This window comes from Uloborus diversus, chromosome 1, assembly GCF_026930045.1.
Source record: "Uloborus diversus isolate 005 chromosome 1, Udiv.v.3.1, whole genome shotgun sequence".
In the NCBI taxonomy this organism is placed as follows: domain Eukaryota; kingdom Metazoa; phylum Arthropoda; class Arachnida; order Araneae; family Uloboridae; genus Uloborus; species Uloborus diversus.
The window spans coordinates 11,743,439-11,815,527 of NC_072731.1; positions in this window are offsets into that span (position 1 = coordinate 11,743,439).

The following is a 72,089-nucleotide window of genomic DNA, read 5'->3' on the forward strand; positions in this document are numbered from 1 at the left end:
CCAAAGATATTTTAGATTCAGTCCAATATAGAGCATCCAAAATTATCATTGGTGCAGTGTCATCTGCTAACAATACCAAGGTTAAATTTGGAAGTGGTCTTGTTTCCCTCGAGAACAGACGGAAATTTGCTACTGTGAAGTTCACAAATAAAATCAGAAGCCACAATAAAGACCACATTGCTTACAGAGCTTTCGACGCTTGGACAGGCACATCAAGGCTTCAGAGATCATCAACGCTGCAGTTAGACAGGGATATCAGAGAGACCATTCATCTTGCCCATTCTTCCTTGGACATAACTCAAGAACCACTCTTTCCATTTAGACCTTCTAAGAGTACTAAAATCAATACTTACTTACTTGAACCATGTTCTAAGAAAGAACCTACTGAAATCTTATTACAGAAAGACGAAGGCATTGTTCGTTCACTTGCCAAACAGTGTATTGATCTACACAGATGGTTCCTCTGACATTGACTGTAATAAAGGTGGCGCAGGCATCTCCATCATTCATCCCTCAGGAAACAATGTCAAATTTAAAATACCCACTGGCCAGATAGCCTCAAACTTCACCAGCGAACTTATTGCTATTAAAGCGGCTCATTCTTATTGTCTCTCTTCCCCTACAGCTAAAAACCAAATGGAAGAAATTGTGATCTTTTCCGACTCAAAATCAGCACTCGAAGCCATACGTAACGGTGTGACAAGACTGATGCAAGAAATTAATTTTCTTCTCCACTCACTCAACATAACAAGTGTTCTCCAGTGGGTCCCCGTTCATGTCGGAATCGAGGGAAATGAGTGTGCAGATGCCCTAGCAAAGGAAGCACGTGACCAAGATCAACTTCCAACAGCCACCTTCACAGACGTGAATGCTGTTGCCAGGCGAAGGATCTACGATCAGCTTTTCAGCAAGGCAACAATCCCCGACCTTCACTGCCCAATAAACCTTTCTTCTACAATAGCTAGGCTACGCACTGAACATTTCAAGGACATGAAGATATTACCAACTAATAATAAATCCTATCCCATCTGCAAGCACTGTCCTCATTTACAACTCACCCCGGATCATGTTTTTAATTCTCAGGCCATTATTCGCTCCCTCTTCCAACTTGGAGCACCACCAATTGAAATCCTGTACAGCCATCGGGCTCCAGAATTAGCAGACCTTGTTATCAAGACTTTTGGAGACATGTAAACCTTTCGCACTCTGCACGTCATCAGACACGACAACAACAACATATGTTTCCGTTAATCAGTTTTCACGATTTGCTAGCCAACGTGTGTAATCCGTTTGCAATAATCAGTGTCCCGTTTTAGCTTTTGCACTCATCTTTTACATTCACTTTTTTTTACCTATTTTGTACATTGGCTGTGAAATTCGTTCATTCGCGGTTACCGTGCCTCCCTTTTCTGCGAATTTAATCGATCGTTTACTATAACATTAAACTAGTTTAATGCTTGTAATGAAAAGTATTTTGCACCAAAACCCATATTCTACGGATACCCTGTATAGCGGCAATTTTGTACTCTATAAACAAAAGATCCCAAAGGTTACAAATGTATCCCACATTTCATCAAAAGGCTATGACTACACAAAATCACATTAATTCTTTCTCTGTAATCGCCTATTCATTCCCTCCTCCGGAAAAGAAAAGTGACTGTGCAAACATTTCAAGATAAACTAATAATACCTCCAGCAACGAGGGCCTTGGGAAAACCTTTCACGCTCCTCCAGATAAAAATGGACTTGGGTCACTTTCGACCTGGTCGTCTCCAATGCTAAGCCTCTTATACAGCGATCCCGATGTTCCCAAGAAAAATATTCCGCTCGAATCTTGGCCCTCGAAATGGACATTGGGAGCTATGACGGATAATAAGATAATAACTTGTCTTTTCCATGGGCCTTATTCTCTCTCTGCGCCAATAATCTTCTAGTACCCCCCTTGATATCTGCCTCGAGATCTTAAGTCTCGGATCAGGGGGTTAGCTACAAAATGAGGCGGCGCGGTTCGTAATTAACTGCATTACTAATATGTTGCTTTTTGGGCAATAAGTTAAAAACGTAGATGTGATGTTACAGTATTATAAACATCGATAAGAATAGAATCAAATAAAAATAAATAAATAAATAAAAATTAATTTGAATTTTGACATCTTGAATTCAAATTATGCTTTTCGCAATCACGAGTGTGTGGGGGGGATATGTGTGTTTGTGGGTATGGGATATGTGTGTAGGCATGTGTGTTTGTGTCTGTGTGCAGGCATGAAAGTGTGGGTAGTTTTGTGTGTGTGTGTAGGTTTTTGTGTGTGTATATGTATAAGTGTCTGTATGCATGTATTTGTGTGTGTGTAGTTGTGTAGGTATGCGCGTGTGTGTAGGACATGGATGCAACCTGGAGACGGCTTTCGCTATAGGAGCAGCATCGTGAGGAGCCAGCCGGTCCACGGTGATGGTACGGAGGGTGGCGGTGGGAAAAATCAGCGTAACGCCAAAAACAGTCAAATGAGAACAATAAGCAATCGTGATTGCTCAAAAAAATTAATTCGGAAGAACAGTATTAAAGTTGCACAAGTATCAATGAAGAATACACACAACGAATAAAAATTGTGCATCGTAAAAACAGTCAAAATTTTCCGCACGACAAAAATAATTGTATTTCTTATTGTTATTTGTGCTACTTCGAAGATGTTTTAATAGATAAATTCTTGTTACATGTGAAAAACATTCTTATTGTTATTTAAAATTACTCAAAAATCAAACAGAACTGCACAATGTCAAAACAAAAAGCATATCTTACAAATAATGTTAAAATTTGCGACCAATAACAGATGCAATTCTTATTTATATTTGCAGTTTTAGTTTTGATTTTACAGTTTTAAGTTACCTGAATTGTTTAATTTTTTATTGTCTGTGCTGGTTTCTTTCGTAACAGTTTTAAGACGAGTTGGGGCTCTTAAGCATTTTCCCCCCTATACGTTCTTTTTGTCTCTCTTACAAAACTTCTCTTAATTTATTATACAATATTTGCAATGTCTAGACATAAAAAAAAAATGCTCAATCAAAAAACACACTTCGCAATTGGTGTTCAAAATTAATAACATAACTTTAAGTTAAAAAAAAATAATAATAAAAAAAAAACAGAGTTGTAAATGTGAAATCCCGCTGAATTAAATGTCGAATTCGAACTGTCTTGTCGGAAATGTTCTATTGAAAGGCTATATGATTGTCTTGATCTCATTTTTTTGAACTCAACTTGGCAGTAGTCTTGATTGCTTGAACGAATTTGAAGTGGTTTTATCCTCTTAGCCTGAAACCTCGGAACAGTAAATGTGAAAATATAATCTGGGGCTTTCAATTCTATTTTTCGTCGTTTGCGTTTGGTTACCGGGAAAATTGTAATTTATTTCTTTTTGCGAAATAGTTACTTCACTAAGCGTTACCAGTTTTTTACTACTAATTTAATATATTACCACCGGATATCAGCCTAGGAAAAAGCAAAAAAAAAAAAAAAAATATTCAAAGCAAAGTGGACCTTTAAAGCAGCAAGTTATCGAGATCTAGGAAAAAAACTGCAATCAAGGAGAGCTAGCTGGCTTTTAAATTGTATCAGGCCAAAATGAGTGTTATGTTTGGAAAACTAACTTCAAGGTGAGAAAAAACAAATCATTAAACTAAAATGAATATAAATAAAAGTGGTGAAGTCAGTCGAAATATACATCCTTATATATTATTTCTGTAGCCTGTTTTTGGTTTCTACGCCAGATTTTCCTCAATTCTTGATCGATTTCTTTCATTTACACCTTATTTTAAAGCTTATGGTACTGGCTACTGACGAAAAATAGACCCACGGTCTAAAAATTGTTTTTTTTTTTCAGTCGAAGAACCTGTTTTAAAGAACCAGAATGAGGTTTTCAGTTAAACTTATAACCTTAACTTGTACTATGACCGACAGAGCTGAATCGCTTGATCGGCAGAGCGTTCTCCTCGTAACCTGGAGAATGAGTGTTCGGACCCACGTCCGGACAATCTGCATCAAAAAATTGGAGAAATATTGCGCATTGCATGAACACGTAATTAAGTGAATAATATGAGGGAATAGAATAAATGAGAATTAAACGCTCCTTGCTGTTATGAAAACTTGATGTGACTTTGTGCTAAATTACTTCGGAATTGTACGTTTTTTTTCTTTTTTAAAGCTTTGACTCTGGTAAGAAAATTAAAGCATAATGTAAGCGAAAATATAAGTAACAGGTTTAAGATTTCAGGCTACAATATAGAAATATTTTTTGTTCAGAAAAAAATAATAAATCGTATATTGAAATATATATTCTTCTAATAAGTTTTTGACTCTTTGTACAAATAAAAAAAATACTACCTCAATTTGAAGGGTAAAATATATATATTTTCTTCTTTTTTCAAAAAAAAAAAAAAAAATAGCTTATCACATTTTTACTACATTCGAAATGCCACGCTTAAAATAGAGCATTGTTCAATTTATTTTGTATTTTAACCGTGCTGTTAAATGATGAACGCGTGCTGCCATCTAAGTTATAACGGTTCAAGCAGCCTGCGGTAACGAATTGTAAAAATTTTCAAAAATAAAAACATTTCTCTTCAATATCTTATTTTATAAATTATTCCCTTCTCATTTTAAAACTTACCAGGCTGACTAATGACGAAACATAGACTTACGGTCGAAAAATCAAGTTTTCGAAAACGCACCCTGCTGTTTGAAAACCTTGATGCAGCCTGTAGCTCTTATGCATTTTTTTTTTTTTTTTTTTTTGCAAAGTTCTAATGCAGTTTTCCAATTTTTTACGTCGCTTTCGGCAAAAAAAAAAAAAGAAAGAAAAATAGCCTGTGTGTGTGTGTGTGTGTGTTCATATTTTAATAAAGCTTAAAAGCACTGGAATTAGTTGTTTGGGTAAATTGATAAGTTTTTTTCGGTAGAGCGTTCGGCTATAAACTATCTGAACTTCGGGCAAGCTTGGGCTGTCCGAAATAATATCAAATGTATATTAGTATTACGCATTACATGTACTCATAACATACAAACGTAATAAAATAAATGTAGTGGGAATGCTACTTGGTGTTTCTACAACTTTATGCAAGCTACAGTTGTCATTCAGATAAGTTGACTGTTAATCGAAGGGTGTTCTTCCTTTTTTTTAAGCTATGACTACAGATTCACTCAGCATAACATAAGCATAAAAAGTATTAGATTTACCTATAGGAAATCCTTTTTGTGCAGAAAAACATTTTCATTGTATGCTGAAATGTAGATGTTTCTAATAGCAGTGTTCAACCTTTTGTACAAATGAAAAAATACTACGCCAAATTAAAACTACGAGTTTCACCCAGTAAACCTTTAATTTTTTATTCGCGCAAATACGATATAAAGCATTAAAATTATTATCAACTTCATTAGCAAGAAATCATTTTCTACTCCTCTGCTTTCTACTGAAAAAAAAAAAAAAAACATTTTGTCTACGTTCGAAAAATTACACTTAAAAAACGGACTTAGTTCAACTGCGCTTACATTTTTTTCGTTTCTTCTTCATAATGTTCTTCCTTTTAAATTTTAAAAAGCGAAATGCCTAATGAAACGATTCGAAACATAGTGCGGAGTTCCGCACGGGTCTACTAGTATGGGATAAAACGTTCATTCCAAAACAGAGTGACTAGCATGAATTACTGTGTTACATTTGAATATCCTTGGCTAACTAATTTTGCGAAGTGATTTATAATATTTTTTTGTAATGTATATATTTTTGTAGCTTAACACCTTCTTTGAAGTGAGGAAAGAAGATGAACATTAAAAAAAATATTGTGAACTAGGTGTTAAGCTTTTAATGAAAATTATTTAATGTACTAGTAGTTGATCTAAAATCCTTTTTTAGCTTCAATGTTAAATAATTTAATTCGGTACAAATCCAGCAGTTGAAATCATCAGTATCAAGGTGCATAGTTTTAAGAAAACGTACCTTTTTTAAAGTAAACTAAAATTATTAAAAAAATGCTGAACATTTTAAAAAGAAGTTGTGGTATTAGTAACATCTAAGTAAATAATAAATTACCGAAAATTTATTATTCAACATGCTTTTGTTAGGTGTCACACTAAATTTTAAACTGCTTTTTCAACCCCAATGTTTACATTATATCCTTGGCTGATTTTATGAGTTTATTTTTTAGCACTTCTACATTATATTTACGCTAAAAAGATTTTTAATGATGCCTAGATTGATAGAAAGAATGCCAGTCGATTTATCCCAGATTCTTCAATCAAAAGCTATCTAACACGGAAACTTCTCTATCGGGTTGCATAAAAATTAAGTTGAAGTACAAGCTTAACTTTTCAAACGGAAAATCGAAATCAATAGCCTGAGGCAGCGATAACTTCATACTTTCCTCTAAACATTCCAGCTTTTGAGATTGAGAAACAGTGTTGGGAGTCAATCATTCTAAAAGGAAGTAAGTCGCTTTTTTCTTCCGATCCTGCGAGGAAAAGTTAGTTCCACTTCTGCATCTTTTGTGAGACATTTTCAACAAAAGCTTGATTTATTGACTGTGAGAGTGGGAGAGCGATTTTTATTTTATTTCCACGGTTATAGAGTTCCGCCGAGATTCGCAGCTTTTGAAAAGGAGCAATAGAGTATTCCAACATCCAATAACATGCTAATTAGGGGCATGGGTAATAAATGATATTGTAATGAAGTCGTTTTCAAAAGCACACACGCGTCACCAGATGTTTCTTTCGATGCTCGAGGTATGTTCGATACAGGTGAATCGTGAAATCGTCACTCACTTATCAACAATGGCTGCACTTTCCGATTTCTGTTGGTAATGTGCCGATTGCCGTGAATGACTCTCTAAGAGTCTTCTTTTGAGACATCTTCCGGAGGATTACTCTTTTTAAACTGCTCTGCTTAATGGATTTGGAATGAAGTTGTTAAAAATGTTCTAAAGTTCAGGTGATTTCTCGAATGCGAGAAGGTATGTCGAAAGTTTTCCGAATTAAGACAAGTGTTTAATTGTTAACACCCTCGCTAATGAATGAACAATAGAGTTACTGTTGTGATACTTAAACTTGATTGAATTTTTTCGAAAGTGAAGTACGTTATCTTTACTTGTTAAACGCATGATATTTACTTATTTCCTTTTTACTTTCTTTTACAAAAAAGGAAGTATTGTATACGCGAAAAAATTTTCACTCAAATATCGGCCTTAATTTCCATTTTGCTCACCCCCAAATGAATGCTGAGTTTTTTTTCGACACGATCACACGTACATATGTACCTAAGAACGTATAGACGCCCGAAATATCCATTTTGAAGTTCCCGAGTTAATTACAACGAGTTTTCTCTTGACGTCTGTATGTATGTGCGTATGTGCGTATGTATGTTGCATAACTCAAGAACGGTACGTCCTAGAAAGTTGAAACTTGGTACGAAGACTCCTAGTGGGATCTAGTTGTGCACCTCCCCTTTTGGTTGCATTCGGGTGTTTGTAAAGGAGTCTTTTGCCCCTTTTTGGGGAGAAATCATTGTTAATTTCGATGGATACTCAAGTGGTGTTATAATTTGGCGGACACTTAGCGACATATCGCCAGTCTTTTGGTCGCCAAGTTTTGTCGCCAACTTGGTGACAAATTAGGAGAATTTTTTTTTTAAATCTGGTTTCAATTTAGCCACTGGTGGTGATATTTAGAGAGTAAACTATTAAATCACATTAAAATTGCCAATAATGGGAAAATGACATTAAATTGGAATAAAAGGAAGTCATGTGATGCACACATCAGTTCATTTTTTAAAGAACTCTAAATCACCATTTTAATCTCAATTTTCCTTTATTCCGTCGCGTCCAGCAAGGCTGTTAAGATAGTACAGATCCTTGTTTTTGTGATAATCAAAGTTTTAATTCAATGCTACTTTGGCAAGGTGATGCTACGAAAGGTATCTTATGATATTAATAACAACGCACTTGACTTTGAGAGAGATAGCTTCAGCTTGGTAAAAAGATGCGGAATATGAACGAAACTGGTAAAGTAAACCGAATTTTAACAAAATAATAATAATAATAATAATAATAATAATTTGAATTTTGACATCTTGAATTCAAATTATGTTTTTCGCAATCACGAGTGTGTGTATGTAGGCGTGTGTGTTTGTGTGTGGGGGTATGTGTTTGTGTGTAGGGTTATGTGTATGTGTGTGTAGGCATGTGTGTTTGTGTCTGTGTGCTGGCATAAGTGTGTGGGTAGTTGTATGTATGAATGTGTGTGTGTGGGGGGTATGTGTATGTGTGTGTTGGCATGTGTTCCTGTCTGTGTGCAGGCATGAATGTGTGGGTAGTTGTGTGTGTGTGTGTGTATGTGTGGGTGTCGGTATGTATGAGTGTGTGTATGTGTTTGTGTATGTGTGTAGGTGTGTGTATGTATTTGTGTGTGTGTGTGTGTGTGTTTGTGTAGTTGTGTATGTATGCGCGTGTGTGTAGGACATGGATGCAACCAAGGAACGTCAAAAACAGTCAAGTGAGAGCAATAAGCAATCGTGATTGCTCAAAAAACAGGATCCTTTTGTCCTTCGTCCACGGAGGCTCAAATTATCAGAACTAAACTATTGAATACTGCCGTGGGCAGGTAAACGGCAGCATCTGCAGTAATGAGTTTTCAAGATACAGGGTGTCCAGCAAAAGACTCCCTGGTTTCAAAATTAAATGTCATACGAATGACGATACTGGAAGAAAATAAACGGCATGTTTATTGTGAAACGCATAAAAACAATATACAGGAATTTGGACATTAGTTTAAAAAAATGCCAACAGGTGGCGCTGCTTGCTGTAATTGCACTAGAAGTCTCCATAAAAAGTGCTGCGATGAGGTTGGACGATAATTTCTAGCGTATATGTAAGTATATCTGAGAGGCTAAACTACTGCTGAAACAATTAACCTCTTCGTAGCAATATTTATAGAGACTTCCATTGCAATTACAGCATGCAGTGCCACCTGTTGGCAATTTTTAAAACTAATTTCCAAGTTCCTGTCTATGATTTTTATGGGTTTCACAATAAACATATCATTTATTTTATTCAAATATCGTCTTTTGTTTTAGAGATATTTATATTAAAACCAGGGAGTTCTTTGCTGGACACCCTGTATTTGAAGAAACGCATTTTGAATTCAACACTAACAATAGGAAAAGTCAGGATTTGACGTTTTTTTTTTTCACGTTCTTCTTTTCCGCGGAATCCAAAAATGCAACAACAGGAAAAACGAAAAATTTGCAGTTACTACCCTTTACTTGCCTACGGTTGAATATTTATTAATCACATACTTTATAAACAAGGGTGACCATCATATTTGAAAGTCGGGTACTATCAACGTACACAAAGCTGGATAGTATTGAGTGTTTATTAAATTGTTATTCTTTCCCTTATCGTACCCGTAAACACATTCCATAAGAATTGCGATGAATGTTTCCTAGCAACTGCATAAACTGAGCCTGATTTACGATTAGGCCGCAGAGACGCAATCAAGAGACCCCCAAAAAACTACAGACTATATCGAGAAGTGTAACAAGTCATGATAACAGCATTTTATTTCTATATACTACATTGTATAGGTAGTTTACATTATGAGTGTACACATATAATGCAGTGTAGGAAAACAATTGCAAATGCAGCTCTAGAACATTTCGTTTTATTCTATTGCAGAAGGAATAAAGACATACAGTATTTGTTTATTATACTAAAACGCATTAGCCGGGCAATGAGCATAAGATCAAAAAGTAGAAAAATGCTTGCTGTTGTCCATTGCCAAACAGATGAGCCACCTCCCCTATCTCGGGGGGCGCTGGCTGGGCTGGAAATCTGGGGCGCGTTGCTTCACTTCTTCAACCGTACCGTAATTTGCCATAAGGGCCCGTTTATAGGGTGGGCAATCATTCCCAGCACAACAAAACATTCACACAAAGAAAGAACAAGGACAGGAGAGAGAAAGTACATCCATCGGGATTCGAACCCAAGACCTCCTCACCCGCAGTCAGACTTCTCTAATCATTACAGAACTCGGCAGTAAAATAGCAATCAATTATAATACAGTTTAATCTATCTTAAGACTCATAACAGTACTGGGTTTCAAAGCAAATATTGAGTTAAACCTTTAATGCTGCATTTCCTTTAACATTTAAATGCTTCAGATTACAGTCGGATCCCGCTATAACGTGATCCTCTTACGCGAAATGGCTATAACACGAGTTTTTTGAAAATAAGGATTTTTTTTTATTTCTGACGCAAATTGCTCGCCTGCAACATGAAATTTTTTGGAAAGGTGCGGCGGAGCGTTAGAATGGGCGTCGTGTACACTAAATTTTGGTTTCGTGAATGGGCTTTCATCCCTTTAAGCATCACTGATAGCGGATGTTCACACACTGTATTAGTCAAAACAACGCTTTGCTTTAGTTTATACAAATAAACGCTTCGATTTTCAACTTTTTTTTTTTCCATTTTACATATGAACGTCGATTAAATAGAATGGTATCAGGAAAGAAAAAGAGAATGTTTCTGACAATGCAAGAAAAGGTTAAGATTCTCGATATGCTTGAACAATTATAAACTGCTTCGAAGGCAGCAGTACAATTAGGCATGAGTTAATCTTTGATACGTACAATTAAAATTCAAGAAAAGGAAATCCGTACAAGTTCAGAACTTAGTTTTAATGCTGAAGCTCACAGAGTAGTGTCTGAGCAAAATACAAGCATCATGAAAATGGAAGCTGCTCTTTCATTGTGGCTTTAACAGGCCAGAAAGAGGAGTGTCCCCACCAGGGTTGCCAGACGTCCCGGATTTCAAGGGACAGTCCCGTATTTAGAAACATTGTCCCGCGTCCCGGGGAGCTTCCATACGGGACGGCTAAAGTCCCGTATTCTAACTTATTACAATATTTTACAAAACGAGGCATTACTTTGAGGGGGAAAATTAAATAAAGCAAAATATGTGGAGAAAAAAAAGAGCAAAAAGAATATCATGTGGCAGCAAGCGCAAAAATTATTCTTGTTTCAATTTGGTTTTTGTTTTGCATGGGCGGCAGACCATGAGGAGCCGAATGATTACTTTCTCTTTGCTCATTGACTAATGTTTGAAATATACCTCTGCGCATGCGTCGGCAATCGCAATGAAAACGATTTTTATACTTTGATCGGCGACATTCTGTAAGGTTTAATGCCTTGATACGATTGAATTTTTCAGATTTTTCGTGAAGAAACGTTCTGCGTCGGAAAGCACCCATTAAAAAAACACCATATCCAGTAATTGCCCTCAACCTTAAAAAATATCCCCCCCCCTGCTTTCTTTTCTAGAAGCCTGTCCCGCATTTACTGTTCTTAAATCTGGCAACCCTGGTCCCCACACTGCATAAACCATCATCTTCATCATTTTAAAAATTAAAATTAAGTTAACGATTTCTACTATTCAGTGCTATCATAATGCAGTAATGTACTCAATGTAAGTACCCTACTATTCTAATTCATGTATATCTCATTGATCATTAATTTTGTTCATCACAACAGTATTTTACGTCGTATTAACGCTTTTTATAAAATACAGTAAAAAGGCAGTTCTTTATAAAAGATGCGGTAATGTATACTTAAGAAATGGTTTGAAACAATTTGAGGAGTGTAACATATGTCTGAAATGATTGGGTATGCTGATAAAAAGAAATCTAAACACAAGTTGTTCCACAACGCAAAATTTCGACTTGCGCGAAGGGTCATGGAACGCATCCCTCGCGTAAGTCGGGATCCGACTGTAGTCGATGGTTGAAAACAGAAAATAGGCCATAAAATGTTCAGACTTTTTTTTTTTCAAAGCAGAGCCCATACCACTTTGCTTCACACAAATCCATGTAAAATGCCTTCAGATCGATAGCGCACCTCAAGCCATGTACAGATGGACAGACCCATACACCTCCCTTCAAAATCGCTCTCCCACGAAATCAGCACTTTTGATAAATCGACCATTTTTGGAAATCTCGGAATCGATATTGGAATAAGAATTTCATACTCCGAGAGAGGTGGGAAGAGATTTTTTGTTACTTTTGTTAATATTTTAGCGAAGAAGGAGCATAAAAAGCAATTGCCGATAATATTTCGTTCTCTGATCCCAGAGAAGAGGGTTTCCCTTACGAAAATAAGACGATTTTATTGAACGGTTTCTCTGAAATAATGAACCTCCGAGATCGGAAAAGAAAATGTTTTATTTTTTGAATTCAGTTTTGCAAACGTTTCACTTATAATTACTTTTATCTATAGGAATGGAAATACTTAGCTAAAACTATATTTTTTACTTAACAAGAAGACGCGAAATGTTTCTGAGCTAAATTAAATTTAATCTGTAGGGGTAGTATTCAGTATCAGAGATTCTATCGAGAATAAAATAATAAACTGAGGAAGGTAATAGCAGGTTTGCCGGGATAACTCGAAAGCCTAAAACTCCTTTATTAAGTACTAGTAGTACCCGCACGGCTTTGCTCGTAGTAGAAAATTAATAAATCATTCGGTTCGCCTGTATATTAACAAATAATGAATGATGAATTCCTCGCCAACTTATTATGTTAAATGGTTCATCCATGTTACGGTTCCACGTTATGATGATTTCGTAATTTACTATTCCACGTTGTGATAATTTGCTCGGAAAATTTTTCTTAAAATTGGAGTAGAAAAAGAACGAAATCGAATTTTCGAAAAATCACTTCGAGGTGCCCACCCCCATGCTACAAACTAACGATGTACCGAATTTTATAAAAATCGGCCGAACGGTGGAGGCACTATGCGCGTCACAGAGATCCTGACAGACAGATATCCAGACAGACTTTCAGCTTTATTATTAGTAAAGAGATGTGAAACTGTAGTAAAATTCTTAAGTGTGTAAAATGCGCGACTAATGAAAATAATAACAACAACTCGTTGAGATACAGAGCATTTTGCAATACTGAAAACGTTTTGTTTAGTTTGAAAACCAGAAAAAAAACGTACTTTGAGCTGTATTTGGTTCGTAGAAATCCCTACGACAAAAAAGGGCTTTTCTAGACAAAGGCGACAAAAGGGCGACTTTTCAGCAAAACATTTCGCCAAAAAGACAAACTTATAACAATGTTATTGGTACTATAGCGGAAAAGTTTATTTATCGTTCACAGATATTTATGTCCTTTACTAAGCTTCATACATTAATGATTCTCGCGGTAGATATGCTAATCAACAATTAAACGACAGATCACCATCGAAAGGTATGTTTACTCTCATTATTGCTAACAAATGTTTTACTAGAGGAGTACTTAATCTGTTGGTTCCCAAATTATTTGATTGAGGAACACTTTTGCCTTACTCTTATAGCGCTTCTCTCTCAGAAATGACATTCTGAGGCAAAACGAAGTCTCTCAAAACGCACTATTCTTGCTGGCTCTTGTGCAAAATGAACCTCTGAATCTAAATATGAATATCTCCAGTGGGCAAGTAAAGAGCAATAACCGCAATTTTTCATTTTTTTTTTTTAAATTTTTGTCATCTATTGTACGCTAGTTTTAATTTACAATTTTATTAAGTTGGTTTCCAATGAAAAAAAGGGAGAAAAAAACTTCAATTTCAACATTTCCCCATTGTTAATACGGAATCCAAAATGCGTTTTCGCAATTATTTCGATAACTGATCTCTGCAGAGACTGCCCTTTACCTCCTCACAGCAGAGTTTTCCCTGACTATACTAATTTCTCCCCCCCCCCCCCGTTTCTTCATTTTGCGACAATTACATAGCCTCTATTTTCATTCAGAGGGGGAGGGCGGCGCTATGTATTGAACGATAACATAATTCAGAGGGATTAGACAGGAATACAGTTCAAATGCATAAACATTTTTAGCAAGGAGGAAACTCATGGGGGGTTCCCCATTAAGATATGTTTTTCGTCGGAAACAATTTTTTTTTCTGGATTTCCCCCCCCCCCCCATTATTATAATTTTTTTTTTCTTTTGATGAAAGATTTTTGGTGAAACTGATTTGGTGAAAGATGTTTGAATATCGCTCGCATAAACCAAATGTCCCGAAACATTTTCACGTTGTAAAAAAAAAAGATGTTCAAAAAAATCATGGAAGCATTGCAAGTTGCATACGAATCAGATCGCAAGGCATATCTGCGGTAAAGAAACTTCCTGAAGTATTTAATTTGCTCAAATCTCAGGTTTACACCAATAAGGGGCCTGGATCAGCGGAGGCGAATATTGCTTCCTAACGTAAAGAATCCTACACTATTGTTTATCGCTGCATCAAGAAATGAAACGATTTTTTCGTCAGGAAGCGATATTTCCATAGTGTAGCATTTCTTCTGTTGATCCAGGCCCATTATTGGCGCGATCTTGGGAGGAATGTAACTCAGGAATTTAGAAATACAAAGTAATTATGCATTTATGTATGTTATTTTTTAGTTTTTCCCCTTTAACATTTAATGAGTATACCCTTTGCCCCTCTCCGTCAGGGGGAAATTTCGAAAGAGCAGGCCAACGTCTGCGTAGATTATTCTAACACCAAATGTATTAATCTTATGGTATTAATTATGGTACTTCGTTTTGTTCGTCGCTAACATGTAGTTTTTTCAAAAAATACGTTTATTTCATTATTTTTTGTAGTTTTGGTCGGCTTTCTGCTCAATACTTTAGAGAAATCTTTATCTCAAAGAATTCTTTTGCTATTGAAGTGATAGTTGTATCACGGGACGCGGGAGCGTCCCGGACGCCAAGAAAACCAAATGCCTACCGCCAAGGAAACCAAACGTCAGCAGCCAACAAAAGCAAATCCTCCGCCAAGAAAGATGAAAGAAGGCAGCAGGTCGTCTTTTCTTAGGAATCCCGCTTCAATTTGTGGCACCATGATGGCCGAATTCGTGTCAGGCACTATGCCGGTGAACGGCACATTCTGGAGTGCATTATCGAACGCCACAGTGGACGAACACCCGGAGTTATGATCTGGGGTGCCATAGCATATCATGGACGATCACAATTGCTACGAATTGTGGGCAATTTGAACAGTACCCGATACATAAACGAAGTTTTACAGCCCCAAGCTTTTCCTTTCCTGCAAGGATTGTTAGGGGCTGTATTCCAGCAGGATAGAGCCCGTTCACATGTAGCCAGGACTGTCAAATCCTACCTTGATTCGCAGCAGGTACAGCTTCTTCTTTGGCCTGCATATTCCCCGGATATGTCACCAATTGAACATGTGTGGGATTTCGTTGGGCGGCGTCTCGCTCGTGATCCTCGTCCTGTTGCTTCCGCAGACGAACTTTAGTTGCGCATACAAACAATATGAAATACTCTTCCGCAGGCAGATATTCAAACTTTGTTTCACTTCATGCCTAGTCGTGTAGCAGCTCTTATTGCGGCGCGTGATGGCCACACAAAGTACTAATTTCTATCTCTTTTTATTGCCTGTTTGGTTTGAAAATGTAGTCATTTATTTGTACCATTACCACTCAACTATGCATTAAATTTCATTCAACTATGATGCTTCCTTCATGGTGTTGCAATTTTCACAAACAGGAGTGTATCTTGATAAAAATGTCGACGTTTCTTGGTCGCTGTATCAATACCATCGATGTTGTGATTTCTTGCATCGATGTTTTGCAATCGATGTCGCACCTCTAGTGAGCATTAATTGTTCGTAGACTCTCTTTTACAATAGTAGAAAGGCTTAAATAAAGTGTGGTAAATATGGAAAGAGTTGTGAAGAGATGACGTGGCAGATGGCACAGTTAACACCTTCTGCCACAATCAACAGTAAAGTAAGTTTCTGTTTGAATAACAAGTTTTGAAATAGCTCGTACAAGCAGTGCTGTAGTTGCGGGGGGTGTGAGGGGGGGGGGATCCACGGGGACGTTTTCTCCCGAAATATTTGCCATATTATTGTAAAAACGAGCTGATGAGCATCACCGCCGAGCATCACATGACTTCTTTTTACTCCAATTAATGTAATTTCCCCATTACTGGCAATTTTAATGTGATTCAATAGTTAACTCTCTAAATATCACCACCAGTGGCCAAATTGAAATTAGATTTAATAAGAAAAAAAAAAAAAAACACGCCAAATTCGTCGCCAACTTGGTGACCAAAAGACTGGCGATATATCGCCAATCGTCTGCCAAATTATAACACCACTTGAGTTTGCATCGAAATTAACAATGATTTCCCCTCAAAAAAGGACAAAAGACCCCTTTAGAAACACCGGAATGCAACCAAAAGGGGAGGTGCACATCTATACTCCACTAGGAGTCTACGTACCAAATTTCAACTTTCTAGGAGATACCGTTCTTGAGTTATGCGACATACATACACACATACATACAGACATCACGAGAAAAGTCGTAATTAACTCGGGAATCGTCAAAATGGATATTTCGCGTGTCTATACGTTCTTAGGCACTTATCTACGTGTGGTCAACATTCATTCGGGGTGAGTAAAATGGAAATTAACGTCGATTTTTGAGTAAACATTTTGTCGCGAATAGAATATCCTTTTTTTGTAAAGGGAAGTAATAATGCAAATGTGATATAAATTGGCTGCAAATGATCTTTTTTTTTTTTTGATGAATATATTTTTTCAGCTACAGCATTGCCTACAAGTATGCAACACTTCTTTTGTGATTTTGTAGTTTTCTCTCATTTTTGAGAATTCACTTTCATGTCCACCACTAGTCCATTTCTTCTTATTCTGTCGCTCATACTTCTGAGCTCTAAGAAAATCTTTAGAAACCACTGAATCACATCCTAATGACCGCTTCTCTTAATTGAAGTGTCTTGTATCTTAACTATGAAGTAATGATCACCTCGGCAAGGCAGATCATCACTTATTCCTGAGAAGTGAGAAACTGAAGTTAGTTGTTACACAGCTGAAATAGCAAAAGAAAACGAACATAGACGCTGCCAGTGGCGGATGGGGCCGGCGGGCTACCGGGCAAATGCCCGGTGGGCCGCCTCGGTTTGGGCTGCACATTAAATCTTTCAATCGAATTGTCCAAAAAAAAAATTCGATTTTTTTTTTTTAATTTTTTCTTCCTTAAAAAAAATAAATAAATATCCCTGAAAATATTATAATAACCCGGTATATTTCTAAACGACTAATAAGAAAATTACTGCAAGAAAAGTAATGGTTGTAAAATTTAAAGAAAAAAAGAAAAAGAACTCTGAAAACTTATGCTGTGAGTAATAAGATGCTTTACTATGTGTCTGAAAAGTCATCGGTCGGCCGATTAGATAGCTTTGTGGCATAACTGTCCAGGACCTTCTAAGGCCCTAACAGCTGCCTGTAATAATAGCCTGTAGGGGACAATGAACACGTAAAGGCAGGGCCGCCTCCAGGGGAGGCGTAGAACCATGGCTGCCAATTTTAATTTAGGGATGAACAAAGTAAAAAAAAAGAAAACCTTCTCAGTATTTAAAAAAATTAAATAAAATACCTAGTGGAATTCCCGTGACAAAAAATATTTTCTCAACAAAATTTTGAAAGAAAATGCAACCCTTGAATATTATTACAATGAACAATTAAACCTTTAAATATTATTTAGGAACATCCACGGTTCTTTATTATAATTTACCTAACTAAAGGCAGCAGAAATTTTTCGCGACATTCTGACAAATTTAAAAAAAAAGAAAATCAACCAAAAAAGTATTCAGTATATAGTAAAACCTATGATAAGTTTCAATTTAATACAATGAATGAATAGCTAGATAATTATGGCTGTTTCATAGGGGCCGCCGAAGAATGTTTTAAAAAGAAAAAAAGTTAGAATTCAGTAAGGGAGATTTAAAACATTGTAACGTAATGGATACTAAGTGTTTGAATGTATAAAACGAAAGTAAAACAAAACTTTATTGCGATATTCTAGCTGGAGAACATTTAAAGTTAAATAAAGTTGGTAGAAGACCTGGTGTCCCTGAAAAGTATCACATCAGTCCAAAATGTAAAAAAATTATTTTAACGAATCTCAAACTCTTTAATTTCAATCAAATTCAAACATCAGGTTGGAAATTGAAAATTTTACTATGAAAAAAAACAAAGAACTAAAATGATCTTGGAAAAAATATACTGAGGGAAGGTTTTTCCATAACAATTTTTGTATTAATAATTTAAGAAAAAGGTAGGGAATTAGCAAAGAATGCTGAAGGGAGAGACGTCCTCCAGCCTTACCCTTCATTTTACACCTCCAAGGTAGATGAGAAACGCGTTTAAAACTTTTATTTTGAAAGAGTGCAGGAGAAGTTTCTAAATCGGAACCCAGTCCCATCTCATGTCGCCTATCGTTATCAAAGATGGCCTACAATCGTATTTAGGACTTCAAATTCAAAAAGCTTCCAGGAGAGCGATCTCCCAAATCCTGCAGAAGCGCCTCCACCCCATCTTTAAGGATCATTTAAAATTTCGTTTTTAGGACTACAATTAAGAAAATTTCAGAGGTCATCAAATCTCTCCTCCCCCTTGTATCACCAAAGATGGTTATGAAATTTCTTTTTTAGGGCTTCAATCCCGAAATGATTTCTAAGAGCCCCTGAACCCTTGGTAACATCAGCGAATATCATCTACGACTGCGTTTTATAATTCAAATTTCGAAAAATTACCGAAGGAAGGTCCCCGAACAGCTTCACCCACTAACATTACCAAAGATCGACAAAAACTGCGTTTTAAAAGCTAATTTCGAAAATTTTTTGTTCCCAACACGCTCGCCAGCATCACTAAAGGTCCTCTCAAATTTCGTTTTATAGGATTCAATTCCAAATTATGTCCCGAAAATTTCTCCCCCTCACGTCATTGAAAGTCGACGAAAATAACGTTTTTTAAGCTTCAGTAATTGTCGGTTCCCTTTACGTTATCAAAGAAGACCTGAATCCCTTTCTTTAGACTTCAACTAAGAAAAAATTCCTGGACAGCACACCTTCGAACCTCTTCTTTTCCAAACATTACCTAAGATCATCTAGAATGCATTTTTTAAGACAACTAATTTAAAAAAAATCCTGGAGGGGAGGGGGCACCGGATCTTTGCTCTCATTAACATTGTCAAAGGTAGTTTAAAGACGTTCATCAAAATTATACGTTCTCTTTTCACGCGATATCGCATGAAAAGTTCCTTATCAATCGTTAGTGCACATAAGACCTTCAGATACTGACTTTAGGGGGGGGGGGGGACAATTTATAGGTAACAAACTTTTTGAAGAACTTCAGTTTCAAAAAACATATTCCTCCCCCTAAAGATCGTCAATTGTCACCTAAATTGGCCCTTGGGGAACTTCAATTGAGAAATTTTGCCCAGAAAGAATTCCTGAACCCCTCCCTTCTCCCTCCTAGTGTTTCAAAACATTGCTTACACATACGTTTTAAAGCTCTGATTTTGAAACCGTTTTGGGGGAATTCTTCAAATACCCTCTCCCGCAAATATCACCCCAAGATCATCTAAAATTAGTCTAACAGTACGTTTTTGAAGCTACAATTTCGAAAATTTTCCGGAGGGAGTGCCCCCCCCCCCCATCATCTGCACGAACATTACACATTTAAAAAACATCGCCTTCCAGCCAAAGAGCGTCAACTGTCATCTACATAGGCGCTTTGGGAACTTCAATTGAGCAATTTTGCCTAGAAAGAATTCTTGAACCCCTTCTTTTCTCCCCCTCTCCTAGTGTTTCCAAACATAGCTTACACATACGTTTTAGAGCTCTGATTTTGAAAAAGTTTTGGGGGAATTCTTCAAATACTCCCTCCCGCAAACATCGCCCAAGATCATTTGAAAAGTCTAACAATGCGTTTTTAAAGCTATAATTTTGAAAATTTTCCCGGGGAGTGCCCCCGAACCCCCCCCCCTCCCTCACATCATCAGCACGAATATTAAACTTTTTACTATGCAGGTGTTCGTATTATTGATTCTTTTTCTCCGCATTCTCTCCTAATTTGAATACTCAAATTCTAATGGTGACTCTCTACTAATACAGTAAAACCTGTAAAGTTGACCACCTGTCTATGTTGACCGCTTTTGTCAGGAACGGAATTTGCTCTATCTCATATAATGTAGGAAAACCTCTGTACCTTGACCACCTCTCTATCTTGACCACCTGTCTATCTTGACCACTAATGTTCGCCAAATTTGGTTTGGAGTATTGTAAAAAACCCTTTGTAAGTTGACCACTTGGTTTATTTTTTTTAAACTTTCTTCAGCAAATTATTTTATTATTTATTTTTTTTTTTTATCGTTATTTTTTTCATAGCTTTCCAAAAACGTTTTTAATGCTTTGATGACAGAACAGCATTTTACTAACTAAACCCAGTAGCATAAAGCTTAATGCTGCTCTTTATTCTGCAAACTTGTTTTTCATTTGTTGTTCTATTTGAGATAGCTATTTGTACTCTGTTCAATGAAAATAGGTGTCAGTAGAAAAGTTCAAAGTCCTTCCTTTCAGTTGCAATATATTGTGACAATACAGGAATTGTGCTAAAAATAGCAGGCCCCGATCTATACATTTTGATTTTAACTGAAAATGGAAAAAGTCTGAGAATATTAGCTGGCATACATGGAATTTTTAAAACTAAAGTGTCTGATATAGTTAAAAACAAGGAAAACTAACAAAATTATTTGAATAGTATTTTTAATTATTGTTTCACTTTCAAAATAATGTTAAACCATGAAAGTGAGTTGAACAGAGTAAGGGTGAATTCCTCAAAGAATGAATACATGGTGCAAGAAATGACAAAATAAAAAAAAAATTATTACCGCCCTTTATAAGTTGACCACCTGTCTAAGTTGACCGCCTAAGTACTGCACCGCGAGTGGTCAACTTACACAGGTTTCACTGTACTAGAAGATGTATCCGCTCTATCTTTTACATCTGAAAAAAAAAAACTCAAGGACGTTGGGAGCGTATCCTCTTCAAGAAGCAAGTCTTGGGCCGGCTGGCCTGTAAATGCCAGGGCCGGTTCACGTTGCCCCATCCGCCACTGGACGCTGCTGGAGAAAGAACAGTTCTGGAAAGCATTACGGACTGTTTTATCTAAGTGCAGTATATAATTATTCCTATCTATGTGTTTGAGTATGTCTATGCCGAATCAGTTCATTTTTATTATTTAAAAGTTAGCAGTGTTAACGTGTTGTCTAAATTTTGTTATACAAGTTTTTCCCTCATTCTTTCTATAATTTTTCCAAACTTCTGTGTAATTTTGTCATCTAAATTAGATAGTTTAAATTTTTCTTATTAAATACAATGAAACAATAAAATTGACATTTGACCTTTTTAAAAAATCCATTTTTGTTCCTCGGTTATTACATGAAAAGAATTTGGTTTTTGTAACCTGATCCACAACTATACATGGGGCTTAGTTTAAAAAAAAAGCTATTTTTGTGCTGCGAAGAAAATTACGTATACTGAATTAAAATTTCGATAACTGTAACAAGAATCCTAAAAGTAAAGCAAGAAGTAAAGTACTAAATTTCTGTCAAATTATTTTTTATTTGCTATTCCCGTGATCAGTCGATAAACATAGTGATCCAGCAGTGATTTAAAAGTAACTTATAAATCGTTTTTGTTCACATGAAAAAACAGCAAAAAGGAATGAAAATTACTAAACGAAGAATTACAAGCATAGCATATACTGACATCCTGGCTGCGAAATGCCTTTTTTCTTCGTCTTTTTTTTTTCTCTCTTTTTCATTTTTTTTTTTTTTCGGTGTCATAAAAACTCTTGAAACTGTGAAGTATTATGGTGTAAACCGCAAATTCGTACGACAATTTGTTGGTTTTCTTATGAATTTTTTGAATGTGTCAATGACTTTTCAGAAACCCTGTATATTTTACAATAGTGTATCTAAGACATACGCAAGACCTTTCAAGTTGATATAAAGTAGTGATGTTCCGGATATCCGTATCCGTATCCGATTCCGCGGATATCAGAGGGAAAATAAAGATCTGTATCCGTATCCGTTACTTTTTTGACGGATATTAAACGGATCATTTCTATTCTAAAAATTTTTAAATATTTGAATAAAAAACGCTTAAATTCCGTTTAAATTAGGTTTTATTCCCTAATTAAATTTTAAGGTAACATTTCAGAAGCCAATTTGAATCCCCTCCCCCCCCCCTGTTGCAAAAAGGAAGGGGAAATAATTGTTATAAAGGTGTGTATCAGTGTGTTTTTTTGTGGCATCGTAGCTCCTAAACAGAAAAACCGATTTTGATAGTTCATTTTTCGTTTAAAAGGTGACTTGATAGAAAGTTTTCTTAGCTTGGCCTCGTTTTTGTAGAACTTTAACTACCGGAGATATTAATTAAAAACCGACTTAACGTTTTTTCACAATTAGGGTAGTAAAAATTTTCCCGTACGTTAAAAATGTTGGCCCTAATTGAAAGAATAAAGTTTTCTGCGTTTGATATTTATTTGAAACTTCCAACTGGTGTACAGTAGGAGCTATAATCCAGGTAAGTAAATTTTAAATCAATTCTAATCCTTTATACGCGTGATTGGTGGCGATTTCATAATCGGAAGAAAAGGAGAAAAAGCTCAATGATTTAAAATTTTTACCTGCTGTCAGTTCATATTTGTTAACAAATGTGTAATCTGACCCGCGTAATTCATCTTAATACGAGATCGGCTCTCTGGGACATGTTTTGGTCTTTTAACTTTTAATTTAATATTAGTTTTTGTTATTGATTTGGGGTTTCTGTTATTCTTCATTTTTGTTCTTCTTTGCATCCTTTAAAAAAAAAGTAAGACTAAATTCTCTATTTAATGTTTGTAAAGGTGTTCCCAGCTCTGTATTTCGTCGATCGGAGTAAGTTCGGTGGAATGGATCAGCGCTGCATTTATGCTGAAATAAAATGCGAAAAATTATTTCTAACCTGTCCAGTAGCAACTTTACACTCTTGTTCATGTATCCTACATCTACCGAGCAAGCTAGAAATAATTTTTCACATTCCATTTAAGCATTAATGCAGCGCTGGCCCATTCCTTTCAACTCTCCCTCAATTTTAACGGTAATTTCTTTAAACAGTAAATCATAGTCTTGATTATATTTTTGACGCAATTGACATTTTTTGAAAAAACTGCCATTATTCTGACGGGAATACCTTCCGTAACAAATTTTACACTTGGATAGTTGAATTGGGTAAAAAAAATTTTGAGATCCGTATCGGTATCCGTATCCGCGGATCTTGACACTAATAATCCGGATCCGGATCCGTATCGCGGATCTACTATTCTAACGCTCCGGCAGATCACTAATATAAAGGCCGCACTCGCTGAAAGGTTGACCCTTTTGGATCGTTATGGCAGCCTAAACCGAATTTTCTCCTATTCTTTTTCTATACAGCTCACTTCAGCTGTTTTTTTTAATTTTTATTTTTATCTTCATACCATAAAGAAGCAGTGAAATTGCGCTTAGCACAAATGTGATACTCCATTTGTATACTGACAAGATGCAACCGATAACAGATGACGCCCAAAAAGTGAAAAATGTGTTAACAGCTGGTTATTAACAAACACAGGAAGCGGCGTCTCATTTGCTCTTCCAAATTTAACGTTTTTCTCCCTTGTTAAATGAGCTGTGTTTTCTGAAGATGCAATCGGGGTTAAGAAAAGGGAGCTGCGAGATAAAAATCTCACGTCTACCAGATATGAAAGAGAGATAATTTGAGAAAAATTTGAGATTATGATCAGCGAAAATTGCTGTTCTTCACTCACTGTGCCAAAAACTATTACATGGTACGTAACGGGAAATGGAGTAAAAATACACACTGGAGTTCAAGGGGAAGGATCTTGATGAAAACTTCTTGGATGATAAGAAAAAGATGAAGATTGAATGGCTGCTTATTTTTTCGATTATCGTTTTCTTTCTTTTTTATTTATACTCCACTTCTCAAGAAAAAAACTGATAAGAATATTAAGAGACTACAAGAGAAAAACAAAATTACCATGCTACAATTAATTATTTGGTTAAGATAGTACTACATTTGGAACTATGCCACTACTTTCTGTGAACAAATGTGGCAATGATATTAAAGTCGGTGCATATTGACTGCGACTAAATTATCTTATTAAGCTAACTTTATGCTAAACGAGCTGATGTGTGCATCACATGACTTCCTTTTACTCCAATTTAATGTCATTTTCTCAGTATTGGCAGTTTTAATATGATTCAATAGTTTACTCTCTAAATATCACCAACAGTGGCCAAATTGAAACCAGATTTAAAAATTAAGAAAAAATAATTTAAAAAAAAATCGCCAAATTTGTTGCCAAGTTGGCGACAAAAAGTGGCAACCAAAAGACTGGCGATATATCGCCAAGTGTCCGCCAAATTATAACACCACTTGAGATTACATCGAAATTAACAATGATTTCCCCCAAAAAGGGGCAAAAGCCCCCTTTGAAGCATCCGAATGGAACCAAAAAAGAAGGTGCCCAACTACACCCCACTAGGAATCTACGCACCAAATTTCAACTTTCTAGGACATTCAGTTCTTGAGTTATGCGACATACATACACACATACACACATACGCACCTACATACGTACATACAAACGTCTCGAGAAAACTCGTTGTAATTAACTCGGGGATCGTCAAAATGGATATTTCGGGTGTCTGTTCGTTCCTAGGCACATATCCACGTGTGGTCCGGTTGAACAAAAAAACTCAACATTCATTTGGGGGTGAGCAAAATGGAAATTAAGGCCGGTTTTTGGGTAAAAACTTTTTCGCGAGTACAATGCTTCCTTCTTTGTAAAAGGAAGTAAAAACAAGTGATGGTGTAGCATCGGTCAATGAAATCGAGAAATTTCATCGCGCAGAAAAGTGGGAGAGAATTTTACAATCGGCATTTGAACTTTCAAGTAAAGGCTGAAATACATTTATGGCTATCGTTTGCTGCAGACTAAAATAACGCTTGTTAAGTCTAAACATATTTAATTTGTTGCAGGTACGGGACCGTTGATTCAATGTCCTAAATTCTTACTTCATCATTATTTTACTGAATTTAGATTCGGGAGACAGCACTAGAATTCAACAAAACTATTTATTAAAAACAAATTAAAAGCATGGTTAGTTTACACACGCGTGAAGAAAAATGAAAAAACAAGCCCTGACTACCATAACACCGGCAGTTTTATACATTAGACAACACTGTTGCCACACCAAAAGTAAAGCCATTAGAAAAATAGAACAAGGTTAATTTGCATAAACGTTAAATAAACAACATTAGTAATTAAACAATAACACAAAACATTGAGAATATTCTACATTTCAAACTATCTATTTTCAGTTCCAACAATGCTGGATTAGCACTATTTTACAATTTTTTTGCGAGGTATTTTTGCATCTACTCAACAATCACTTTTGAAGTTAAATTTAGCATCTAGTGGTGGGAAATATTTTAATACTTGAGATTTCAGCACAGACGCTAAAATTTGGTCTTTTATCACTTAGTTCTGGTATGATTGGAAAGGCAGAAAAAAATAAGCTTTTATAAAATTGATTGTATGTTGTGCATACTATGATGGTGCAGAATTACTTAGTTTAGTGTTTCAGCTCCCTAATTCTAAGGAATCATATTCTTAGAGTTTTTTTTCAACAACCGAGTAGGACGCAGAAGTCCTCTCATTGAAGCTGAGATTACCTTTAAACTGATAGCTTTCGCTATATGCTTATAGGTTGTTAACTTACATTTTATTAAGTCAATTGTGTTTTTCTACAGTACAAAAAAGCAGTAAAAACTGTCATAAGCGCATTGGATTTACTTAAACAAAAATATATAACGGGTTTATCAAGGGACAGGACTGAAATAAGTAAATAGCTTGTAAAGAAATGCAAAACAAGCGTTATGAAATATGATATGTTCACAAGCAAAATGCTTCTATCGATATAAGTTTCTATACTTGAACTTACAAGGCAGTTTCTTCTCCAGAAATAAAAAAAATAATAATGTATAGTGTAGAGAATTTAAAATTTCAATGACATTAAACAGCTTTTAAATGTATCCCCAAATCCTCTTCTCGAAATTTGCAAATTCTAAAGCAATATAAAGGAATTAATTGCATATAGCTATAAATGTCATCAAGTATAAGAATTTTGAAAATGGTTGTGATTTCGTAACTAAGTTTTACAGAATTTATTGCTCAATATTGTTTAAGTTTAGGAATTGCGTCATTTAAAAGCATATTACTTCCAGTTTCCGAAAATAATGAGCTTTTGAAATGTAAATTAATTAATTTACTAATGTATTGAGGATGTAGATGTTGTTTACGAAACCTGTTTGACATAAAAGCCAGTCAGATTTAATAATTTTTTGCTCTAGAAAGCCTTTGAGTTCAGCGCGCAGTTTTAAGCGATATGGGGTCGTTTCCAAAATTTTAAAAGTATTTTTTTCTGAAAGAGCATGTTTAAAAACATAGGATCTGACCATTTTTTAAATAACTTGGTAAAGTTTAATATTAAAAAAAAAAAAATACTTAAATTGGTGCACTTTCGTATTTTACGCTTCCGCTGATGACATCAAAAATGATGAAATGCCATTCAATGTTGCCATTCACAGTGCAAAATATTTAATTCGCATCTTTACTCACGTGTATTGGCAACGATATGTTCGGTAGCAAGCGTAGAGCGCAATTTTAATTCGCTGCTTGATTATCATAACGCGGAAACGTAGTAGAAAGATGCGGCAAAGTGCGTCATTTGTGACGTCATAAAGACCATGCCTTGTTTGAAAAATCGGACATTTAAAAAAACTAATTAAAAAAAAACTGTTGGGAAAATGAAAGTATTTTCTGGTTCCGTGTTATAATATTTTTTTTTTTTTGGTCATTCTATCCATTTCATTGACTAAAAGTAATACTTTTGACTGAAGGAAACCACTCCATTGTTTTTCTTTTTTTCTCTTTTCCACCTTTGTTAGTTATTTATTTAATGTTGTCTTCTTAAACGAACCAATATTTGATGTTTTAAAATCAGAAAAAAAGTTTAGTTCCGAATTTGGTAAATGAAAACTACTGTTTCTCTCCCTCTCTCACTCAAAACGACAGAGAGAGAACGGTTCGAAAAATTACATCATGACGTCAATTTGTTATCTGACTATTTCGTGACATTCTTTTTATGATTGGTTCAATATTATAATTTTTGAACTATAAATCTCAAACTGATCTTCAGTGTATATCATGTTCCTTGAAACGTTCATATTTACGCAAATAAGAGAAAGAAAAAAAAATGTCTTTACAACTCTGTTTTACCTGAATGATAGCTGAAAAACTTTTTTTTCAATTTCATGTTTTTGCACTTTTAAAAAAAAATATTATTTTTGAAAAAAAGAATTTCGTTTATTGTGCTTTTTAAGACTGACTTAAGAGTGCAATTTAATTCCCAAAATATTTTGTGCAAAAAAAAAAAAAACTGACTGGATTAAATGTTTCTTATGCTAAAAATGGCCGCATGAGTCATGTACAACGTACTGTAATAATTGAGGTAGGAAAATAATCCGCAAAATGATACAAAACAAGAAATAATAACATAGATGGCATCTCTCCCACATGTTATGGAAGAAATGGCCTGTTGCCAACTTTCAACTTTTAAGTTTTATTTATTTTTTATTTTAGTCTAAAGCTCGTTAATGGTAATTTTTACCTAATGTTAGTGTAACTTCAAAATAAAACATAAATGGTTGATTAATGTTGAATTTTAAATTTGTTGTCTAGTTTCTACAAAAAGTATGGCGTCTTTCCCATTTTTACCCTTAACCCAGGGAAAATAGTTTCAAATAATGAATAATTTGTGTGGAATGTGACAAAACTCTTAGAGCTTTCTTCGAAACTGTCAGTCAGTTAGTTACCCGTGGAATCGACCGTTAAATCATTCTAAATATTCCTTTAGCCTTAAATATTTTAATTACATTTGAATTTTATTTATTGATTTAATTTAAAAGATTGAGTATTTGTTAAATGATTGATGCATTCTAAATATTTTTTTATTTACAGACTGATGTATGTACCTATTTATCTATGTATCTATCTATGTTCACGTTACTTATTCCGAACGCCAGTAAACTGACCATCGAACCAGGTATGGATGGATTCGTAATTTTCTCGTCTTTATGTTTGGCTAATTAACATAATCTCATATAATAATTAGCGGAGATATCAATTAAAACTATTAAATATGATACTTAGATTTTGACATAAAATCCATATATTCCGAAGGCTTTCCTCCAGTCAAATTATTATTTAGTGCTTCATCTCAACTTTCCGAAGCACAATGTTTTTATTAAAATTTGTAACGTGAAAAAAATCATTGAGGAGAAAATTTTGTTGCCATTTTTTTCCCTTGAATATGAACAAATAAAATTTTGGGTTGAATCTTTTCTTGCAATCGGTGATTTAAAATGTTTCCTTTTTGGTTATTTTCCCGCAATCTGCCGCAAAATTTTACTGATTTCTTTTTTTTCTTTAAAGCCTGATCCCTGAGCACGCGTCACTTGACGTAACTTTTAATTTCGAGGTAGACCGTGAAAAACCGGGTGATGCAGTTAGTTCATCTTTAAAAAAAGAAACTACAGCAGCTAAGCTGCCAAGTTAAGAAAGCATAAAACAAAGCTTTCCCTTTTTTGATTTTCATAGCTTTGCCTCAATATAGTCTTTAACTCTCTACGGTAAAGGGGCTACAAATTTTGAGAATAATAAAAGTGCTCCTACTTTCACTGGCTTGATTGATTATGATTTACCACAAATTACACCCATTAATAAGATTAATTCCTAAACGAACAAAGGAGCCCTAGTGACTCTTTTCTGCAAGCTTGTCATCCAAGACGAAGATAGAAAACCCCCAAGGAAGAGATGATATATCGGCGGAATTCGATGGCATTCTAAGAGAAGGAAGAGAAAAACGAAATTTATGGCTAAGTCAATAACTTTAAAAGGTCTAGAGTTGTTCTTGATGCGGTCAATAGGTGGCACTGTTGAGATACTATTTAAATTTTATCTCAAAAGAAGATCTTAACGTGTGAAAAGAACGAAAAGTATCAAAACAAAAATTCGAGGGTACAGAGAAAATTTTTTTTCCCTCTTTACGAAATAAATAAATACCTTTGTGCTGAAAAGTAAATGGTAATTAACAACGTTTTGAGGCAAAAAAAAGTAGAAAACTGCACACACGTTTTTTGAGGTTTCAGGAAACTTCTTTTTCAATGCAAACCGGATGCCTTTTCTTCCAAAAGCTCACTATTTGCATTGAAAAAGTGGTTCCCTGAAACATCGAAACATGTGTATGCAGTAATCTGCTAATTTTGTGAGTGAAAATTTTGTTGATTGCTATTTGTATTTCCCGCTCTGCTCAATTAATTTTTCCAAACCTATTTATTTTCGTTTGAATGATCATCCGTGTATGATTCCTTCCTTGTTTCTTTTTTTTTTTTTTCAATTAATGATTTTGCGTTATTATTTAAATTATTGATTTGGTTTTATTCATTCTAATTTCAAACCTCAGTTAAATTCATGTGGTAAACCAATTACACATCTTTGCAAGAAAAGTATCCGACCTTATTTGTTGTGTGTGAAAACCTGAAGGATCTCTCACATAACAAATCTCTCTATCTTGCATGAGCAGACATTGAACCTTTCTACGCACTAGTGATTTTTTTCCCGTCTGTCAATAGTGTCAGACGCTGGCAAACAGAGTTTGACTGACGACAAGTGTAGTGCCCTCGTCTGATTTTTTTTCTTTTTTTTTATTCAAGTAAAATGAAGAAACGATTGGAACAGCACTAACCACTCAATCGTCTCTTTAGATTGGAGAGTGGTCAAAAGTCATAAGAAGCCATATCAGGCGAGTTATGAAGCCAACTGAACTACAGGAATCTGTTTTTTTTTTTTTTTTTTTTTTTTTTTTGTCCAAAAACATCGAAAACAAGCGCGAGGATGTGCGTAGAAATCGCTATCGAAAGTCATTTGCATTTTTCAAAAGGTTTTCTCTTATCTATTGCCTCTTTGAATGTCACATTTTGATGCAGTAGCGCTGCTCCGTCCGTTCTGTCATTTTTCCTGTTTTTTTCTTTTTTTACAAAATCCAACAAGAGCTATACATAGTGTAACTCTGTTTGCTAGTGACTGACGTTATTGACAGAGAGGCGAAAAATCTCGCATGCGCACTCACAAAATTAATAAATAAAAAAACGTGATTAATTGGATAAATATATAAAATAAAATAAATAAAGTGAGATACTTCTCCAACAGATGTATGCCATGTGTCAGCTTGTAGAATAAAAATGTGATTTGATTTATTTATTATTATTTTTTTAAATATTTATTATTATTATTTTTATTATTTTACGGCTCCACAGATTTTTTTAAAAGGAAAGGAAAGACTTATCTGTAAGATGCTGCTGTGGGGTATTTTTTTGTTATTATTTTTAATAACAACTTGAATAAAATAAAATTATATATGTAGGGTGGGGGGGGGTAACATTAGAAAATGCAATGGAAAATGAAGCCACTTAATATAAAATATCATTATCCAGTTTCTAGGAATAATTTACTAATGTTTCTTCAACTTGATAAAATTTAAATTCATAACAGGATGTTTCGTTCAGAACAAAACGAGCCTATTTTCCAGTATACCATTGTCGAATTTCTAGAGTCTGAGTAATATTCTTCTCTTATATATCATGCATATTGATAGGCATGCGTGATATAAAGGAATTTGCTTCTTTTATAAATTCATTTGTGTTTTGAAAGTATCTACACAGAGCGAAATATTTCTAACGACACATGTTAATTTTCTCTCGTCTAAAGTGTTCATAAAGATTTCTATGTGGTTTTAACAAATTTCTTAAAAAAAGGGCCCAAAGCTTATACATATATACATTTTTTTCTGTTTTTATCTCCTCTGTTTCGGAGCTATTGCGTTCGGTTTGTTGAACAGAATTTCACTCATTTCTCAGAAACTTACCACTGCCCCTCTTTTAGCATTTTTAATAAATTGTGTTTACATAACTAATAACCAAACTAACGTTTTTATGGCATAAAGGTGAAAATGTAAACAATCCAAATCAAACAATGCTAGTTTTCCCATTGATTATCTTTTACGATGGTAAGCGTTTTGCTTAAGTTTCCATAATCCAACAAAGTTTTTTTTCTATAAAAATATATTTTCTAATCTGCTATTCAACAGCGAGTTAGATTTCCATAAAAATGCCAAAAGATATCAAACGAGATTGTCTAAAACCCTAAATTTAAGAACTGCTTCGTTAGAAAATATTGCTTAAAGTTATTCAGAAAGCGCCGATATCCCGCCAAAAAGATTCTTTAGATGCACAAAACTTGAATTACTTCATTAGAAAAAGTGCTTGAAAATGTCCAGAAGAATCTTCAATATCACACCAAAATGATTCCTTAATCTGCAGAGTTTGAGAATAGATTCATTAGAAAATGTGTTTAAAGGTGATCAATAAAATTCCAGCATCAAACCAAACGATTCTGCAAACTACAACATTTAATTGTTTCTTTAAAAAACGTGTTTGGGGTCATTCTCACAGAAAAGGTACAAATAGACCAAAAAAATTCTTTTAATAAAACTAAGTAAAAAAATAATAATAATTGCATAAATGTTTTTGTTTGTTTATAAATTATGTCCCTATAGTAGTGGTTAAGTTTTCTGTTTTATTTTTAAAAAGATTTCAAATATTTTAAATCCCACCTCGTCCACGGAAGGGATACAATAGTCAACGGAGGATATTTTTTATGTAAGCAAGTGTCAATAAAGGTTGTTATGAAAGTAAACATGCGTTTTAAAGCTATATGAACTATTATGTGACTCTTACTTAATATTAACAAATTAAAATGTGGAGGCTTTTGAAATAAAGACTCAGGACCTCGCTCTTTATGAATATCCTATTTTATTGAAAAAAAATCAACATTCTAGCATTTGTAACAAAATCAATCAAATGCAACCTAATTTAGTTGGAAAAGAAAATATCGAAAGTGTGTTCTTAGTTTCATTGATGAGTAAAAAAAACCTAATAAATCAAAAGATTGATTTTTTTTAATTCAAAAAAAAAAAAATCATTTTCTTTTTTTGACGAACTTGCCAAAGGCCGATTTAACAAGCTTCGCGGGCCGCTTCTGGCCCGCAGGTTATAGGTTGTGCATCCCTGCTGTACAACAACATAATCATTGAACCCAACGATAATGTTTACATTGATCACCATAACTTAGGTGAGGTATCTTGTTTCCATATTTATTTGGTCTTTTTTAAATACTTCATGAATTTTCATTGTTCCTGGAAACGGTGAAGTATGCTTTGGAGTTTGTTTATCTACATCACTTATAAAACTTTCTTCAACATTTTTTATTATTACATTCTTACAGTTTTTTTGAAGTACCGAAACTAAAGTTTCACAGTCTGGGATATCTGTTTTCTGGGCAACTAAATTGTCAGCTGTTCTTTTTATTTCTGCTTCAACTCCATCTAGAGCACCTTTTCCCGTGAGAGCTTTCACTATAGTGCCAGTGAATTTCCTCCACAATAAACTGAGAGGATAAATATCCACCTATTAACTGAAACATTGTTTTGTTTTTGTACTGAGCACTGGGACCATCACTGAGAAAATGAATTTTTTTAAAATCAAGTATAAGCTACTTTAAATTATCTTTGAGTGAAAGCAAATGAGAAATAACAGCTGATGCATCATGCCTATTACATCCACTGTTTGTTCCATATGAAATAGGACTTTCTTTAATATCTTTATGACAATATACAGCACAAGTATGTATAGTTACCTGTGGCTTTGAACCACCAAAGTGGGTTGATTGAATTTCTCTGTGAAACTTACATATGTAATTTTCGGAAAAATCAATATGCATTAGGATTTCATTCCTTTTCAAATTTGTTTTTTATCTGAAATCATTTGATATTGGTGTACAATGTTAGGTGTATGATTAAAAAATTTAATGATATCAAAAAAAAAAAAAAAAAAAATCACTAATTGTTTTTTTTTTTTTTTTTGTACTCTCAATATCCACTTTCATGGTTCTATGGCAAATTTTTGTTTCACCTTTAATGTTCATAGTAACTTTTTTGTTAACCCATTTTGGAAGTAGCAAAGGTTCATCTTGAAAGTCATTTATTTTAATTTATTTTAATTTCTTTTAATTTGCAGGCATCACATTTACGATTTAGGCAAAGTTCTCTCTGAAGATCACAACATGTTGCTTTAAGAACTTGAGATACAGTGGCTCCCAAAAGTGTTCGTACACTTTGAGATTTTTTAGTAAAACCAAAATAACGCGAAACTGAATTCGAATATGAATTTCAATATTTTTTCACATCATTCCTATGTCATTATGAATACAACCCAGTAGTTTTTTCAAAATATTGACGGATCTTGTTTTTGAAATGGGTCAAAAAACGAAGAGACAGAGAAATAACACGCTACAAGTCATCGTACACTCAAATATTTTCGAATAAATTCATGATTAAAATTATCATATGCCGTTTATTTAATATTTCTGCATTGTGTTGACCATTAAAAGTCATTTGGCTTTAATTTTTTGTTTATTTATTCCTTAATATTGTGCTTATTACTTTAAAATGGCTAGTATTCGTAAAAAACAACAAACACCATTCGAAATTTGATTTTTTTTCCTCACGGTAGCGGTAAATTGGTTTAAAATGTCTCAAAATTAGATAATTTATACCATTCAATAGTAAAGTGCTAGATAAAATGCTTTAAAGAAAAGAATCGAACCGAAAACAAGGTAAGAAAAGGTCAACTGGCAAAGTTAACAAAGCGTGATCGGAGATTTAAAGTTAAAAAAAAAAAATATGAAAAATACACATTTGAGTGCTGTAAATGTTTCTGCTGAGTTAAATGAAAAATTTTACATTTAATTTTCACCTAAAATTGTTCACCAAGTGCTCTGATTAGCTGAATTAAATGGGACCTCTTCCCGAAGAAATTTTCTTGGTCGTGCGAAAAAACAGAAAGCTTACGCTTTTCGTTGCAAAATCAATGATAAATAAGCTCAAAACGTTTTACAATTACGTCTTACTTACAGATAAAAATGAATTTAACATTTTTGGTTAAATTGTTGTATAATTGTAAGTAGAAGAAAAAAATTTGGAACTTAATCTTAAGAACTTAGTTGGATCAGTTAATCAGGACGGTGGAGGTGTTATAGTGTGAGGGTGCATATCAACATCAGGACTTGGTAGTTTGGAATTTTTTGATGAAATAATGAATCATGCTGTTTCTTTAAATATTTTAAATCCCAATTTTGAACTCTTAACCAAAAATTTGGTTATTGGAAACAACTTTGTTTTTTTTATCAAGATAACGATAAGAAGCACACGGTTTTCAACGTTTGCGTCTAGTGCCTCGAAAGTTGTAATAAAGTTTAGAAAATACCCATTCAATCTCCAGATTTGAGCTGACTGCAACATATTTAGAGATATTTGGTGGCTAGATTACGAAAATATGGCTTTGAAATGGAAAGAAAGCTAGAGACAGTAAGACTCAAAGTGTGGTTGAACACTTACTCAGAAATTACGCAAGAAAAAAGAAAGAAAAAAGAATGAAATTTATTCCCAGGCGTTTAAAAGGTGTTGTTGATACTGCATGATATTCTACTAAATAATAACTTAATAAAAAGTTAGATTATTCAATAATATATAGACATTTTTTAAAGTGTACGAAGACTTTTGTGAGATAAAATTTCCTGCACTTTTTGGTTTTTTATTTTTAAAAAAATAAGCTTAAATATTTTCTTTAAACTTTTTATGTAGTTTTGTTAAAAATTGATTATAGATCTTATACTTAAATACCTATTCCGAAATATTAATTCTAACCAATGGATAGGAGCCAATTTCGCTGAATGTCGTAGGTGTACGAACACTTTTGGGAGCCACTGTATATTTTTTTCATTTATAATAACAAGACTATGTAGTTTTACTATGAAAGCTTTATGTTTTCGTGAACTTTGCATAAACATGTCTCCCGATCGGAAACTTTCAGAAATAAGTTCCAAAAAGGTCGGAGACGACAAAAAGTTTGATAACTAAGAGTTTGATGTTGTGGGCATTCCTTCATAAACATTTTATGCAAATTATACATAGTATCATTTAAATAACGCTTTTGTTTTTTTTTTCCTTTCTTCTTGTAATTGTTTCTTTTTTCCCTGGGCACAAGCGACTTGCTTTGTCAGATTCTAGAAATTTCTGAACATTTAGCTGTGTTTCTTCTGTGAAATCTCTTTTTGACACAATTTTGTAAGTTTTATTACCATAATTACTAAGCATTTTGATTGAGGTTATTTTTTTACCTTATTGAGTTGTCGATACTTTTTCATAATTTTACCAGACAAAACTTGTAGCATTGTCTTTTTCACTTTGTGAGATTTCTGGCTTTTAAAGTTAGTTTGTATTTATCTGCCAATAGCTTCAGCAAGCAATAATTTTCTAAACACATTGGATTTGCTTTTTCTATCTTTACTATTCAATTCTCTTCGAACTTTTTCTCGTGGTGATTCATTTTTCTTTTCTTCACTTTTCTGAGATCTGCTGAATCTTTTTTTATATTTTTCAAGTCTAGTATTTAATTTTTTGTTTTTCTCTTCTAATTCCTCTATCTTCTTCTTCAGTTTATAACGGTTTTTTCTTATTTTTTTTTCTCTCAAAATTCCAGAATTCTTGTTTTCCTTGGCACTGTTACTATTATCCAATTGAGAAGAGGTGCTTGGAGGTGTATCTATAATTAATTCTTCATTTCCTTCCAACTTTCTTTGTTTACGATATTTCCTTGCTTTTTCTTTCCAAAGTTTTCTTATTTTTCTTTTTTAACGTTCATTCATTTCTTGAACACATTTAATTTTTCCACTAGCCTTTCTTTGGTAGTAACGTTCTCTCTCTTTTTTCTTACTTTCTTCAAACATAAGAGGATTTTTTTTTAATTTCTGTCTAACACGTCTCATGCTAAGTTTCCTTTGTTCCCTCCTCTTCTGGATTTGAACGTCTGACTTCTTTTTACTTTTTGGTTTTGCCATTTTTTTCTACTATTAAAAGAATATATATATATATATATATATATATATATATATATATATATATATATATATATATATATATATATATATATATATATATATATATATATATATATATATATATATATATATATATATATATATATATATATATATATATATACATATATATAAACATTACAGAAATCATTTAACAGAAATACTGACAAAATGAACTTCTTTAAGAGTCGAATTTAATTTCTTTTCTATAAAAAATACTAAACAAAATTGCCCTATATTTTGTTTAGCAAACTAACATTTATTATGACTTTTTCCAAGGCTTTGTCTCTTCCGTGGACCATGTCATCTCCTCCGTGGACATGCCACGTCCACGGAGGGGAAGTCCACGGAGGAGACAAAAGTAAGCTTTAGAATTTTTCAGAGTTTTGATTTTAAAGTAAAAAAAAATGGAATGCTTCTTTTTATCAAATATACTACTTTTGCTATCTAAAAATGATGTTTCAAATACAAAACAGTTTATTTTACCTTTTGTATGATGACCACGGAGAATACACTAAGAACTTTGCCAAACCAGATTTAGGCACAACAATCCAACACGTGTACAAGAGAACTAAAGTTGATCACTAGAAAACAAAATGGCTAAGTATCCTACCATTTACCTTATATGGACATGACTTTTGCTGCCCTCTATTATGTATTTATTAAGTTATTTTAAGTGTCCACGGAGGGAGACTTCAATCTTAGGGACAAAGTTTATAAGTCATTTTCTTTATAAATACAATTTATTTTTTTAAAAATTTTATTTTAAAAACATCTTAGAACTCTTAGCTAGTTAATACAATCAAAGATATTTAAAACCAATTTAAACAGTTTGAGACCAATTGCAAATTGCTTTGTCTCACAGACTTAGGGACGTCCATGGAGGGGATTTTAAAGCAACATTTATTAAAAAATAAAACTGAAATATTAAATTTATTTAATTAATTATAAAATTAATTAGTTCAAAACTTAACTATAACACATGAAAAAAATATTAAGGAATATACTGAAGTTTTTATTATTTATTACTAAGGGACTGTAAAAGTCACATTTTGTGAGAATGACCCTTTGAAGAAATACAGAAAAAAATTGAGGAACTGTTTCAATAGAAAACATGTTTGAAGATATCCAGTAAAATGCCATCTTCTCAGAAAGATTACCGAAACCACAAAATTGAAGAATAGCTTCAACAGAAAACGTGCTTAAGATATCCAGAAAAACATCAACATCAAGCCATAAAGTTTTCCCAGACCACTAAATTCAAGAAATGCTTCATTGCAAAACATATGCTTGAACTTATAAAAGAGGCGAAGAAAATTTTCAACTTTTAAGCTCCAGAGTAAACTTAGCTTAAGCCTAATTAAATAACTTCGTCGAGATGAACGCGGCGATAAAAGAGCATTGAAATTTGCCATAAACTAATCAGAAGTCGAGGTAATTTAAGTCAGAAACTGATGGCATAGGACAGTGCAAAAGCATGAATACATCTTGTGTTTGGAAGCTCGTAAACGTCGGCTCAGTGCCCCGGAGAACACTTTTAGGCCTTCCATTAATTCAGTTTACGGCTTTTCAAGATGGCTATAACTTGCGGGAGTTAATGCTGCTGGTATCGCATAGAATGTGTTTTGAAGTGTCAGGGTGATAGGACGTTTGCCAGTTTATGATTATTATTGTAGACATGCGAGTAAAAGAAGACCCGATGTCACTGGATTTTAAGCTCTGTGAAATATTATAACTTCGACAACCGCACGAAAATTTACTATAGGGAATGTTTTTCTGAAATAATTCCTTTTCATTTAAAATCCGATAAAAGCTCAATAGTCACCAGATTAAATAATAGAAAAAAATCTCAGGAAGACATGATCAATTTTTCTGCTATTCATCTCTTACAAACCAAAATTTAAAATAAAACGAGCTGATGTGTGCATCACATGACTTCCTTGTACTCCAATTTAATGTCATTTCCCCATTATTGGCAATTTTAATGTGATTCATAAGTTTACTCTCTAAATATCACCAACAGTGTGCCAAATCAAAACCAGATTTAAAAAAAAAAAATCGCCAAATTCGTCACCAAATTGGCGAAAAAACTTGGCAACCTAAAGACTGGCGATATATCGCCAGGTGTCCGCCAAATTATAACACCACTTGAGTATACATCGAAATCAACAATGATTTCCCCCAAAAAAAAGGTCAAACGACCCCTTTAGAAACAACGGAATGCAACCAAAAGGGGAAGTGCACAACTAGACCTCACTAGGAGTCTACGTTCTAAATTACAATTTTCTAGGACATACCGTTCTTGAGTTATGCGACATATATACGCACATACATACATACGAACGTCTCGAGAAGAGTCGTTGTAGTTAACCCGGGAATGTCAAATGGATACTTCGGTTTATTATACGTTCTTAGGCACTTATCCGCGCGTCGTCGGGTTGAAAAAAAAAAAAAAAACCTCAACATTAATTCGGTTGTGAGCAAAACGGAAATTAAGGGCGAATTTTGAGTGAAAATTTTTTCGCGAATACAATACTTCCTTTTTTGTAAAAGGAAGTAAAAAAGCAGATTGATCAGAGCTCTAAGTCCTCCAATGGTTCTAAACAGTGGGCTTGTTAATTTTCTGTACTGATATTTTTTACAATATTTACTTGCAAGAAAATATTAACGGGCCAGATGGCTTTTAATACTATTGGTGCAATGTACGCCAAGAACAGTTTCTATACAAAGAGTCAGTTATGAGGAGGAATTGTTACGGTGTGGACAAGCTTTAATGCTGGCGGAGTCACTCCCGTTGCGGTTACAAAATCAAAAACAATCCCCATGATTATAGGGATGTTCTGGTACTTAATATGTTGCTAGAGGCACCCCTTATCACAAACAGAGGTTTCTTATTTTTACAAGATAGCGCCTCTTGTTTCATCGGAAGCTAACCATTAACCGAGTGCATGGTTTCAGACTAAAAAAGTGCGTTTTTTGAACTGGTATGCTACAAGCCCCGCCCTCAATTCAACTTATGGGGCATTTTAAGGCGTGACATTTACAAAAACAGAAAATGTTACAAGGATAAGGATAAACTGAAGAAAATCGCACATCATCCTTGGGAGAATGGCTCAAAAGACGCTTTAAAGAATTTATTGGAGTCTATGTTTTTAAAATTGATTAAGAACATAGGAGAAAAAAAAAATCACTTATTTTTGTTTGGTCATTGGGAAAATATTGCCTTGTAATTTTGGCCGACAGCATCTTTACGTTCAAGCAAAGAGTTGCAGTTAAAGTAAAAATAATTTCTTGTTCAATACATTTTTCCATAAATTATATTAAATACGATCCTTTGTTTCAAATGTTATCTTTCTTCAACTACTTGCACTGTTTTACTTCACTATTTCAGCTGTTTCTCTCCTGGCCCTCTATTTTTAACAAGCCCTGTATCTGTATTTTTCAAAAAAGAAAGTTTTTCAGACAGTATATATGACGTTAACAGTTATTTACAATCGAAGTCATTAGTAAGTCTATTAACAATCGGAGAATTAGTAATAAACTCATGTAATGGCAGCAGAAATGTACGTGTGTTTATGTTTGATTGACGTTTAGTGTAACAACTGGATTTTTACGAAACCTCTTTACTTTGATGAAAATAGGCAAGCAATGGGATAATTCTTTTGCCAGCAGCATCAACATTATTGAATAAGCTGATTAAAATTTCTGTACAACAATATAAAGGGAAAAGTAGAAACATGGTATTAAGAAACAACGTGCCTTTAAAATCTGTAATCACCGGATAAACGCTTAGAGTATAAAAGCATTTTTTGCACTAAGAAATAGAGTTTGATGTTTGCAGTGTGTTACGGAATCCGGGAAAAATTTAACTATGGTAATTAAATCAGATTTTTTTTAACTGAACAGTTAACAAATTCAAAATTACTTATTTTGATTTTGACAAGTACGATATTTGTTTTTATCTTCACTAATAATAAAGCTGAAAGTCTCTCTGTCTGTCAGGATCTCTGTGATGCGCTTAGCGCCTAGACCGTTCGGCCGATTTTCATGAAATTTGGCAAAAAGTTAGTTTGTAGCATGGGGGTGTGCACCTCGAAGCGATTTTTCGAAAATTCGATGTGGTGCTTTTCTATTTCGATTTTAAGAACAAAATTATTATAAGATGGACGAGTAAATTACGAAATCATCATAACGTGGAACCGTAACATGGGCACAAGCCAATTGGCGAGAAAATTCACCATACATTATTTGTAAATATACAGGCGAACCAAACAACTTTCAATTCTTCTATTACGGGAAAAGCCGTGCGAGTACCACTAGTACTAAATATAACTGCAATATGGCAAATATTGATATTAGTTCACAGTTTCTGATAACTACATAAATGCAAGGAGCATATCAAATATTTGCTATCTGTGATTTTTAAAGCTAAAATTAAAAATTTGGAGGTAAGCAGTATATAAATGGTAGGTGAACCTCTAACCAGTTTTGGGGCAAGAGATAGTACTAGCAGCTCTGATAGGTTCTGTTATGCAGCATGATTTGGAAAAATGTTTCAATGAAAGCCTATTTAGGACCTTATCTTTAAAGGGCCACAGTACCTTTCAAGCAATTTTTTTCAATTTAAGTGAATCATATTTTTCGTTGAAACCATGATATGCTTACTTACTTTAATAAATAATCTATTTTAAAAATTTTAAAATATTGCTTACTTTTTTGAAAATTCAAAACATTTGGGAAAATTTCAATTTCTAAAAATCCCTATGGCTTTTTTGGTTTTAAACTAATATAAAAAAAGCTTTTTGATAAACGATCACAATCATCATCTCTAAAAATCTGTGCATTCATTTGCTTTTGTGTTTACTAGAAAATTTTCTGTGATCAATTACGTAAAAAATCGTAATTTTTTTTCAAAAAAATTTGGTTTTTAAAGGTTTAACGTTCTTTAAACATTTGAGTAATTTATAAAATGTTTATCCAATGCACAGTTTTGGTAAATATATTATCCTAATTGCAAAAAGTATTACTTTAAAGCTGTATCGTTAACAGAAAAAAATCCTTAGGGATTCCTATGACACGAAAACATACATTAAAAAAAAACGATCATCGAGAAAAATCAAGTTAAAGTTTTCTTTTTGCATAAGAACACATAGCGAGCATGACCTAAACAACTCATAACTTTTTCAATATTTGAACTAAAGCAATGAAACTTTTCCCCTGTGTTTGAACTAGTGTTTAGTTTCGAAATAAGAAATCAAATTTTTTTTGATCGTTTGGTCATTTTTGAGATACTGTAACCTCTTAAACGCGTTTTATTCAAAGCTTGAAAATGTCCACTTACATCCTTTTGCTTCTCAGTACCTCATTTGTGGCATTATAAGAATGTACACTACTAAATAACTTTCAAAAAAAAAGTTTCAAAGATGAAATTGTTTCTGAGCAAGATAGAAAGCATAAAACAAAAATATCACTTGCAAGAAGAATAAAAATCCCGTAAAAAAATACTTCGTGCAAACATCACCAAGAAAATTATGGAATATGAAAGAAAATGGACAGAAAAAGACGACATTGCGCTTCTTAATGATAATGAAAAAGAAAATAGTAAATTTTCTCCGCAGTTAGCTTTTCGTTTTAATAAGTTAAGAATTAGCGGGAAGAAAAAGAATCATTAAGTATTTAACCTGCAATAAATATTTTTTCTCAACGAAACTATGCCAAAATGATCCTCCGTTTCTTTATTTGAGTTTCTTTGAATTAAAAGGTTTTTTTTTATTTATTTTGAGCGAAATACATGAACCATGAAACGATCTTTTTTTAAAACATAGCCAATGATTCATTTTTTGAATTGAGGCACGACTCACTAAAATGTAAGACATTTATAAAAATAATTTTATATCGGAAATTTGTCGTCAAATTTTTGTTATTATCCCACTTTTCAGTGATTTATTTTAAATAAAAGGTGATAATACTGTAGCAAATACTTTAATGCAACTGCAAAAACTGAAAAAGAGTTTAATCCAAGAGTTTATTTCATACAGCTTCACAAACTTCACGTCTTTTTACTTAGTGTTTTTTATATACAATTTATCATCATTACTGTCTGTCTATCACATGATTTATTTATTTATTTATTTCTTGATAGGTAACCGATGAATGAATAAATAAAGTTAGGAAATGATTTTTCTGTACTATGGTTAAGGTAAATGTTACTTCAATGGGCCACATTCGGACATTCACAACTAACGTTCTTAATAATGCTGTCAACTTAATAATGCTGTAGTAAGCGCCCCACTGTAGGTACAGCAGGAGGAAAACAACTCAACAGTGGGCGTGGTCGTCGGCTATCTTGGATGGTCACGTGATTGCTAGTGATATTTTACGAGGATATTTTCGGATGACGTCATTTTTTTTTTTTTGAATCTGTAATCTTACACGAGGGGGCCGCCGCCATCTTGGATTAAATAAATTTTTAATTTTTTAATTAGTGTGATCTAAAATGCTTCTACCGGGAATCGAACCCGGAATCCTACCCACTGGACGCCGAGGCGAAACCACCACGCTACGGAACCAGTTGATATTCGAATCTTTATGCATCACTATTAATACATAAAATCATCTATAGCACACCACAACTTGAAAAATTAATGAAGTCATTTCCCTGCACTATGGGCTCATTTTTCCAATGAAGGAGACCTTGACAAAAAAAAACAACATCCGAGAAAAAAAAAAGGTAACTGGATGTTTTTTCATCCACAAATCAGTGTTTACATGTAAGAGCTTAAGGGTTACAAGGAACTTTTTTTTCCAGTGTAAGGCGTAAGCTCAGGGATAAAAAAGCATTCTGCAAATGATTTGTCAGATTCACAAGTTCACCCCTCTGCTTTGAAAGAGATTTTCCACGTTCCACCGAAACATGTGTGTAAAACCATTTTGCAACTTTCGTTTATAACTAAACTTGTTTCTTTAACAATCACGAATTGCTTATTGTTTTCATTTGACTGTTGAATACCGTCTGTCCTTTGATTTTATTTTTCTATGCTTATGATACAGGCGTCCATGTGCTTCGAAATCGAATTATTCATATACGACCTTCTCGATTTTACACAATCCTATTTGCACAAAACAGTATTCAGCACACAACACATAGCATTCAGCTCCTAATACTCTTTTTAATTTTGATCTCTTGAACTGAAATAATAGTTGCGATAAAAGCCATTAGCAGAAACAAGAAGCCCAAGGAGTAGGGTACTCATTTCGCAATTCGTGATTGCGAAAAACAGTTTGAATTCAAGAACTCAAGCTTCAAACTAATTTTTATGCTACAGTGTTGTGGCAATTAATTGGGAAATGCATTTTTTTTTCAAAACATCAGTTTTATTCAAGTTTTTCATGAATACATTTGAAACTAATAATTAATATGACATCCTCGAGACTTAAGAACATCACAGACACGTTTTGGCATAGAATGTACTATAGACTGGCACACATAGTTTTAATTTCAACGTCATTATACCATATGTCAAAAACAGACGAAATTAACTTTTCCATCGTAGTACTGTCAAATTTATGAAGACGTTTTTTAACGATAGCCCACAAATTTTCAACCGGATTTAAGTCCGGGGAGTTTCCAGGCTAACCCATTACAGTAAATTTGTTTTTAGAGCAGAAATTAAAAATTTGCTTCCATGTGTGACATCGCGCCGTCTTATTGAAAAACGTAATCTCCGTTCGGCCAAAGTTTAGACATGGTTGGAAGCACATTTTGGGTCCATATCGATTCTTAGCTGGCACTGTTCATCAGTCCTTCTACGGGAACAAGAGATTATGTCCCTGAAACGCAGAAACAATCCAAAAACATCTTTTTGTGTGGATACTTGGGTGCCTGATTAATGTGGTGCGGACGAAAAGGTTCTCCTTTGATCCTTCTTCTTTCTCTTTGATTTGGACCTAAATCCCTGAACCACAGAAAATAAAACCTTTTCCCAGTCCTCCTCAGTCCATATTTTATATTTCCGTGCCCATTCTAACCTTTTTTCCTTCATACGAGGCGTGAGAAGCTGCTTCTTGTACGGTCGACATGCTCTCCGCCCACGTTCTCAAACCCTGTATCTCACTGTTGAATGTGCAATGTCAACACCAGCTGTCACCATGGACTTAGACAAATCAAAACTACTTGAAATACACCGCCAGCTCAGTCATTTCCAGCCGAGGACTGCAGTTTCGTGCTTATTAGCACTCATCAGCCCGCATAGGAAAGTGCCAGAGCTGGAGATGGAAAACCTCTTATGGAAGCCAAGAGTGCGAAACAAACTGGTAGCTAATACAGAATTAGCAGACAGACGAGTGACCGAAGCAATGGTTCGGTTCAACTCGAAGATTGAACGCAGGCACGGTATATTCAGTAAATTACCGCCCATTAGCCAGGGCTAAAGCAGAAATACGTGAAATACACCGCCAGCTCAGTCATTTCCAGCCGAGGACTGCAGTTTCGTGCTTTGAGATCAAAACTAGTTAATCGAGGATTCATAACACTAATTCGATGTAAATTTTGTCGTCACGAGCCTAAGTTGATCTTTTTCGGCTTATTTTCCAAGACGTTTGGTTTCACCATTTCCTGTTGTCAGCCATATCCTCCCGACAATTGATTTACTTACTCCACATATTTTGCCTATTTCCTCTAACGTTTTAGAAATGTGTTCTCTAAGTGCAATCACTTTAGCACGTGTTTCAGGGCTGATATCCATGACTCTAATTACTCCCACAGCAAGAGGGGAACTAACACTGCCAACTTCTAGCCACTTGAGGGAAGAATTTATATGCCTGCAACTTACCTGATGCTTACAAACAACCACTAGTTTGAAAATAAGTGCCATTTGAACTCTGAGCTGAATTTGAGTGCTTATTATTTGTGATAAAGCGGAAAAAATAAAATTTCCCAATTAATTGCCACAATACTGTATCAATTTATTTTCAGCACAAAAGTATTTTTTCATTTTTTACAGTCAATATTAATTTCTTTGCGCAGAAACTATGTTTGATTGGTTTTATTGTACTTTGTAAATAAAACATTAAAATTTCTGCTGTGAAACATTACTCGTTTCATATTTAAACTACAACAATAAGAGTTTTAAGATCTCGCTTTCGGGAACGATTTTATTGCCGAGGAAGGACCCCGGCGTAAATCGAACTCCCAATTAAATACCTAAGGCTGGAATGAGATGGAACGATATGGGAATCGAAATCTACCGCGAGCTAATCTGAAATCGAGGTAATTTAAGTCACAATCCGACGCCATCGAAGAGAGCAGCCGTGCGAATACATCTTGTGTTTGCGAGCTCGTAAAAGTCGCCCAGCAGCCCTGGAGAACACTTTAGGTCCTTCCATTAATTCTGTTTACTGCCTTTCAAGATGGCCATAACTTTCAGGCGCTGCTGCTATCACTCACAAACCTTTGTGAAATTTCCTGCTGATGGGGTTGATAACATTTACTGGCATTGTTTAGAGGGAATAAGGAATGCGCAAATTTTAAGTATAAAATAATGGTAAAAATTGTGTAAATATTTTTTTTAATAATTAATTTGTTGCAATCAGGCTAAATTTGTTGTATGTTCTACTAATTTTCATCCAAAATTGTCATAGAACTTAACCTGTAAATTGTTTTTTGTTATGAATATACAACCCCCCAACATTCGTATGAAGTATATATGGTCCCCGGATAAGATTTGTGAATGGACGTAGAACGTAGTAGGATTTTCTGGATATTTCTTTGCTGGGTATAAGTAGCCGGGCGTCTTGTGAATGAGAGATAGTTTGACTTTTAACCGTCTGGGTCTCAACCGTTGGCAGCAGAGCGTGTATTTGCATTGTTATGTAAAGCCTTTGCACTGTGTTTTTGCGTATTTTGATGTTTTTACCTGCGCTACCGTTGTGTTTACGGTGTTAATTGATATTTGCCAAATTGCTGTGGTTAATTTAGCAATTGTTAACTACACTTCTAGAACATAGCTGTAAATAAATCGCCTGTGTTTTTCTCCAGAACTGTGTCGTCATTAAAGAATTTCTTGAAGTGGCTGAACTTATAACAGTAACACAATTCTCTTGAATTCACAAGCTTTTCTCTTACATTTTCCCCTTCAAAACTGGATATCAATATTATTAGCCAGAAGTACAGACTCGGAAAAATCTTCTGGAGGCACATTGAACCTTTTGAAAAGTTTCGCAGTGGATACATGTTGTCAATGTCCCTAGGCTTCTGTATTATTTTGCATTTAAGGTGCAAAAATTTTAAGAGTTCCCAATAAATCACGATGAAAAAGACCAAAGGAAATATGTACTTTTATTCATTAACTTGCGGTACCCGCACGGCTTTGCCCGTGTTGGAAAATTAAAATGTCATTTGGTTCGCCTGTATGTTTACAAAAAATGGATGATGAACTTCTCGCCAATTTGCTATGTTAATTTGCTTGGCCACGTTATGTTAATTTGCTCGTCTACATTATGATAATTTTCTCGCACATGTTATGGTAATTTGCTCGTCCACGTTAACGTAATTTACTAGTCTACGTTATGGTAAGTTGCTCGTCCACGTTATGATAATTTCCTCAGAAAATGTTCCTAAAATTGGAATAGAAAAGGAAGAAAATCGAATTTTTGAAAAATCACTTCGAGGTGCTCACCCTTATGTTACGAACTAATTTTTTGCCAAATTTCATGAAAATCGGCAGAATGGTTTAGGCGCTATGCGCAAAATGTTGGGAAAATATAATGGTACCAAAGTTAACAGAACCATGTCACCTATCACCTGTTGAACAACATTAAGATAACGGAGAGTAATTCTTTTTCTTCATCTTCAGCAGCACTACAACCTGGTGCTGGCCAACGCTTTCTCTGTCTGCTCCATCTATATTATCTTCCGAGGAGGTTTTTTTAAACTTCTTTAATTCCTCTCCAATCCTACATTTCCTTTTGTGCATGTCTCTAGTTTTTGCATTCCCTTTATGAATCACTAGCAGTACCCGCACAGCGATGTCCGTGCTAAAAATTTAATAAAAGTCCGTTGAATAAAATAAAAATTGACGCTCCCTCCCCTTCTGATGTAAAATGATTTTAATATCATTAAGTCTTGAAAACTAAATCATAGTAATGTTCTTTTTTAGAATTAAATGTAAAAGCGCGTACAAATACAACTTCCATCCCCCCCTGCTTTTACGATGCACTGGTTTCTTTTCATTAGTAATTTCGAAGATATTTCGATAACTGTGGGTTTGGCGCTAGCTTCAATTATGGGCTATAATTGTTTGCTTTTGTCACTATCAGCAAGGCCATGGTACAGTCGCACTTGGTCTTTGCGGTCCACAAATTTGGCGACAATTGGGAAAATTGCTAAAACAATCCTAGTTTTCAAACTCTTCCCGCAATTTCTACATTGTCTGGGGTCATATTCATCATCTGGGGTCAATTATCATAACGTAGATCGTAAAATATGCAGAATTGGCGAAAACATTTCCCCATTGCTTATAATTTCGTTCCGCCAAGTTTGTGGACCTTTAAGAAATTAAAATGAAGTGAAGTTAAAAGACGTAACCATGGCAATGCGAAACAAAACATCAGTAATTTTAATGGAGATTAGATTTATTCGAACTTGATTTTTAACGACTCGTAACATTTTTTCCTTTGGAGATAGAAGGTTATTTTTCGACCATAGGTCGCGATATTTCTGGAGTAAAAAATGTCGCCTTTTCCAACGGTGTCAGAAAGAAAACTGTGGGACAACTCCTTCAATTTTTATTGATAAATTTAATGAAGAACGTATTGCCAAAATTTCAGCTAAGCCTAAAAAGTTCGAGGTAAAAACGCAAATTACTCCCGTCGTAATGAAGTTAGAGCATTGAAACAAATTGCTTAGTACGTAGAAAATTCTACACTTTTCAACGGTATAAAATATTAATATGCACGAGTAATTTTTTAGCCCTTTAATAGCCAATAATAGGCAATTTACGTGCAATTTGGGCCTAAATTTGAATAAAAAAAGAACTATTTATCGGATTTTTTTCCAATTACAGCATATGTTACTCAGTAAGAAAGCACCTTTCATATAGTGAAAGAATTTTTCAAATAGGTGCAGTGGTTCCGGAGATTACCTCAAACATATAAACACACAAAAATCCGCCCTCTGTCTTTATAATATTAGTAAAGATTACAATAAATGAAAACAAGAAGAAAAAATAATAAAAAAAATCTAATTTGAATTCTGAATCTTTGAATTCAAATTATGTTTTTCGCAATCACGAGTTGCGACAAGACCCTACTCATTAGAGTTATTGTTTCCAGAAATGGCTCCCCCCCCCCAAGCATGTCCCTCCTCCTGGGTGATTATGTGTGTATAGTTGTGTGTGTGCAGACTTAAGTGTGTGCACGTAGGCCTGTGTATGTGTGTAAAGGCGCTCACGCGTTGACGAGTGTGTATGAGCATGCGTGTGAAGGACATGGACGCCACCACCCAGCAGAAGTGGATTCCTTGGGACAGTGCTCAGGAACAGAGCAGCTGTGCCACCGTCGCGCCGGTGGGCGGTGGTGCTGCTGGTCCAAGCTGAAAAATAATCCCAACGTCAAGGACTGTCAAATGAGAACAATAAGCAATCGTGATTGCTCAAAAATAAAAGTAAATTTTTGAAAATAGTTCATTATTGATGCTCAAAAGACATCTTACTGATGGGATAAACATTATTTTCTGTTAAAATTCTTTTCAAGTATCTACAAACATAGACATTAACTTTCAATACAAACCTGAAAAGTGAAAAATATGTAACATCTGTTTCGTTTCAATAAACGTTTTATGTTATACACAAAAATAACTAACTTTTACTTCTGAACCAGCTCTTATATGCTGAAATCAGAGGCAGCTGTACTTGAGAGATCTCCTCAGAGAAATCATAGGATTAAAAGGTAATTCGGACTTGCAGGATCTTTTGAAAAATCTAGCGTTAAAACATGACTGCCGCAGCTGAAAAAACAAGTCAGTTATTTAACTGTCCTCTGCAGCTAGATAAATCATTACTTCATTGGAAAAAAAATATATTCTTGTTTTATTAGTTGCGGTAATCTGGTGGCATAACTTGCTGGAATTGAATTTACCGTAAAAACTTACTTGCCCGAGCTCGGGGCTTGATGTGAAATTCCCCCTAATCCAAATAAAAAAAGCAGTACGAAATCAGTCTTTCCCGGTTCCTACGGAATTAGTTAGAACAGTTGTTGTTCAATGTTGTATCTTTTCCCGTCAAAAATAGTTTATTTGCAAAAAACAGAAAGTATATATATATATATATATATATATATATATATATATATATATATATATATATATATATATATATATATATATATATATATATATATATATATATATATATATATATATATATATATATATATATATATATATATATATATATATATATATATATATATATATATATATATATATATATATATATATATATATATATATATATATATATATATATATATATATATATATATATATATATAGATAGATAGATAGATAGATAGATAGATAGATAGATATAACGTTTTAATCGGTGCCTCGAAGGTGACGATTGATTTTTCTCCTTTCCATTGAAGTAAGTATGGTATTTTTGGCAATGTTTTTGAGTGTATGAAGTATGGTTTAATATGTTTTTGTACTAGCAATAATGAATTTTTCAGTTTTTAAAAATTTGATCGTAATTTTTGGCGTTTCTTCAGTTGGCCTCCCTGTTTCTAATAAGGCCACTTCGTCCATTTTTGTCAAAATGTTAAGAAACAAATCTGAAACGCAAATTTTTGAATGCAATGATTATCTTCTTATTTTGTATGAGTCATTTGATGAATGTACGAACATTGGGATATTAGGCCCTGAACTTGAGGTTGGCTTTATTTGAACGCTTTTATTAACAACCTTACTTAACATTGTTCCGTTTCTTTAAACGCAAATCAAGATATTAGACAAAGTATAATTAATTAGAGCTTTAAATAATAGCGAGCATTACTGGCAAGCTTTAGTTCCTTGCCAAGTATTACTAAAAATCCTCTTTTTATATTCAAACGTAAATTATTATTTCGGCAGAAAAGCATCCTCTTTTAAAATCATTTAATCATCTAATAAGAGAGCACTAATTCATTTATTTACACGAGTAGTCAAAATAATTGAAAGATATTTATTCTACATTATAGGTTTTGCTGAATTTGATTCCATATTTCATCTTTAATATCCGTGGTTACTGATGTTTAAAACGTGTGCAAACTTTGTAGTTATTGTTTTTTTGTTAAGATCAATCTTTGTAGTAATTGTTATTGGAAAACTTTAGTAAATGAAGTATAAACCTAAACGTGCAAAAGCCAAAGGCTTTTATTCATCGTGTCTTACAAAATACAAAATAATTGTAAATAATTATGCTTTCTCGCATTATAACTACTTTCCTCAAACAGTTCTTTATGATTGAATTCACGAAACTTTTCCAGATTCATTGTAATGAAGGAACAATTTTTCATTTAATTATTCATACTGTTATTAGCACATAATGTCCTGACAATGATAGTTTCAATTCGTAACAAAACAAGTAATAAAATAAAATGACAAATCATGGTTCCGGTGGAAAAAGTTAAAGCAAAGAAAAAAAAAACGCCCCATGCGATAAAGACATTGGAACACGCTGTGCTGGAATACAAATAGGAACAAATAAGGAGAGTGCACTAAATAGCGCCAACCTAAGGTTCAGGGTCTAATATCTCGCTCATTTATGATTCAATTGGCGATTATAATTATCATAAGACTCACAAAAGTAAGAAAAAATTATTTTTGTGAAAATTTGAGTTAAAATGTTGTTTGCCAACAGTTTAACGAAAATGACAAATTGGCGAAATCAGGAACTCGAGAGTCTAATAAAGCAGTCTAAAAAAAGGCCAAAGTATACTTCGGAACTAAACAAAATTTAAAAATGATTTATTGCTGATATAAAACATTATTGAACCACATTTGATAAACTCAAAACATCATTAAAATTACCTTACATACTTCAATGGAGAGGACAAAGATCAATCGTCACATTCGGGGCACTGATAGTGTTTATTTTCTGTTGTTTGGTATCTCCCGCGCACAGTTCGTGTACATATGTTCTCTGTGCAGCATAAACCGCACAAGATAATGTCCTTCACCCGATCCTTCGGTACCTTAATAAAGCCACCGGAGTCCTAGTAATTTTAAGTCATATGGGGACACAGGCCTTATTGGACCACAGTCTACTTTTCTAGGGTTATCTAATCACAGTAAAAAATGACGGTACAGAGTGACATTTTACTTTTTGAACTCAACGTCTCCATAAATTAAGTTTTCTGGTACAGTTTTTTACCACGGATTGAATGGAATTGGCAAACGTCCAGTTACGACGAGTCTATCTGAATAAGGGAGAAAAGTAAAATTTTGATGTGCGTGTTCCGCTCATTTGAATGTGACCCTGCTTAATTCAGAGGCTAAAGTGGATCAGCAAAATCTGGCATCCCTGAAAACTAATAGATGAGCCCATTTCCCATGTTTGCCTCTCCATACAATTCGTGGTCAGACAATAACAACCTTTCAATAAGTACCTATGCACATTTTAAATGGTTGCAAAACCGTAAAGTGTTACATTTAGAGTTTTTTAACGTGCTAATCGTATATGGTTACAATACCGTAAACTGGCATATTTACGATATATCAACATACTAGTCCTATATGTATTCAGTAAATTAAATTCTATATTAGCTACCAGTTTGTTTGGCACTCTTGCTTCCTTAAGTTGTTTTCCATCTCCAGCTTAGTCACTTTCCTATGTCGGGCTGATGAGTGCTAATAAGCCCGAAACTGCAGTCCTCTGCTGGAAATGACTGAGCTGGCGGTGTATTTCATGTAGTCCTATATGGTTACAAAACCGTAAAATGTTACGCATTGGTACAATTACGCTTTTTTTTTGTCGAACTAGTAGAATAAGGTTACAAAATCGTAAAGTATTGTATTTACGGTTTTTCACCGTACTAGCTGTATAAGGTTAAAAACTGAAATTACAATGTTTACGGTATCTTAACCATTCTAGTTGGAAATGATTTCAAACCCGTAATGCTGAAATTATGTTCATAACCGTAACTTTTACGGTTAATCAGACGGACAGACTGCTGCCGGTTATTTAACCGTAATTTTGCGATGAAAATTTTAAGTGCAGTGAACCACGAAGACACTGCAAACTTTACTATAAAATAAGGTCTGGCAATTTTGACAAGACTCTTTTGGAATAACGGTTGCTACACTTTTACCTGCTGATAACAAACTGCTTCCAAAATTATGATCTAGCGATTTTTTGCCATCCTAAATATAAAAAAGACCTTAGTGGTCTTCATGGCCTTATTTGGCGCACCAAATTTACTTGACTATTATAACTGCAGTTAAGGCGAATGCTTTTAGACAGTTTCTGTGCACACACACAGAGAGCTGAAATAAAAAGGCCACACTTCAAATGTTACAATAGCGTACATGTTCAAGCCTAATAAGGAGTGAAAACCTATTTGGAGTAGGAATTAATACCGTTCTATGTTCTAACGTTTGTACAACCAAATTCAAGCATTAGCAGATACATATAATAGCAATGCTGATTAAAAAATATGATCTGTATTGAGCTTCGCAATAAGTTAATAGATCTCCAAATACAATTAATGAAATAAATACCGATGCATCTGCATAAAAAAGAAAGAAATCTGTCCTATCTTATACATATAAAATCTGAGTATCTATCTATCTATCTATCTATCTATGTCCAAGCTTCTTCTCCCGAACGACAGTGAACTGACCATCGAACCAGGTATCGATGGATTCGTCATCTTCCCGTCTTCATGTTTGGCTATTTAACATAATCCTCCGATAATAATTAGCGGAGATATCAATTAAAAATTATTAATTATGACTCTTATATTTCAAAATAAAATCCATATTTTTCGAAGGTTTTCCTCCATTCAAATTATTATTCAGTGCTTCAACTCAACTTTCCGGATGAACGCTTTTATTAAAATTTACAGCGTGAAGAAAATCATTGAGATGAAAGATCTGTTGCCATTTCTTTTTCTCGAATATGAACAGGTAAAATTCTTGTTTTTGTTTTGAGGCTTTTCCTGTAATCAGGGGATTTAAAATGTTTACTTTATGGGGGTTTTCCGCAATCTGCCACAAAATTTCACTGACTTTTTTTTTTTGGTTCAAGCCTGATTGTTAAATACGCGTCACATGACATAACTTTCATTTTCGAGGAGGACCGTGCACGTCGTAAAGTAAATGAGTGATTTACAAGTAATTTGAGTTCTTTGAGGGTTTGTACCTGGAAAACGGATTGATGTAATTCTTGTACGACCATGTGGATAGAATCCATCCAAATATTTATCTGAGTGGTATGTTGCATTAATAAACACCCGGGCAACGCCGGGTAGTAGACTATTTTATGTAAAAAGCGGATTGTTATTGTGCATAAATATTTCCGATATAGTCTATCAGATGTAATTCAGTTTAACGTGAGTAAAGATTATAGTTGATAATGCATATATTTTCCCCTTTTGTGCTGACTGAAAATGTACTCATAACTTGTATCATTGATAACGATTATTAACGTTGATGAGGTGTTTTGGCAAAAATATGTTTTACTGGTGTTTTGCAAACCTTGCTTTACGCGCATTTATTTATTCCTTAACGCGTTAGAAACTAGTGTCAGTGTACTACAAAAGCATCAACTGGACTGCTCTTACATTTTTTAGGTAGCCCGTGCAACGCCGGGCACGCAGCTAGTCTTATACATATAAAATCTGAGTATCTATCTATCTATCTATCTATGTCCAAGCTTCTTCTCCCGAACGACAGTGAACTGACCATCGAACTAGGTATCGATGGATTCGTCATCTTCCCGTCTTCATGTTTGGCTATTTAACATAATCCTCCGATAATAATTAGCGGAGATATCAATTAAAAATTATTAATTATGACTCTTAGATTTCAAAATAAAATCCATATTTTTCGAAGGCTTTCCTCCATTCAAATTATTATTCAGTGCTTCAACTCAACTTTTCGGATGAACGCTTTTATTAAAATTTACAGCGTGAAGAAAATCATTGAAAAGAAACATCTGTTGCAATTTTTTTTCTCGAATATAAAGAAATAAAATTAGGCTTTTGTTTTAAGGCTTTTCCTGTAATCAGGGTGTTTAAGTTGTTTACTTTTCGATTATTTTGCCGTAATCTGCAGCAAAATGTTGCTGTTTTTTTTTTTTTTTTTTGTTCAAGCCTGATTGTTAAATAAGCGTCACATGACATAACTTTCATTTTCGAGGAGGACCGTGCACGTCGTAAAGTAAATGAGTGATTTACAAGTTATTTGAGTTCTTTGAGGGTTTGTACCTGGAAAACGGATTGATGTAATTCTTGTACGACCATGTGGATAGAATCCATCCAAATATTTATCTGAGTGGTATGTTGCATTAATAAACACCCGGGCAACGCCGGGTAGTAGACTATTTTATGTAAAAAGCGGATTGTTATTGTGCATAAATATTTCCGATATAGTCTATCAGATGTAATTCAGTTTAACGTGAGTAAAGATTATAGTTGATAATGCATATATTTTCCCCTTTTGTGCTGACTGAAAATGTACTCATAACTTGTATCATTGATAACGATTATTAACGTTGATGAGGTGTTTTGGCAAAAATATGTTTTACTGGTGTTTTGCAAACCTTGCTTTACGCGCATTTATTTATTCCTTAACGCGTTAGAAACTAGTGTCAGTGTACTACAAAAGCATCAACTGGACTGCTCTTACATTTTTTAGGTAGCCCGTGCAACGCCGGGCACGCAGCTAGTAAAATTTTAATCACTGAGTTTTGATGCATTACATGGAAGGCTTTTTTTATTATGGGTTTTGGTAATATTGAGAATCATGCTAAAATTTTGGTCGATGTCTATGAAAGTATTGCCGAACGAAGCCGATTTCGACACAATATAAAAAATAGGCTATGACACCAAATTTAAATATTTTTCACTATCTACAGGCTTGACTTAGATAAATGACTTAAGTCTCTATCACCGCATACAAGACTGGCAAAGATACCATATACAAATGATTTTTATCAAAAATCTTGGTGCGGGTCTGAATGTTGTTAAACACCTTTATAAACAAAAATCACAAAATATACGTGAATTTTTTTTACCAGCCTTGATTTTTCCCGACTGCTGTAAATTTAAATGAGTGTTATATTTTATTTAGTGCTCGAAATGGCAGATTTATTCATTAGGGTCAACACATTTTTTATTCTGGTATGACTTCATCAGATCAGATGTTGGTTTAGTAGAAACAACATCAGTAGACTTTATTATGCAAGCAAAACTTAATCCACATTTTTTGCTAATGCATGGAAGTATTAAAAGATACCGCAGTTTTTTGAGCAATCACGATTGCTTATTGTTCTCACTTGACTGTTTTTGGCGTTCCTTTGATTTTTCCCACCGCCACCCTCCGCACCATCACCGTCGACGGGCTCCTCACGGTGCTGCTCCTATTGCGAAAGCCGTCTCCAGGTTGCATCCATGTCATACACACACAACTACACACACACACACACAGGCACACACACACACACAAACACATACACACACATACATACAAACACATACACACGCGCATACATACAGACACCCACACATACACACACAAAACCATACGCACACACATACACACAACTACCCACACATTCATGCCTGCACACACATATACACATATCCCCTACACACAAACACACATACCCCCCACACACAAGCACACACGCCTACACACACACACTCGTGATTGCGAAAAACATAATTTGAATTCAAGATGTCAAAATTCAAATTAAATTTTTTTATATTTATTTTTTTAAAGCTCATCTTAGTATTAAAAGCACTGCTGCTGTGGACAAGTAAATAGTAATATTTGCAGAAATGTGTGTTAGAGGGAAAGCGTTTCCGATTCAATGCTACCAAAAGGGAAATTTTGAAAATAGACACTCTTTTTCACGGTTTTTTTTTTCAGCGAAAACCAAATAAGCAAGCTTTTACAATAAAGCCAATGTACAATAGATGACAAAAATGCAAAAACCTGAAAAACGAAAAATTTGCAGTTACTGCAAATGCTTTACCTCCCCACGGCAAAATAGCTGAATCAGTATTTTTCTAAATATTGCTCTAAAACATAATACTTATTTGAATTATTATTTTATTATATACTGGAGGTACCCGCACGGCTTTGCCCGTAATAGAAAAATTAAAAGGTCTTTTGGTTCGCCTGTATATTTACAAATAATGTATGGAGAATTTTCTCGACAATTGGCTTGTGCCCACGTTACGGTTCCACGTTATGATAATTTCGTAATTTAATCGTTCATCTTATAATAGTTTTGTTCTGAAAATTGGAATAGAAAAAGAACCACATCGGATTTTTGAAAAATCGCTTCGAGGTGCACACCCCCATGCTACCAACTAACTTTGTGCCAAATTTGATTAAAATCGGCCGAACGGTCTAGGCGCTATGCGCGTCACAGAGATCCAGACATCCTACAGACATCCAGACATCCTCCGGACAGAGAGATTTTCAGTTTTATTATCAGTAAAGAACACTCAAAAATATCCCAGCCACCTCAAATTTAGATAAATATACCTAAATTTACGTCAAGCAAATATTTTCAATGAAAAAAAGAGTTTGCCAATTTTATTCCAGGTGACAACTTAATTTAAACTCCCCATTTACTTACACTTTTCAACCTTAAAGCCTTTTTTCACTCGTGGAAAGTGATTAAAACTTTTACGCCCCAGAGGTTAACAGATTTTTCTAGTTGTATTTCGGATACTGGAACAGAAAACAGGAAACGTGGCGGAAACAAACCCTTAAATAAATTGCAGAAGTCAAGGTAAGGAAGAAAAGTTCAATTTCCTGCACAAGTTCTTGCAATTCCGGAGTGTACGACTGAAGAATCAACGAGCGACATAAAAAACTAACATTTATACGTATTCTGAAAAATATCCACCCAAATGTATTTCTATATAATTGCAAGTTTTATGTTTTTTCGGAAACTAAATTCGCCTTAAGGTGACGAATTGATAATTTACGAATGGATATTTTGATGCAGTGTCTAAGTTAAAGAGTGGTTTCCCAATGTTAAACAAATAATGTTATTTCAAATAAGTACAAGTGTTCGCAGATTCAAAATAACTTTAAAATATTTAAGACTAGTGATACCCGCACGGCTTTGCCCGTAATAGAAAAATTAAAAGGTCTTTTGGTTCGCCTGTATATTTACAAATAATGTAAGGTGAATTTTCTCGCCAATTGGCTTATACCCATGTTACAGTTCCACGTTATGATAATTTCGTATCTCGCCAATTGGCTTGTGCCCATGTTACAGTTCCACGTTATGATAATTTCGTATCTCGACAATTGGCTTGTGCCCATGTTACGATTCCACGCTATGATAATTTCGTATCTCGACAATTGGCTTGTGCCCATGTTAAGGTTCTACGTTATGATAATTTCGTAATTTACTCGTCCGTCTTATGATAATTTTGTTCTTAAAATTGGAGTAGAAAAAGAACCACATCGAATTTTCGAAAAATCGCTTTGAGGTGCACACCCCCATGCTACAAACTAACTTTGTGCTAAATTTCAAGAAAATCGGCCGAACGGTCTAGGCGCTATGCGCGTCGTAGAGATCCTGACAGACAGAGATCCCGACAGAGAGACTTTTTGCTTTATTATTAGTAAAGATAAAACATTTTTTTTTATTTATATTGTCAGGCGTTAACACGGGAAATATTTTGTTAAAAAATTCAGCAAGAAACATGTTATAAAATTTAAAGCACCAATACACTGCGCGTCGCAAGTTGACGAAAATTCCTCGAGCATATGAGAAAAGCATTGCCCCAATAACAATAGTATGACTTTGGTAATATAAAATCTGACCCTGGACGAGTTTATTTTTGCTTAGAGAAAATAGGAGGAATTTTTATAATGCAAAAGGTCAAAAACGACAGCAGTTACGTATTTGGCGTAGCAAAGAGGTACGCCATCCTCAGAGGTCCTCATCCGTATTTCATTTACTCGGTTGTCAGAGTTCAAGTTGTCCGAGACAAACTAGATTCATCCGACGGAATGCCATTTTTTTTCTCACAAACCAACACACGTTCTTTACTTCATTTCACAGAAGATCACATGACCATAATTAACATTTCTTGAGAAAACAAACTGATGACATTCAATCCTAATCCAGGAGGACGAAATAGTTAAAATGTGCATCATATTTTCAAACCTGTAAAATATCTGCTTGACGGAACTGAGTGACTTGAAAATAGATTCTGAAAATACTCCTGCAGATTATTATAGAATGACCTTCTGAATCTGAATATGAGCTCCGTTTTACCCTATCACCTACCATTTACTGGAGAGAACTCTCCTCTGCGTTTTTCTTCTTTCGATAACCAGGTATTTCATTTTGAGGGGGGAAGAATAATATTGTGATGGTTAAATTTCTTCTAAAAGGCTATAAAAGTGAAAAGTTCAAAATAATAAGCATCTGCAGGAAAAAAACGGAGAAAATTTTTATATATTTCTCCCTTGAAATAGATAAAATCTTCGAAAACGATGATTGTTTTTTCACGGTCTTTATCACTAATTTTGTTTAAAAAAAAAAACTAAACATCGAAGAACACCACATACCCCAAATTATTCTCACGCTGAAAAGAATTTACACATACAGTACAATCTCGTTGATCCGGTCTAACTAGGCCTTCCGGATAATCAAAACCCGGATTATTCAAGTAGTGCGGATAATATGCAAAGCAACTGACTAAATATGTTGACTCACAGTTCATTACGACAAATAACCACATTTTGTAACAAAATTACATAGAATTGTTTACTAGACATTAAAAAATAACATAATTTTTTTACACCATTCCTCAACAAAGAATTTGTCCCCTGTCTTCTGGTTCAAACACGTGTAGCTGTTGAATAACGCACGGTCAGTCAAAGGTTATATCTTCAATAGATCAAAATAAAAAGCGAATGTTTAATGCAATTATAATTATGTTCTTGCTATCATAAATCAAGATTATCTATGTAAACACAGTTTTTTAAGGCTGCAAATTTAATCTGGATAAACGTGTGCGGGACGAGCAAGTTTCTATTGCGTTACAAATAACTGTGAAGCGCCACCTATCGCATCGTCCAGGCCCTGCATCCGTAATGTGACAAGATCTGAAGGAACAAGAGGAAAGCAAGCATTTGATAAAAATACTCTATTATCTATAATGTGTTGTTATTTATTTTTGTAGCACATTATATATTTTTACTTTCAAACTTAACTGTTAAAATAATTATCTTTGTCCTTTTGAAACCAACTCATCCGCCAAACAATATTAAATAGTGATAGACATTGAAACCTAAATAAATCCTAAAGCTGTATTACAAGGAACGTTCGGAAAGTAAGCTCCGTTTTGGGGGAAAAAAAAAGAAGTAGGGGAAAAGACGGCTCATGTGATCACGAGGCACATGTAAACATGGAATGTTTTACTAAGATCGCTTCAAGCAAAAAATCTGGAAAAAGTCTCAATTAAAGACAGTCTCAGTTGTATTTCTTGGACAAACATTTAGAGCAATGAGCCATTTTATGTTTCTGTGGTAACAATTTCTTTGTTTTCGCAGGCGTGGAAAAGATTTTATCACGTTCTTCTTCACGTGATAACATTTTTAAAACTAACTGCTAATCTAAATCTATTACGAACCATAGTATGAACATTTAAGTAAATGTATGACAACGTCTAAATTTTTTTATTAAACCAAAAATTCTTTATTTTTGCGAATTAGCTCTAAAGTAGACGATGGGGCAATTGTGAACACAACATCTAGGGGCACATGTGAACAGTTCCCATAGCCGCTTTCCTTAATATTATTATTAGTGTAGGATATTGTAAATAAACATAAATAAATAAATGTTTAATATTTTTTGTTACTAAATATTTGATTCATAATTTAGGGTTACATAATACTTACCGGAAATAAAAAGACCCAACATATTTTCATTTACTTAAAAACTGAATTTCAAAATCATTTTAGAAGACATTATCAAACAATGTATGAAGCTTAATAGCAAAATATATATCTATATATACACTGTAACAAATTTCGGAAACGTTTCTGGATATATAGGAAACGTTTCCGAAATAGTAGGAATCCTTCATCCAATAGCGAACTCCTCAATATTCAGAAAGCTTTTTGTTATTTCAAGATATCTAGAAGCGGAAGTGATGACGCAACGCTTTGAAACCTATTTCATCCTTCCAACATAGGCGCCAATGAGTCGGAAATAACGAGAACTTCTTTTTTCTTATCTATGGTTGCTGCAGTCAGCAACTGTTTAGCATTGGATTGCTTGTTATTTCATGTCTAGAGAGTAGTAAAATGTGTCGAAGCTAATTTTACGCCTTTGCATTTTGGACTGCCCTTGATTTTTTAGACGATGTACGCAGCTATTAAGTTAGTTAATAACCATTTGCTTCTTTACAATTTCCACTGCGACCATAATTAGATATATATTGTGTATTCAAGCGTGAATAGTTTCAACACCCGTGTTTATACTTAATGAAACGAAACCCTTTGGATTACTTATTCAGTTGTAATGGAGGTATTTAGATTTTCTTCCGCTCATGTTCACTTGTAAGTATTAATGAATATTTTAAAACATGTTGTTATATACATTTATATTTTTGTTGATTTGCATTTAATGAGGCTCCAGTTGTAACTGTTTTTGGGTTTATCGAATTAATTTAAAGTTATCCTACATACCTATGTGCGCGGTGTACTATTTGTTGTAACTAACTGAAACTGATTAATTACGCAAAAGAAGTAAGATTTATATTTGAGAAGCAATCACAGAAAAGTTATTTCGAAATACTTGGATGTACATACATTTTGGTTCAAAAAGAAAAAAAAATCAATTGTTTAATTCATTAGAAATATGGTAATGCAAATATTTTCTAGCATTGTAATATGCTTCACAAAAAATGTGCCGGTATAATTTATCTTTTTTTATTATAATTTATTCATTCATTTAAAAATATTTATACCATTAGAAAATGACCATGTTATCTATTAGTAAGAACATAGTTATGAAATTAATTCATCTGCTTATTCATTTTGTTAAATGTGGTTAACAATAAAAAAATTCCTTGACATTAGTTCCGAAAATAACATTTCCTTCGTGGATATACTAAATTAATGTAGGACACTCAGGAGGAATGAGTCAGTGGCAAAAATGGAACAGCTGCATTTACATGCTGAAATAAAAAGTAATATTATTTCATGTCATCGTTTTAAAAGTGATCAGTTTTTAAATACTATGTTATTAATATGCAATGCACATATGGTGAGAAGACGAGGGGCGTTCACCACGCAGACTGTGCCATTGACATTTTCAAGGGGTTGCTTTTTTTAAGATGGGGGGCGCTTTATATCATTTTATGGGTGCACCATCACTCTTATGGTGTGGGGGGGGGGGACTCTCGTATATATGAAATGGAATAATCATGTAATAGAGTTCAATGTTTTAATAAATAAAATATATAATGCATTTTGCGCACACTCTAAATCAGTAACCTAATTTGATTAAGTATCTATATTTGTGATAAACTGGAAAAGGGCAAGAACAGAAGAATAAACCCGAATGGTTCCAGCAGGGGGACTTTGGTGTCATATTTAAATTCATCAATTTCTCTGTTGGTACTTTTCGGTACACTTTTTTCGTCAAAGAAATTGACTTGACGTGAACGAATTTCGGAACGCAAAGTGTAGGTAAGTTCTGTCAAATTTTATCCGAAAATAAAAGCTATCAAGTTTGATACAAGATATGTTTTTAAGTTCTGCATTAAAAATACAATATGTTGATAATTTTGTCTTGAAAATATTGAGAGAAAAACTGAAGTTTAATATTGTTTAGCAAACAATCCCACTTTTGAGAAAGTACCCCCCTTCCCTCCCCCGACAATTTTGTGATTATGAATGAAACTACTATATTATTTCATAAATTTTCAAAAATTTATAACTGTGCATATGTATGCTGTTAACCATGCTATTTGTCATTAGAAATTCAGAAAAAAAAAAAAATCCACGAATGATTCTAAAATTGCTTGTTTCATTGCTCTTAGATATGAAAGAATTGAAACTGATATGGCATGCAATACTATAGTAAAGAATTATTTTTTAGAAAAAATCACGGAAAAAGGATTCCGAAATTCTCAGAAACGTTTTTGAAAATTGTTTGGAGAATTCCGAAATACTCGGAAACGTTTTCGAAACTTTCATGAACCACAGCTGCACAGAATACTCAGAAACATTTCTGGAAATTACGGAAAGAGGATTCCGAAATACTCAGAAACGTTTCTGAAAATTACAGAAAGAGGATTCCAAAATACTCAGAAACATTTCTGGAAATTATAGAAAGAGGATTCCGAAATACTCAGACACGTTTCTGGACATTACAGAAAGAGGATTCCAAAAAACTCAGACACGTTTCCGGACATTACAGAAAGAGAATTCCGAAATACTCAGAAACGTTTTTGAAAATTTCATGAACCGCAGCTGCACGATATACTCAGAAACGTTTCCGAATTTTTTTTACAGTGTATATAGAGTAACCCTTACATAAAAAAAATCTTTGTATTATATAGTCATATAAGTTTTTGTCTAGTCTATTCAGTGATCAGAACAGGCTACGAGACTTCAGAATTTTATGTATTCAGGAAAAATATTTTCTTATTGAAACAATAACGGCACCATTTAAACTGACGCAGTATAGGTTATAAACCCGTCAACGTATTTGTTATTACGGTAGAGGAGGGTGGGGCAAGATGAGATACTTAACCAAAAAGCAGTTGTGGTGGCAAACCAAAATTTATAAATAAGCTTGAAAACTATGTGTTTATTATCTCTTACGTATTATAAAAGTATAAATTGGGCTCTTTCTAACAGAAAAGTTTTGACGCATGTTTTAATTTGATCAGTCACAATCCCATCTTACCCCACCAGGTGGGGTAAGATGAGATTCAGTGTTTGCATAAGTCGCAAAGATTAACAGTTTCATCGTCCTCTTCCTCCTATCCTGTACATGAACACTGGGCCTATTTCTTGCGTTCGCAGCAACTAATCCATCCTTCTGTCACAATTGGGAATATAAGTATCCACAATAAAGTTATTCGTCTTCAGAAGGCTCAGACGACGATGAAGAATCATTTCGCTTCACTTTAAATAGTTTTTGGTTTTGATTTTTCAGTCTTCATTCTTTTGTTTTTATCTTTTGACTGGCCAACTTTCGTTGCTGTACTAGTTGATGGAGCCAATGAAAAATTTCAATGATATCTTCGATCTTCTTTTCTTTCTGCTTAGATTTTTTCTATTTTCGTCTTCTCTCTCTGCTTAGATTTTTCTATTTTCTACCGTTCTTCTCAGTCGTTACCACAAGAAGGTCCTATCTTTCAGCCCTAAAATTGGTCTCCTGTTTCCAAAAAAAAAAAAAACACGCACACACACACAGTTTTTATTGAGTCCAAAGGCTTAACTAGATCTAAACTCGTGGTTTCTTTATTTGACTAAAATTTTCCAGCTGTCGAAATCTAAAGAACACGTCTGTCCAATAGCTATTTTTCAGCTTCTTTCACTTTTCTATAAAGTGTAACCGTGGTACATTATAAGCGCGGAATGATTTCTTAAATTCCATTTCCCCACTCATTATGGATTCAATGGCATGTTACATTGATCCTTGTGACCACATTCGTCTTCCTTTGTTTGGTTCTCACCATCTTAAGAAATCTGAACAAGATAAAAAACAAATTGCAATGTATGTGGGTAATATGAGATAGCATCCCATCATGCCCTCTTAAAATATCTCGTCTTGCACCACTGACGCCATTTGGCGTGTTCTCTGTATAATCAAGTTTAGGTTATTAATGAAATTACATTAAATCACTGTAAATGTGTCCTTTTGAGTTGTGGATTACGATTATATGATAGCAAAAAAGATTATTAAAATCGTACTTACCAAACTACCCATGGAAAGAAGCTGCAACAAAATAAGAGCACGGCAAAACACACGAAAATTGAGCGAAAAACTTTATATGTTGCAAATGCAGCGTACTTACCTGGTTGATTCGACCAACGTGGTTTCTCTTTCTCCCTCCGCAACTACTTGACTACTTTTTAGATAGATATCAGCACCCACCTAGTGAGGAGCTTCATTATCTCCTCTTGCCCCGCTATCATCTTGCCCCACCCTCTCCTCCTATGTTTCATATTGAAGAATTTTCTTTTAAAATATGATGCTTCTACTGCATTCTTTACCCGTGTTCATCTGTGCCCCAGGCCTGTTCCCATGTGCCCCCCCCCGTAGGGGGTACATGTGAGCAACTGCAGACGTTTTTGTTTTATAAAAATACCATAAAGTAAAGAAAAACTTTTTAAAAAAAATACCCAAAAAAATCCGTGACACGAAGAAAGGTGTATTCAATCATTGACACACTTTTGCGTTGAGATATTGATAATATTTTTTGAAAAATAATGAAATGAAGAATATTGTTAACATATGCCCTCTTTTCCCCTACAGATAAAGCAAAGAAATTTGTTGAGCAAAAGTCTACCACCTTTGCACTATTTTTAGACAAAGCTTCCATGATGTTTCATGCATTTGTCATAGTATGGCGCAAGTTTTTGTGTATTCTTCTTCCACAGACCAGCCATGGATTTTCTACGCTTAACAAAAAAATAATAACTTTTTACATATTTAATAGATGTTTCCCAGTCGTTTTTTTTTAATGATCAATTTGCATTATTTTGTTTTATAATTAATATTTTCATTGTTTAAATAATTTTTTTGTACCAAAACTTTTTATTGGAATCGTTCATTCATGCAACTCAATTGCGTTGCCGAATATTTTTCGCCTTAAGTAGATTCCAAAATTCCAAGACATTAAATCTCATTTAAATTGATTATTCACTACAGTGGCAAAATAATTCTAAACTACTGCACAATTGTTTTAAAACTAAAATATTTTAAGATAAATATTCTGATGCAGCTTTAGTGTTTTAGAGGAAAAAAAAAGTTTGAAATCTTGCATAATGAACATTACACCGTTACTAAACTTTACTATCTCTAACTATGATTACGTGCTTCAAAAAAACTTCCAGTTTGTTGAGTAATTGAAATTGCTTTGAAAATTCCATGTAAAAGTGAAAAATTATGCTAACTATTTTCACTTTTGCAAAAACGAAAGTTTTCTGCTTTAGAAATCGCTATTAATATTCATTTTCATTAGAGCTTGTGAAATGGATATTTTTTCATCCAGATTTATTCGTAGAGAAACTCTTAGTTATTTTGCAATTTCATGTTGTAACTGTAGTTTAGCTTTTTCCAACCAGAAAAACAGTTTTAGAAAACAAAGATATCTCTTTTTATTCCTCTTAGGATCCTCCATACTTAAATAGTGATGTTATTTCAATTAAGCATACATTTGCCCGTAAACATTTTCTTTTCTTCATTGCTTTAGAATTTTTATCTTTTTATATTGCTTCAATCGCAATCAAGTTTACACAACTGTCAATAAGGTTTGCTCTCTTTAATGCGTTTAGTTATTTCTGAATTATCAACATTACCGGCGGCCAAAATTCGACCAATGAATACGTCGCTAACTGGTATCCAACTCTATCCAACAGGCACTATAAATATCATAATTTTGACAGTAATCCTGGGAGGTCATTCCAAACATTTTCTACTTTCGAGTTCGAAACGTTACGTCAGAGCCGATCACGTGACGAGAAATCTCGCAAAGTGGGAATTCTGAGGTAAAAAAATTCTTATTGCGATGTGGCGACGAGTCCAAGTTCCAGCCGCGATGGGGGAGGAAGAGTTTTTAGCCGGTTTTGGCGGCGCGGGGGGAGGGGAGGAGGCACGTGATTTCTTCCAACCAATGGTCTTTAGGCGCAGATACTTTTTGTTTTGCTCCATCCGTGCAAGATAAGGCGCGAATTTTGACGATTGGCACGCTAATGGGTCATACTTCAAAGAATACGTTTTACGTTGCAAAGAATCACATCGAAATAATTTTAGATTTTCTAGAAGCAAATCCAGAATTCATAAAAATAAATTCACCGAAAATTTTACAAAATAGTACACAAAGGAAAAATGAGCCGAGGGCTAAAGGTAAGTCATATTTTATGCATACGAGTATTTCAGTATTACAGTGTCTAAAACAAAAAATTGAAGAGGGGAAAAAAGCCAATACATATATGAGAAAAATAGATAACCGTACATTTTGTTGATTTATAATATAAAACCATCTATAATAGTAAGAACGTCTTGTATAAAATATATTTTTCCCGAGAAACTATAATCAAAATAATGATAATAATAATAACTTTAGAAAAAATCATGATATCGAAAAAAAAAAAAAAAAAAAACCTAACTGTCATAAATGCAGACGAAGAAATATTAATAGTCCGTAATCGGGGATTGTATATTATGTTGTTGTCGTGTCGAATGCGAAAGGTTTAGCTGCATCCAAAAGTCTTGATGAAAAAATCTGGTAATTCAAATTGAATATAAAACACTAAAATGCAGGGGGGGGGGGGGGCTAGGTTATGGCGCTGACTGCGCTATTGAAATTTTTAGGGGATGGTGGTGGTGTTTTGAGGCGTATTTGTTTATTGGGGGGGGGGGGGGGGGGCTCTTGCTTTTGTAGGGGGGAGTCTTTGCGATATTTGGGGGGAGGGGCACCCCTGCAACATGTAAAAGGTTTGTTGGGCTAATTGAGCTTTTGGGGATGAGAGCAGTCATAACAGAGTATACAATCTTCCATATTAGGATTGGTAATGTAAAAACCAACCTTTCCCCCCGCTCAGTTGTAACTTGTAATTATAGCAACAATCTCAGTATCAAAGACATATTCCAGTTTTTTTTCTCTTTTTCTTTAAAATTATAATTTAATAAGCATATGCTTAAATAAAAAGTTTTATTTCTTCATTATTCCTTATTTATTTATCCATTTTTTCTAGGTATTGTTTTCCAAAACCCAATCTTAAGATATCTTCAAAACAGTACTTTTTAAGATTTCCTTTTCAAAACAAGCAACTTGTAACTATGATTACAAAATTTCATCTTTATCTTCAAGATTAAAAAGTCAAAACAGCAATCTTGGTTATAAGAGCAGTTTAAAATGAATAAATACTCTGCTTCTGTAAATGTATATTGAAAAATATTCGTAAAGGGAGCAATATTTTTTAATCATCGTTTCACTTCAGCTGATAAAGAACTTTAAACGTTCAACCCAAAGGAAAGATTCTAAATTGAAGAAGAAATGAAAAAAGGAGCAATCGGGGCGAAATGGAAAATCAAATTTTGGAAACAATTTCCCAGAAATTACCAGGCTTTGTACTTTTTTGTAATTAGTTAATCAATATCAAATTTCAATAAAGAAAAAAAAAATTCTTACAAATTAAATTCAATTGAAATTGAATAATGACAGTAGGTAACAAATAAAGAATTTAGGGGAAAAAAGGGGGAGGAGGATTTTACAGCAAAAGAAGACAGAAAAAAAATTACATTCGTCAGTGGTGTACCTAGCATGGGTGACAGACGGGGCGGTAATTTGTGATGTCACCGCCCCCCCCCCCCTTAAACGCAAAAAAAAGGGGGATTTTATATTCTGTGTAAACTTGAAATTCATACAATTTTCAGAAACAAATAGTACTTTTGTGAAACAACTAAATTTTAAGTGGGATAATGTACAAAAGACATAAAAATTATGAACGCTTTTTATATAATTTGCCCTAGACGCATTTGTGCAGGCCGTCAAGCGGTCAAAACCAATAAAGGGGAGTAGAAAATTCATCGCTCCTTAATTTTTTCAAATGCATTATTTCTTGAAAATGGAAGTCCCCGATCCCCCCCCCCCGCCCAACGTATTTCCTAAGTGATGGATTTGGTTAAAAGAAAATGAAATCCAGGGAAATAAACAACCTTAGCCGAGAATGCATTTTTATTCATAAACTGACATCTTTTGCATTGAAAAAGGAGCTCTTAATGTCTCCAAAACACGTGTCTGCAATTTAATTCGGATATTTGTGTATTATAATGTTGTGAAAGTGGGTTTAAGTCTTTTAAGCATTGAAAACTTGTTGTAAAGCGAGAAATGTTGCATATATACCTATTTTATGTTTGCAGTTATAACTCTCCCCCCCCCCTCTCTACCCCCCTGCACCATTTTTGGGGTTGGCCCCATCCTAATTCGTTTTCTTCGTACCAATACCATACCTTTTAGAAAAACCAACTCCCGTAGTTTTATTACGAAAATTTCACCGAAAACCACTTTGCCCCCCCCCCCTTCTTCCCTGCAAAATGTTTTCGCAAAACTCCCGTTTTAGTGTCACAAAAATTGAACGGAAAACCACTTGCCCCTCAGTGCAATTATATGACCCCCCCCCCCTTTTCCCTGCACCATTTTCAGGGTTGGAAATATCCTAATTCGTTTTCCTCGTGCCAATACCTTTCAGAAAAGCCAACTCCCGTAATTTTATCAAAAAAATTCCACTAAAAACCATTTGCACCCCCCCCTCTGCACCATGTTCGGTGTTCGCAACATTCAAATTAGTTTTTCTGAAATGTATTGGCAAGCGGAAAACTAACTCCCGTTTTTGCGGCACGAAAATGGAACGGAAAACCACTCCCCCTGTACAGTTACGACCCCCCTTGCCCCCTGCACCATTTTCGGCGCCGGCAAAATCCTAATTCCTTATTTGTTATCCTCCTGCCAATAAATACCTGTCAGAAAACTTACTCCCGCAATTGTATCACAAATTGAATAGAAAACCACTTGCCCCCCCCCCCCCCCGGGGCAGTTTTAACCCCCCTCCCCCTTCCTGAACCATTTCCAAAATTGTTATCATCCAAATTCGTTTTCCTCGATCCAATACCTTTCAGAAAAACAAACTCCCATAATTGTATCACAAAAATCGCATAATCTCACCTACTTCGGGGCAGTCGAGATTTCGCTCGCAAGTAAAGACGCGAAAAGTCACTTTTTCCCCTTCTTTTGGAGCTTAGAATACGAACTTGCGAGATTTATACTGCGAGACTGCGATTTTCCTTAAAGCGCCATCTAGTGAGACGATCAGAACTAATCTCGCAAGGTGAATTTCGAGCTTGGAATAAGCACCCTGTTTTCCACGAATAAAACATTAAACTTTTTAATTTTAAACATTGAAGTGCCTTACAGTTAAATATTTAGCAGTCTTTTTAGCCTACTTTCCCAGTAAAAGTCAGAAAAAGAAGAAAAAAGCATGAAAGAAGGCTTAATGCATCTTAAAAATATCGCGAAAAAAAAAAAGTAAAAAATAAATAAAATAAATAAATATCGAAAAATTAAAAATTGGAAAGTAGGGTATTGAGATTTGAAAAAATGTCTGTCGGTCTGTCTGTCTGTCTGTCCCCCCCCCCCCCCCCAATAACTTTTGAATGAATAGTCCGATTCGAAAAACATTTTTTTGTTCGAAATATCTCAGCGAGGACATCTCGTTCCCATGTTTACTTTTTGATTTGAACTATTTTTTGTTCAATTTTGAACAGTTCCAAAAAACTTAACATTAGCGCCTATGGTGAAATTCAAGGCAATTCCGAACTGTGAGGTGAATTTGCTTCAAGCAAACTTTGTAGGGAAATGCTTTTGATGAAAAACTTGTATGTACAATATCTTTTCGATTTGAACAATTTTCCGTTCAATTTTGAACAGTTCAAATCCCTTAACATTATCGCATACGGGGAACTGAAAGTCAATGTAGATTCCGCACTTGAAGGCGGATTTATCTGAAGCAAATTTTGTTGGAAATAGCTCTTGACGCCAAACTCCAGACTCCGACTCCGACAATTTAGGGGCACCTGACTCCGACTTCGACTCCTGTGCCCGACAATTAATCGGACTCCGACTCCCCGAATTCGACTCTAACTTCGTAGCGTTGGCAAAAATTTATACATGGAGGACAAATGACTGACTCCGATTCTTGGATATTTGACTCCGACTCCTTTATCCCAAAATGAGAATGACTCCGACTCCGACTCCGCAGCTATGGTTTTAACTGTGAAATAATTATTGTTAATATGACTTGTTTTTATTTTCACGCTGAAGTTTTAATTTAGGTAAATGAAAATTATTTATTTAAGTTTACATTTTATTGTTTTTATTTATTTTGGTATGCATTAATTCATTTAAAAATTATTTTTGGCACCAGGGGAAAAAAAACGATTTTTTTTGATATGATGGATTTGTTTTAATGAGCTTATTAATTTTAACTATTATTTTTTCGTTTTGAAATCTGTTAAAGAATTTTTTTTAATGGAAAAAAGTTTATTAGCTGCTTTGTTTAAAAAGTGCTGCTATTTCATTTGTTTATTTATTTATTTATTACGCATCTAATTTTTTAGATGAGTTTGGAATAATTTATTCCTAGAAATCAGTTTAAAATATTAAAAAAATATGTTTGAAACAATTTGCTATTTTAGCTATTTTTGAGAATATTGATCAGGTACTAGAAAGTAATATGGGTATACCGGAAAGTAGGCTCGTTTAGTTCTAGACGGAACTTCTTGTTTTAAACGTCAAATGTATATTATTCTAATAAAGTTATACTCGTGAGAAAGAAAAATGTGGAACTTTTGCCTTTGTTTTTCAATAGAATTATTGCAATTGCGCTGCAAATTTAGTTTCGAAATAAATGTTGCGAGCTTCGTAAGTTCGCTTCCGAACGTGGCTAGTCCTGTTGCAAAGAAAGCCTTTTTACAGCATCGCTTAGCGCAGAGACAACATTCAAAATAAGCAGACAAAGAGGCCGCTTATGTTGATCAACTTATAAATGAAACTTTTGTGTAATTATTTCGGTTTTTTCAATTTATTGACATATACGGACATAACAATAAAGAGCAGTTCTTAGTTCACTCTTCTAGTTATTATTTAACGTAAGACGTTACAATAAAACTAAGTTCCTGTTTTCAAAAGAGTAAGATCATGTTTATTAAAAAAAAATACTTCAAATAAAAAAAAGAAACTAATTTTTAAATACCATTGCAAATGGAAGAATTAAAATAGAACGTTCATTAAATATTTATTAATAAAATTTTTAATTTTATTGGGGAGAGATTCACTAAAAATATAGCATTATTGAATTTTAGTTACAAAAAACATGTAGCAGTAATGTGTATACTAACTTTTAAATCCAAAGAAAAATTTAGTGGGAAATTTCCTGTTGTTGCGTCTTTGAAAGTAATTGTATAAAACTACCTACTTTCAGGGATAGATACAAGGGAGGGTCATGGGGTCATGACCCCAACCTATCTGTCAGTAATATTTTGTTATGTTTAACTAGTTTTTGCAGTAAGGTTCATCGCGTTTTAGCAGTTAATCTGGTTATTATGGTTTTTTGAAAAAGAAAACTGATTGAAACTAGTTTAGGTTAACAAATATGTAATATAGTTCAAGCTATATTTTTTAGAATTACGTATCATATTTTCTTTTTAAAAAATATTAAAAAGATGCTAACTCCAAAACAGCTTTGCTAGGGCTTTTTACCACGAAGCTATGTTCAGGTGCCAATAAAATAAAAAGTATTAAAGAAAAGTTTGCTGTTGCATACGAAAAATTCATAGGTCTGCAAAACAAGTTCCTGAGTTGTAAACATCCCATATACCGATAAAATAATTGGGTATGTGTGTAAATATTTTTCTCTGAACATTTGAAACAAGTGTGTGTCAGTTATGTGCATTATTTCATTATCTCATTATTTTAAGGTAATCT